Source organism: Pinus tabuliformis, chromosome 1_1, assembly GCF_031772625.1.
Source record: "Pinus tabuliformis cultivar Carrire ecotype Pingquan chromosome 1_1, CPIR1, whole genome shotgun sequence".
Taxonomy (NCBI): Eukaryota; Viridiplantae; Streptophyta; class Pinopsida; order Pinales; family Pinaceae; genus Pinus; species Pinus tabuliformis.
The window spans coordinates 638,861,334-638,933,422 of record NC_142297.1 but is presented as its reverse complement, the minus strand read 5'-3'; the positions used below and the strand labels follow the sequence as shown (position 1 = coordinate 638,933,422).

General features: G+C 36.0%; 2 pseudogenes; one reads left to right on the top strand and one right to left on the bottom strand.

The window, feature by feature from the left end:
- Positions 1 to 17,169: 17,169 nt before the first annotated feature.
- Positions 17,170 to 21,032, bottom strand: LOC149214949 (uncharacterized; annotated as a pseudogene).
- A 5,297-nt stretch (positions 21,033 to 26,329) lies between these two features.
- Positions 26,330 to 55,634, top strand: LOC149214948 (phospho-2-dehydro-3-deoxyheptonate aldolase 2, chloroplastic-like; annotated as a pseudogene).
- Positions 55,635 to 72,089: the final 16,455 nt, after the last annotated feature.

Genomic DNA, 72,089 nt, shown 5'->3' with positions numbered 1-72,089 from the left:
TACCATTTCCGTATGTATAGAGGGATGTTATAGGAGTTGTTTATAATGCGACTTTTTGGAGATTACGGTGACGGAATCCAGAGGAAGAAATTGAGGTTAAATCTTGATTTGTTGCAGTTAAAATGGTTTTTTAACTGTATATTTGAATTCAGCACCCTGAAATACCGCTGGGACGCTTTGATTGTGCAGAAACTAGCTATCAAACTTGTGATTCCAATAAATTGCTGCCGGATTTTGACCAGAAAATCCCACTGGAAAGGCTTCCAAAAAATCTCATTATAGACAACTGCGATGTTATATTTATTTTTGCTTTTAAGTAGTGGTATTTATATTTAAAATGGAAGATTTTACGTAATAAGATAATAAATTTATTTTAATTTTTAATTAAAAAAATTTAGACAAAAATTATTTATGTATATTTACATAAAATAATTAATAAAAACATCAATCACAACTAACTTGGCTGATTGTCAGACGCTAAATACCTACCACACTTGTTATATAATACCATTGCTTTAATTTAATATAACATTTCATTATAATTCTTGAACCTCCCAACGTAACACAATGTTGCTCTTATTTTAAAAATATATCAAAAAGAAACCTGTTACTACCTTTAAGAAAAGATGCGAATCCCTGATTTTATGATTTTGCCACACATCATCAGTTCATTTTTTCCAGTAGGCATCACTGTGATAATGCCTACATGTTACTCAATAGCTACTTTTAAATACTATACAGTGTACACATCAACTTTGAATATTCATATCAACTTAGTCTTGTTTTCTGAAGCCATCAACATTGTACACACCCAAGAGGATGTAGTCACATTATAAAGGCGTTGCAGTGGATTTTTGTGTTTTTTGTATGGGTAAAAATATTTTAAAAAATCAAAAAGTTGGAGTGGTTGAATTCATTTTTTTTTATAGTGGAAATAGATTAATATTATTAAATTTTTTAAGTCATCTAAAATTCTGAAATTTAACATCTAAATTTTCAAAAAAAATTAACAAATTTTATTATAATTTTATCAAAAATTTCTAATAAATTTTATTATAATCTTACCAAAACTTCTATTATTTTCTAAGCTAATCTTATTGAAGATGCATCACTTAAAACAGAATATGCATCACTTCACTCAAGCACAAATCTTATAAAATAGAATTGTAAGTCCTCGAATGTCCATTTAAGGTTAAATTTATGTAGTCAATACCTTAAGGTTCCAAACACGCAGTGCAGTTATAAAATAGGGGCCAAACATTGACTTTTTTTTAAGTCCTAGTTATATCAAAGAACATTAATAGTTGAAGCCTGCAATGGAGATGTTGTACATATACGACATCCGTATCATCGTACATCATAGTGGTGCAGCTGTACAGACTCCCCCTGAAAGACTACAACTAGGGGAGGGATGCCATTACCTGTGCGCCCTCCCCTCCACCTCAGCTACACCCACGTGGATGGCACTCTTGCATATATGGCACCTATCTGACGTGGACTACCACATGTTATGGTGGGTATCAACCCTTCAAAACCCTAATGTCGACCTTTCATCCAGTTGTTTCCGCCTGTTTGCCGCAATGTGTGCTCTGCTCCATTTTTTTTGTTTGGGTCTGGTGTTTGGGAGAAGCCCAACGCCGACGATGGCGCAGGACAACGCCATTACCTGTGTGCCTTGTCTACCATTGTTGACCTGCTAACCGGGCTTATTTACTTGCATGCATCCATTAACAGAATAGGGTTTATGTTGTCCTTGTTTCATTCCGCCTGTAATTGTTGTTCATTCTGGACCGCGAGGGTTTACAAATACCTTGGTGGTTGTTTCATTCGCACGACCTGTTGTTTGGGCAGGAGGCAGTTCAAGGTCGAAGGTAAATTTACAGGTAATTTTCAGGGTTTTTTAGTTTTTTCTTTGAAATGTCTGTGAATATTTATGCCATTGGCTAATATCCAACTTGTTGTAGGTCTGGCGAGCTCTAGAGAAGGTCTTGCGAGCTCTAGAGAAGGTCTAGACATGGAAGACGCTTAGACATGGCTTCTACGTCTATCTGGTAGGAGAAATCCTACCAGCCATTGCCACTGTGTTTTTCAACACCTCACCTTCCTATTGGAATTTTTCTTATTTTTGCTCTTGGAGTTTCAGGATTTCAAAGAGTTTTGCAGGTTTAGGGTTTTGAAGCATTTATTTGCCATCTGCATCTTAGAAATCATCCAAGTATTTTTTTATGATGTTTAGAGCTTGATTTACTTGGGAATGTATCTTCCCGACATTATATCACCAAGACCACTGGTTTTTTGGCCTAGCCTAAGCATCCTCACTGGTTAGAGCTCTAAAGTTCAACCTGCATTTCTGTCAATTTGTGCTCTACTTTTCCATGGCCAAAGCCCGACAATGTTTTAATTTTCTTCTAGAGCCCGTTTTATGTAAGTGGGTCAGGCCTTGTCAGTAACACATATTCCCTTATTTGCAGTCTCATCAACCTTGATAACGCTTCCACTTTGAATGGTTGGCAGATGAATGAATTGGCTATTTTAAATGTTGTGGTTTATTTTCTCTGTGGTACTTGCAGAAAATGTCTATATGCGTCTGTCTACCTTGACATAATATTAGAGGTCCATTCCCTACATTACTGTCCCATTTCGTGTATTGGTTGCCTCACACACAGTCTGCCATTTGTATCTACACACCCTAAAGATTTGTTGAATGATCTCAAATTGCCATCAAAATTCTTAGATTTTGGAGACTTTTTTCAACTGTATCGATGGTGGACCTAGAAGTACAAGACTGCATGTTTTCAATCGAGCATTTTTTTATGCGCCCCCTCAACTAGTGATCCTTTTCTTACTTGTACCGATTAATAGCAGAATATTACACTCTTGGTGACTATTTTCTTCAACAACATGTAGAACCTAGTATTTGATAAAGCATGTGTATCTTATAGAACTTGTAAACAGTTTGAATTTACTGAAATTCTCTTCCAGTCTTCCTTTTAAGTAGCACATTGATCATTTACCAGGATATCTTTAAATTACCTATCTATTTCATCCATCGTAGTTGTTCAATCTAGGTTGTGATATGGTCTAAGTCAACCTAGCTTTTGTAATATCGTAGCTCAACCCAGAGGCTTCCCTTTTTTGGAGATGCAGTCGAAGCACAAATATAAAATATATGATCTGGATTTTTCTGTTGTGGTCCTCATTCGATTCTCAAGAAATTTAATTAATAGGTAGATTCAAATTGGATCAACAGGCCGATTAAAGAGGTTTATTTGTTTACAAAGGAGGAGGATTTCCAGCTATTCTCATCAACCTCAAAATCACTCACACAAGAGGTGACATCTTAAATCCCAGTGATTGACATGCATTATATGCAGACATTAGCCAAGGGATCTTCCTCCATCCAGTAGCAGCGTATGGTGCATTCATCTTTGTGCATTCATAATTGTGTTGAATGTGTGGAATGATCTTTTAACTGGCGTGGAGCTCCTGCAAGTGGGTCAAGACTGCGTTGAATTGGTTGTTGTTATTGTGCATATGTGTGAAGCATGTGCTTTGGTCAGTGTTATTGAATACTAGATATATCATTGGCTCTTTATATATTGCATTCTGGTACATGCATTGTTAGCCCTCCATAAAGTGTGTTGTATAAAATGTGTTGTGATGCGTTGCGAACCTGAAGCTGTCATTCCATAAGAGAACAATGCCATTTTTTTCTGGTGTCTACTATGAGTTTTAAGATATTATCCCATTCAAGTGTCGTTTATATATGCCTTTTGGTTTATATAATAATAGTCTCTCTCTATATTGGTATGAAGATAAAGGTTTAAATGATCCGAAGTCAAGACTAATTATTATTCTACTACCATCCATTTGAAAATTATTATGGTTGATTCATTTTCCAATAATCTACGAGGGAAAGAGGTCATGCCAACATCAAGGCCAAGCAATTATACAAAGAGATTGATAATGTCATTTGAACATAGTCCATTCCTTTAGCTCGGTCCTCGAGACCTGAAGAGTCATACAAGATTGATAACAGTAAGTTACTGAATGTTGCACATTCAAAAGTTGTTTCTCAAAATATTATAGTCTCATTTGATAGTGTAAATAGACCTGCATGCATCAACTTTTTCCCTTGTTTTGTGTTTGAATTATTCTACTCAATAAGATTGATTAACTAGTATTGTATTGAAATGTAAGGTGAAGTTGCAACAATTTTTTTGAAGTTTTTAAATGGCTAAAATTGAGAATTTATTAGAGTTATTAAGAACGCTAATTATGTCTATTGTTGAGCTACAACAGTGTAGTCATCATTCTAAACCTATTTTTGTTTAGAATAATCCACTATAATAAATAGTTTTTCAGTGTTATTAATCAATTTTTTATAAACTTTTGTGCTTAGGTTGCAAAACAAAACTGCTTTACAACCAACCAAGCTGTTGTTGGCTTTTCAATGTAGTGAATGCATAGAACCATAATGTTGTTAGCATTTCAAAGAAATAAAACAACCTAGGTTGTAAGCCAAAATGTTTCTGTGACAAAAAAAAGATACAATCCATTCAAAATCCACATCATAATGTGGTTACAACCAAAAACATATGACACCCATATTCTTTATGGTCCTGAGAACCTTGTAAGATTTCTACATTATAATAGACTATAGATGTTCCTTCTAAAATGGATTTTTTCTACAATGTCACACACAATATGAAATAAAACAACCTAGGTTGTAAGCCAAAATTTTTATGTGACAAAAAAAAGATACAATCCATCCAAAATCCACATCATAATGTGGTTACAACCAAAAACATATGACACCCCTATTCTTTATGGCCCTAAGAATCTTGAGTGCCAAAACTCCCCGAGTTACCTTCTTGAGCCAGGTAGGTTGGCCTACCTAAAAAGGGTTGAATAGGAAATGGTTGATTGCTACCATATGATTGAGTCCAATTTGCAGCTTACAACCATGGAGGTATTGAGTACCCATACCTCACATATGCACTACTGACCCCTGCACTAAGTGGAGGTGTGTAATGAGCATACATTCTGGTAGGAATAAGGCAAGTGCGTAAACCCTCAGTTTGATAGTGAGGCACTTGAATGTTTATGAGATCTTGGAATAATGGTGTATTATCTGCAATGGAGTCCAATGAGTTTGAAATAATCCTGGTTTCATCATCTATGCTTGTATCATTGTCAACCATACTGATCATCCCTTGTTCATTTTCAAGCATTTGTTGTGCCTTTCTTGATTCCTTTTCTTGTCTCACCATTTGTTTTTGTTGGTCCTTAACTTGCCTTGCTTTATCTCTTTCAATCCTTTCATTTGCTTGATGTTGAGCTGCAACAATCCTTGCTGCCTTCTTCTCCTTGACTAGATCTGTCTTTTTTTATTTTAATTCTTGCATTTCATATTTCTTTTTTCCATACTCAACTAACAGGTTTATATAGTCCTCTGAGGTGAGTAACTGTGAGCTTCAGCCCAAACAAATACTACCTGGTGCACCTTGGTTTTTTTTCAGTGATACTCTCTCTACTGGTAGCTTTAGAAACCGACCAAGTATCTTCTCCACCCCTCCCACCTGCATGTCATTGCTTGGTACTTCCCTTTCAGTATCTGATGGAACTGATTTAACTATATCATTATCTTCATTTGATGCCTCATTATGTGCTTCATCTTCTTCCATTGATCTATTCTCCACAAAAAAATGAACAATTTCACTGTTCAATTCTGCTGGTTGTGAGGGCATGTTCATGCTTTGTTCATTGGTTGTTGAGACACTATGTGCATTCATATTAATCATTTCTTTTGCTAGCCATGAAGGTGGGGTTACTTGGCTTGGAAATTTCAATTGGTCATTTTCAACTGCATGTTCAACAATGTCATTAACAATATCAACAATAGGAGTTTCATGTTCTTGAGTTGGTGGAATGATCTCCATGTTACTGCGAATTTGCTCATGGTTATACTATGTTTCACATATAGTTTCATCATCTTCATCATATAAGCGTCCTTGAGAGAGGGAAATCATATTACCAATTACAACAACATCATCTTCATCATCTACTTCTTGCACTTCAAGACCTGTTTGGGCATTCCCTTCTTCTTGGCCATCCACATGAAACGCTTGGCTACAACCAGTATAATGCATAAGAGCAACATAGTTCAGTGGCCAGATTATTGTCCTCCTAAAGCCAACCTTGATATTTGATGGTGTCAAAGCCCTTTTAAAAGCTTTACTTGCAAGCTCTTCTAGCTCGAACCTTTTCACCTCAACCCTTGGATTCTTTGCCATCCATGCAACACGCTCCAACCTGAAATAGTTCTTGAAAGGACCAAACACACTAACATCAAGGGGTTGCAGTCTATGAGTGGTATGAGTGAGCAATGTCAACAGGTCAATGCCTAAATTATTTGCTTCCTCAATTGTTTGTACAACCATGTGGCTCCCATGTCCATCTAATATCAATAGGTGTTTGTTATTAGGCGAGATGCCACTTGGTACCGATGCAGCAAAGTGAAAAAGCCAACTTAAAAATAGTTCTTTAGTCATCCAAGCATAGGGATGTGCAGCCATGCATGCACCTAGTTCATAGTTCTGTATATAGTTTTTCAGTTGATAATTACCTTTGAATAGATAAAATCTTGGGGTTGAAGTACTAATTGCATTGACACAACATAAAATAGTTATCCACTCCCTACTCTTAGGCTAAATATTTGGCACATTTCGGCTCCCTCTCTTGGAAATTACCCACATGCCACAATTCATCCTTGCCTATAAACTTGTCTCATCACAGTTCCATATATGGTCTGCTCCATAAGAATGTTTATCGTAAGCAATAGAAAGTGTGTCATAGAACTTTTTCACAACTACAAGGCGTAAATTTAATGCTCTGTCTCTGTCAAGGTCCTTAGCAGTACACAATACAAGTTTTGGATGCCTTTTTTAAAACCCAAACCACCATGATTTACCAGGAAACCCATCTTTGAATGGGTTTGGCCTCCCTTGACAGATTTGAGCAACTGTGGATTTGCGTTGTATCAACTCTAGCCCATGTCCCAATTGGGCCATCTCTTGACACCACTCAACCACTTCGGCCTCCTCCACCTTAGTCATAACTATAAGAGGCCCTCTACGTTTTGTATGAGTCAGTCCATTTATCCAATAATGTATTGATGAGGGAGGAATACCATGTTTTTTTACAGATGCCCAAATTGAGTATCCATTAAACTCTATGTCGTCAATTACAACTAACATTTCTTCTTTTGTCCATCCTCTTATAGCACTGATATTTTTAGTTGAACTTGCCCCTTGGACTATTGTTGACGGTGGTTTTGTGGCTGATGTTGTGTTAACATCAGCTTTAGTCGCATGGTCATCCTCAACAATGTTCCTTGGGTCATTGTTGACATTAACATCACCTGTCCTGTCCTCATCAGATGATGTGCATCGCAGCTGCGCACCCCTTGTCACTCTCCTACCACTTCTCCTTGTATGAACAACATAACTACCTTTCGCCATAGATACAACAACGTGTAAAATTATTGCATGCATTTAGATAAGAATATTTGTAAATTATGCTTTCATATAAGGCAAAAATACTTCTGCTTTATTACATGAAATTATCAACATGTATGTTAGTATCCTTGAAAAATCAAATATATAGAATCATTTTGTTGTATGTCTTCAAAATTATCAATGATTTTTGTTTTGATAACTTGTCTTTACATTTAAAATACCATGACTGTATTGATTGGTTTTGTTATGCATTTCCCAACTGAGTTCTTGTTCAATTTGACTACTTAAAATATTGTTTTGTTGTTATGTTGTTTTCTATGAGGATGCACTTCTCCAGAAATGGATCTCTGGCTATGAAGGAGTTATCATTGGCCAAACCAAGGATGGTATTTAATTTGACCAAGGCTCCAACTTGAGACCCCCTGAAGCACTCTTGATCACAACTTTTCCACCATAACATATTTTTTCCTCATGTCACTTACAGTTGAAATTTCTAGTCATGTAAACATTCATTTCAACCACAACTCTTATTTGCATCTTGTCTACACATATATGAGAGGCCATGCCTTTTTCTTAAATCAGGAAAGCATATTATCAATTTGTAAAGTTTTGAGTAATTATTGACCTCATATATATTATTAGATAAAGTGAATAGGAGTAATGAGGGTGCAGTTTGCCACATTTGCAATAGTTTTAGGCTGGTTGTGCCTTCTTTGTGGTCCTTCATTCTAATATGTTTCCCCTTATGTACAACAACCTTCCAATAAGGCCCTTCCACTGCTTCTTGTTCATTTTTTTATGTTATTTTCTTCCTTTTACATTGTTTTGTTTACTTTCTGATCATATTTCAAGAATGATCTAAACCCCGTTTTCCTTTTCTCCTTTCAACTTTTTCTTCACTTTATTTTGCACGTCTTGTTTATGCTACCATTAGTCTTGATGATGTTTATTGGTAGCCTCATACAAGGTTTTCGGTTCCAACACTGAAAGTTGTATTGCAATAGTTGACCACTAATTAAACAACTCATTTCAAGCTTCTGATCTATATTACAGCCAACACAAGGACAATAAATCTATGCTTATCTTCTAATTGGGCCATAGTTTTTGTTTCTTATTATAAAATTTCATTAAGTTTTTGTTAAAAATGATTCTCAGAAAGAAATTTCTTTGTGAAATTATGGTTAAACAAATTTCAATTGAGTTGATCATCATGTTCCTACATATTTTTGCATGATGTCTTATGATAAGTTGCTATTTTAGCCTTCATGTTACTAGAGAAATGTCCAAGAAACCAAACTTCTGCTGCAATACCTAAGGTGTTACCATTATTGTGTTAAGTGAATGGAGGCTAAGGCTCCTTCACTATGTCCAGTCCTTTTAATTGATAAGATGTATAAAATTGCGTTCTTTTGGCAACTTGTAACCATGGTTTACTTCTATTACGAAGACAATAGTTCACTGCTTCAGAAATAAAATGGTTTAAGATGATACTTTACTGCTTCGGAAAGAAAGCGGTATAAGATTTGTAGAAATAATTTTAAAACAACGACTTTTCTTGTCGGGCACACCAAGCAAATAAAATCAATACTTTCCTTACACTAAATTGAAATTAAATTACTTCTATAAGTCTAAACATAGAAATAGGTGAATTGTGAAACAAAACTGTAGGCTGTGTGTTGATTTTCATGAAATTGAAACTTAAGGTGCTACCATTATTGTGTTAAGTGAATGGAGGCTAAGGCTCCTTCACTATGTCCAGCCCTTTTAATTGATAAGATGTATAAAATTTTGTTGTCGTGGAAACTTGTGACCATGGTTTACTTCTATTACAAAGACAATAGTTTACTGCTTCAAAAATAAAATGGTATAAGATGATAGTTTACTGCTTCAGTAATAAAGCGGTATAAGATTTGTAGAAATAATTTTAAAACAACAACTTTTCTTGCGGGGCACACCAAGAAAATAAAATCAATACTTTCCTTACACTAAATTGAAATTAAATTACATCTATATGTCTAAACATAAAAATAGGTGAATTGTGAAATAGAGCTGTAGGCTGTATGTTGATTTTCATGAAACTGACACTGTAAGTGAAACTGAATCTGTAAGAACTAAAACTATAAGAACTGTGATAAATGAAAACATAACTATAAGAAAAATGTGTTGTAATTGATATAACTAACCTGAATACACTGGAAACTGTTCTGTGATGTTTTGTCTTCAAGGTTGTTGAATAGTTTGAAAACATAACATGCAACTTCAGCAAAGGTTGAACTTCTTTTATAGTTTTTGGCACTTGAATTTCATGGGTTGTAAAGATGGACATGGATTGCAATGGCTTTATTTTGAATGTCTGGTATGGATTTAATTTGATGTGATCTAATGGTTGGGAATTTGTTATTTGTTGATCCATGTGCTTTGATTTGTTTTAATGAGAAATAGAATGAGTTGGGTGTCATTCATTGAAGTTATTGGGTTGGGTGCCATTTATTGAACAAAGTGGGTCTAAATGTTATTGGCATGGGTGTCATTTATTGAACATAGGTGGTTTAGTTGTTGAACAACACAGTAGTTATCGCTGACATACATTCACTTTTATTATGTGCAGGTATGGATATTTATTTGGGATACAAAGCTTTAGTTCTGATGAGTGGGGGTTGAAATCACCGCTACTTTGTACCTCTGGAATAGACCATTTTTGAAGCATTTATGGTTTTATCTGTTTTCTAGTTGGGTCAATATGGTTTGTTCTCTTAAGTATTAAGATACTATTTATGGACAGTTGTGAGCCCAGTCAATGTTTTGGGAAATTTTGGACATAAATTAATACTTATTTATACTTAATGTTATTTATCTTTGTTTAAATATTGGTTGCAAAAGTCTCAATTTCTGGTGATTTGGTGGGACTAGTACTATATCAATTACTAGTCCCTCCACAACATTAGACATCTCTCCCCTATATGTTTAAAACTTTGCAGAAAGCTCTGGAATTCGAGGTTCTACAAAACGTTTTTTCTCATTTTAAACCTACTAAAATTTTGAAACGTGAAAATCTGATAAAATGAATTTGAAACCAGAAATTTGACTTATAAGTCAATCATTTATTTCTTGTTATTATTTTTTGGTGGATTGGTTTTTAGATATACATTGTCTTGTTCTAGTTTTGCTCGAAATTGGATTACAAAGTTTTTAGAGTTTTTAGAGACCAAACCTCTTCACCTCAAAAAGCTTGATGCAATCCCAGAAATTGCTTTGCCGGAAGATCAACCGATCAAAATCGCCCTTGCCTTGGCTGACAGAGGTTTAGTGGGGCAATTTATGGGTCGTTGGCCAACAACAAAATCGACTGATGAATGGGTTCAACGAAACTGGAGGCCCCTGCTGCCCAACAACGTGATCTGCTATGCGGTCGGTAGAGGTTTTTTCATTTTCGAATTCACTACCAAGGAAGACCGAGATCTGGTGTTCAGAAACGGTCCATATTTCATGGGAAATCAAGGTCTCTTTCTGAATAAATGGACCCCCGACTTCGACCCTTCAGTCGATGTCCCAAAGGAGGTCCCTGTTTGGGTCCGGCTACCCAACCTACCAATACACTGCTGGAGCTTCCAATCCCTGCAAAAGATAGGAAACGGACTGGGCAGATTCATCGACAAAGCTGATAACAAGGGCCAATACACCTACGCCAGAATCTGCGTGGAAGTTGACTTGGAAGCTGGTCTGCCGGAAGCCATCAAACTTACAGTTGGAGATTGGCACCACTTCCAGAAGCTGGACTATGAGCAACTGCCTTTTAAGTGCAGAATCTGCCATGAGCACGGTCACTTTCAACGAAACTGCCCCAAAGCACCATCAGGGGACAAAGTGGAAGAAGAAGGATGGAAAGAAATAAAAAAGGGCAAGGTAGTCTCAAAGCCAAACGAGCAGAAGAAATCAGGACCAAGGGGGAATCCCCAGACCAATGCCAAGACCAAACCAGTTTCAAATGATGGCCCCTCCTCAGGTGAAAAGGTGGATGCCTCAGAGAACCATGAAGAAACTGAAGATCAGTCGAAGAAAGGGAAAGAAACCGAAGAAGAAACAAATGTCCCCCTAACAGAGGCTGATCAAGGGGGAAACGCAGGCAACGACGAGCACATTAGTCTTGCCTCTGACTCAGGGGAAGAATCAGAAGAAAGAGACTCCGAATCAGACAGCTCACAAATTACTCCTATCAAATCGACCAGGGGCCGGAAATCCAAGAAGAAACAGAGAGAGGAGAAAACTTATCTGGATGTTCTCCAAGGCTCCCAGAAAACTCTCAAAGGAATGATGAACACCAGATCCGGGCGCAAGCACAACAGGGCTCCAAAAGGAGCCACTCCTTCCCAACCCAGTAAATAATGAAATACGTCTCCTGGAATTGCAGAGGATTAGGTAGCAGGCTGAAAGAAGATGCCCTGAAAGACATTGTGAGGTTGCATTTGCCTGAAATCCTTCTCATCCAGGAGACAAAGCTGGAGGACACTCTTCTCCTCCATTCCAGCAAAACATTCTGGCGCAAAGGCCCTAGTAGAGCTGTCAGTGCTAGAGGCGCCTCTGGTGGGATTGCCTCCTTCTGGGACAGCTCCAAATATGACTTGACTCACGAAGAAAGTTGCCATCACTGGATTTTCACTCAGCTCCTCCACAAAGACTCTGGTCAACAAGTAAGTATGTTCAACCTTTATGCTCTGGTCTCTCCAGCGGAGAAAAAAATTTGTTGGGACTCGCTCCAGTCTTTTCTTTTATTGCACAATCCAGAAAACATCATTATTGCAGGGGATCTGAACGTTACTCTAGCCGCTGAAGAGAAAAAAGGTGGTTCTCCTGTAAGGGACCCAGCTAGAGAATGGGTAGAAGATATAATGATTGGCTGGGATCTGGAGGATATCAAACCTTCAGCTGGGAAATACACTTGGTCTAACAAAAGGTTAGGTCCCAACCACATAGCTGCTCATTTGGACAGATTCCTCGTCCAAGCCTCCTTCCTTACTAGTGGTCTAATGGCCTCATCCAAAATTCTTCCTAACTGCACTTCCGATCATAAACCCATTAGTCTCGAGCTCTCCATGGATGGTTTTCTTGGCCCCATTCCCTTTAGATTTAGCCCTTTGTGGATTCAGCAAGAGGGTTTCCATGAGGTGGTTTCTGAAGTCTGGAACCGGCAAGTCTTGGGATCCCCCTTCTTTGTGTGGGAAGAAAAGTTGCGGGCTCTTAAGAGAAGGCTCAAGGAGTGGGCTAAAACTCTGAAAACTCCAGCTGCCAAGAGAAAAGAGTCATTAGAAAACCTTGCTGCCCTCCAATCATCAATGGAGGATTCTGCTGTTACCCAAAGTCTGCTCCAAAAAGAAGTTGAGTTGCAAAAAGCCCTCCATAAAGCTAGTAGGGATGAAGAGGAGTATTGGAGACAAAAATCCAGAAACTTATGGTTACAGGCCGGCGACAAAAATACTAGTTTTTTCCATAAGCAAGCCGAAGCTCGCAAGCAATTCAAAAATGTATCAGAAATCCGCTCCCAAGATGCAGTGGTTAAAGATTTTGAAGGCATCAAGAGAGCAGCCTTCACTTTTTTCAAAGAACTTTATTCAGCGCCTGCTGACCCTCCTATAGATCCCCATGCCTATCCGTATAATCTAATCCCCCTCTGTGTTCAAGACTCTGTCAACACTATGCTGACTGCACCGATCAGCATGGATGAGCTCAAGAAAGCCTTGGATTGCATGGAGCCGGATAAGGCGCCAGGGCCTGATGGGTTCACTGCTAGGTTCCTTCAGTCTTGCTGGTCAACTATCAATAAAGACCTCCTGAGAATGGTTAGGAAGTCCCAATCTTGCTCAAAGATAGGAGGCAGTACCAATTCAGCCTTCCTTGCATTGCTACCGAAAGAGAAAGGAGCTTCAGATTTTAGTAGATTCCGTCCCATTTCGCTGTGTAATACTAGCTATAAACTGATTACCAAAATAATATCCATTCGACTCAAGAATATTCTGCCAGACATCATACCAGAGAATCAAGGAGGCTTCATCAAAGGGAGAAAGATACTGGATAATATTGTGCTGGTTCAAGAGGCAGTTCATTCAAGTGGCCAAAGAAAAGAGAAAGGAATGGTGATAAAACTCGATCTGGCAAATGCCTTTGACAGGGTGAGGCATGACTTCCTGTTCACTGTTATGACGAAAATGGGCTTCTCAATAACCTTCATAAATTGGGTGAAAGCCTGCATTGCCTCTCCTTGGATTGCGCCGCTGGTAAATGGCCGATCTACTGAATTTTTTAATGCATCTAGGGGATTAAGACAAGGTTGTCCGCTGTCCCCTCTCCTCTATGCTATCCAAGCCTCAGTGCTTAGTTTCCAGCTAGACTTTTGTCAACAAGTCCAAACTCTGCCAGGCCTCAGAATGGTGCACAATGTTAAAGACATAAACCATGCCCAATTTGCCGATGATACTCTGCTCCTTGGAGGAGCGAGCATTAACTCGGCCAGATCTTTTAAGAAGGAATTGGACATTTATAAGGAGGCCTCCGGCAGCAAGATAAACTATTCAAAAAGCACAATCTATGGCTGGAACTGCTCGGTCAAAGATCTGGCTGACATTGCTAGGCTCCTTGAGATGAAAGTCTGTCAGACCTGGGAGTCCTTCAAATATCTTGGGATACCAATCTTCAAATCCACACCTAAAGTTGCCCACTGGATGCCCCTCTTAGACAAGCTTAAGCTCAGAATACAAGCCTGGGGAGCCTCCTGGCTGAACACTGCTGGGAAAATAATTCTTATAAAATCTGTTCTAATAAGCATGCCTCTTTTTCAGCACTCCATTCTTCTTGCTCCCAAAACCTTCCTCAGTAAAATGGATGGTATTCTGAGGAGATTCCTTTGGGAAGGGGGGAAAAATAATGAAAGAAGACTTCATTTAGTTAATTGGGACACCATTAAGAGGCCAACCCTGGAAGGAGGTCTGCAAATGAGAGATTTGGCTGCACAAAATCTCGCACTAGGCTCTAAAATCCTGTGGAATATTGTGGCTGGGAAAGTTAGCTGGAGCAAGAAAGTCCTGTGGAAGAAATATTTTCAAGGTCAGCGTTTGAGATGTTTGGATCATCCGCCAAAAACCACCAAAGGTTCCCCAATTTTCAAGCTTTGTCTCGCTGCTCTGGAGCATTTCAGTCCCAATCTCTACTGGATCCCAGGTAATGGGAAAAAAATCAGAATATGGGAAGACCAGATCCTAGGAGATCAGCCATTGAACCATATAGAAGGCCTTGCAAATATTAAATTTTGGCTACAGTCCAACAATATGGAAACCCTTTGGGACATATCCACCTGGACGGAGGATTCTGGTAGACGGTGGGACAGCTGGAACCTGGGAGAGGTTCCACATCGTTTGCAAACTGAAGCTTCGTTACTTTTAGACAAACTCCAAGGAAAATCTCCCATTTCAGCAACAGCCAAGGACAAAAGAGGGTGGGGCTCCCATTCTGGTTCTTTCTCGGTTTCTGAAGGTTACAAAAGTTTGATTGTTGTTCCTAATGTCCCTCCTGACCCAACGCAATGGAATTTTATTTGGGCCTTCCCTTCGCTCCCAAAAGTAGACTTCTTCTGCTGGACGTTAGCTCACAACAGTATTCTCACTAGAGATAACCTGAGAAAACGTGGAATGGAAGGGCCATCCAGATGCCCTTTGTGTATGTCAGAGGAAGAAACAGCTGATCACCTGATGTTGCTGTGCCCTTTTGCCAAAGCTGTTTGGAAGGGGGTTCTGAGATCAAGGGCTGACAAGGTTGAGCTGCCAAGAAATATGCCAAATCTGCTTCACGAGTGGGCCAAGTTATCTTCGTTCTGCCTCAATAAAAAAAACCTTCTTAAGACTGCTTGGATGTGGATCCCTAAATACACCTGCTGGAAGTTATGGTTGGAAAGGAACAACAGATTGTTCAGGGGTGAAATCTGCACTACAAACAACGTTATCTCCAAAATTAAAGCTCTCTTGGGAGAGACTTTGGATGCTAAACCGGCTTTAAGGAATGAAGCGATTCTGGACAGTGAGGAGGAGCTTTGGCTGAAAGATATTGTTCCAAATTATCAAATCAATCCTATTTCTCCGGCCTCTTTCCATGCTATGTGGGAAATTCGCCTGGAAGAACAGGAGTTTCTAAAGTGGCGTTCTGCTCTGGATGACCACTGTCTCTTCTTCGACGGGGCCTCTAAAGGCAACCCTGGGGCTGCGGGTGGGGGTGGAGTTCTTCTGAATCCTGATGGCTCTACTTTGCTCAGGTATCATTGGGGTCTGGGATTCGAATCAAATAACAGAGCTGAGGCTCTGGCTCTGTGGCAGGGGCTTTCTCTGGCTCTTAATCAGAACATTCACTCTCTGACGGTCTTCGGTGACTCCAGACTTATCATTCAAGCGCTGAACTCACTTTCGAATCCTTCGCAGATCCACTTAGTCCTCATTCTCAAGAAAATTAGATCCATTCTGGCCAAGTTTCAGAAAATATCCTTTTATCATATTCTGAGGCATCTGAATTCACAAGCTGATCTGGAAGCCAATCTTGGCTCAGCCCGTAGCCAAAGAACTCTTTCAGTCAATTCTGAAGAATCTCTCTGCATCATTCCATAATCTTCTTAAGACCTTCACTTTCAGCAAATCTGTTCACTCTGCTGCACTGGGGGATTGCACCTGTACTAGTAACATTGGGTTCTGCAACAGGCTATTCTCAGGTTTCCTCCAATCCCTGATCGACTGTTCCTGTCTCAGTTTGCCTTCATTCGCACCAGGATCCATTGGTAGGCAATCAATACAGAAATGATTGATGCACTGGAAGCTCAGTCCCTATCAGATGCACTGGAAGCTCAGTCCTCAGTAGATGCATTTGCCAGAGAGTGAATGTCTGAAGACAAGTAGACAACAAGTTCCAGGTTGATCTATTTACATGAAGGGTACATTCTAGGTATGCGCTATAGTTGCTGATGCTTATGGTATGAGCACCGAGGGCTTTGCTGTAGCATTAACTCAAAATCGCACCTCCAAACAGCGGAGCAGAATCATTTATGTTTACTCCTACTTTGGTTCAACCAGAAGGTGGTTTGTATTACATTTGTCCATGGATTTAGTGGAAGGACGAGGAGCAGGCAATGGTCCTAAACGTATGTACAGAGCAGCACAATGAACAGAGCAAATTCTATTCCGGCAAATTGGTTGTATCTCAGACATCAAAAGGCGGTCCAGACAATTCCAGCAGTTTCAAAGCACCTCCAATCATGGATTCAGTGACACAAATCCACCAAAGGGCGGTCCAGTCATTTCAGCATCAAAGCACCTTCAAGCGTGGTCCGACCTCAAAGGCGACACCTCCTGCTGTATCAAAGCGCGAAACCCTCTCTGTGTAACAAGAAAGTCTGTGTAACAAGTGAAATTCTGTGTAACAAGTACGCGGCAGCTGTTTTGCCGCCTTTCAAAACAAGTTAACCATTAAAGTCAAAAAAAAAAAAAAAAAACTAAATCTACATCGTATTCACAAATCTATATACCTTCAAAAAAAAACAAGAAAAAAACAAATAACCATCATCAAATTTCCAGACGACCAACCAAATCAATTTGAAATTCCAAACCTGCCTCCAAAAATCGTTTTAATGTTCTGAAGAGGCCTCTACGTTCAGATCAAATCTTTCGCGGGGCGGTTAACACATGCAACCCTTGAAAAACAACTCATTTTGAGATGGTTAGCAAGTTGAATGTTCTGCTTTTCCTTTTCCTCGGAACTGCTCGGATTCTCGTTCCTCTGAGTACTGCATATATCCATTTGTGCAGGCATTGTATCCTTTGCTGCAGACACACAGAAATCTTCCCACTCAGAGGAGGGCATCCATGGCGATTTAATTTTGATAACTTTAACATCCAAGTCTTTAGCTGCCATGGATATAGCACTAGAAATTCCCAAGTCCTTGTTCTTGGTTTTCATATATTGAATCCTATCCAACAAAGAGACAAATTGCTTGAAGTTATCCCCAGCACAACCCATTACCGTCCGCTGGCGTTTGGACTCTACTGGATCTGTCTCATTATTTGAGGCTTCTGGTTGACCAGATTCTTTTGATTCCATCTCGAACGATTGTTTGGGTCCCTTGTATCCAATACGAATATTTATTGAAAGTTGAATCACAAACGCACGAAACCAACACTGATATCTGGAGTCCAGAATAACGAAATCTCAGAGGGTGAAATACCTTTTCGTTGCTGCAGCAGCTGTGCTCCAAAAACTTCAGAGGCAGAGCAGCACACCCACTCTAATCATATGCAACGGTTTAGTGAAAACAATCTATATATAGAACAGATTAGGTTAAAATGGCAAAATCTGGTATAGAAATTTAGGAAAATAATTTATTTTTTTTTAAATATTTGAATTTAATTTTAGTTTTTAATGGTGGAAATAAATTTAACGCTATTAAAAATTTTAGAGATATTCAAAATTTTAAAAGACTTAAATTAACCAAAAAATTCCTACCAAATTTGAATATTGCCAAATTTTGCCATAATTTTCAGAATAAATTTAAAACTTAGAAACCAATATAGAAAACACTGGCCTGCAGTTTATCAACGCAGATGGACGTCCGAGTCAATCATTCCGCCTTTGTGCAATCGATATCCCTTTGAATACTTTAATTATTCAAACCCACTAGAGAGTCTCGTGCTTTTAGTCTACGAAAAAGCAATCATCAACACCTGGGTTTTCAAACTCTCTCTCTAGAGAGGGGCAGCTTTTATCGTGATTATCCCCTGTGAAAGATCAAACCATTATAGGGTTTTTAAAATTTTATTTATAATATTAGATAGATAATAAATATTTGATTTCGGTAAAATAATTTTAATAAAGTTATAAATTAAAAGTTAAGATTTATTTTAAAATTTGTTGTTCTTAATTTTTTAATTAAAAAATATCATATTAATAAGATTTTTATGAAATAAGTTATGGCATTTTTTGAGATGAAAGAGGCGTTTTTTGGGTATTTGGTATTGATTCATGATATTGTAACAAAGACTTTGTATAAGTTAAAAATATGGGTAAAGTAGAAGTGAATCCTCATGTTAAGAGGCTTTTTACATGTTTTTCTTAAATGTATAGATATTGAACTCATATATTAATACTTTTTATAATTATTATTCCTAATAATAAGTTTAAAATAAAGCCATAATTTAGTTAAGTTTCATGATTGGGTTTTTGTTTTTACTTTTTTAAGCAATGTGAACTGTATCACCAAATTAGTGATTTGATGTTTATAATGGATTGATGCTTAATATAGACATTTGCTAATGATTTAGTTTATATTGCCATACTAATACAAATTTTATCTTAATTGATTTTTATTTTAGGAGTAACCTAACATTATTATTTTCTTTTTCTTGAAATTTCACCATATTTTTTTTATAAAATTTATAATTTTTCATTGGTATTTAGTTTTTCTTTGACTATTTATTAATTTATCTTGGATCAATTTTTTTTGCCCTTTATCCATAGTTTAACATTGAAATTCAAATTTTGTTATTTTTATTACTATTTAAATTTATTTATTTGTAAAATGATTGGTTGAGTCCTTATTCCAGTCTCTTTACTAATTTCCATTTTTGTGTTAAGTAACTTACTAATTTTTAGCTTTTAGTTTTATTTTATTTTATTTTCTACTATATTAATATAAACAATATTAGTTAATAATAGTTATTAATTTATTATTTTGTAGTTTAATTAAGCTATATTTAAACTAAGCAGTAGATATGTAACATTTATTTAAAATATATAATTAAATTTATTGAAATGCAAAATTTATAAAATTAAATTAAATTAAAATAAAAAATTATCATCATATAATTAATTTTTTATAAATATATTAATACTTATTAGACGAAATTAATGGTGTTATTTTTCTACTATGTTAATATAAACAATATTAGTTAATAATAGTTATTAATTTATTATTTTTTAGTTTAATTAAGCTATATTTAAACTAAGCAGCAGATATGTAGCATTTATTTAAAATATATAATTAAATTTATAAAATAAAATTCAATTAAAATAAAAAATTATCATCATATAATTAAATTTTTTTAAATATATATTAATACTTATTAGACGAAATTAATGGTTTTTTTAAATATATATTAACACTTATTAGAAAAAATTAATGGATTTAAAAATATATATATAATATTTTTAATAATAATTTGAAATTTGTTACAGAGAAGTATTATTATTCAAATTTTTATTTATAATTTAATTTTATAAATTTTAAATATTTACAATTTTAAAATTTCTTGGAGTAGACAATTTCAAAGATTTTCAATATAAAATTACCTGTATCTAATATAATATTGGTCATGTAAAATGAATAGCAATAAAAGTAATCAAGTAACAAAGTTGCATAACTATGCTTAGTTTGATAAAATATCTTAATGTCATGATGTGTTATATGTACTCCAAACTATAATTAAATTGTAAAATGAGTTATATGAATATTTGTTTAACTTTTTTTTGATTAATTTTTTTAATATAATTAAATATTGTTTTGGTAGATAAAGGTTATATATATATATATATATATATAATTGACATTGAGATAACAAGTTAATAATTATTTATTTAATATTGAATGATGACATTTTTTATTATATAATGCTTATATTATAGTACACATGTTATGTCATTAGAGGATAGATTGATATAATGAGGTTGTACAAATTGTACACATGTTATTTTTACATAATTTTTAAATTATTTTTTGTAGATTGAAAAATAAAACCCATAAAAATGGTCTATTCAATACTTTCCACCAATAAGAAAATGAAATTTTTGAATTTAATTACAAATCATTTGTGTTTATGGCACATAGTAATTAATATATAATGTTTAGTTTTCAAATTATTTATGTTTATTGTACATAGTAATTAATGATATTGTACACAATAATTAATAATAGAGTACACAAAAGTCAATTCATGCATCATTACACAATAAGAGGAGAGACATTTCAACCAATAATATTTGAGATAAATAAAAGTAAATTTTATTTATAAATAATAAAGTTAATTTCACAATGTTAAACTTTGAATAAATTTAAATTTTTTTAGTCAAAACAATATAACAAGTCAATGAAAAACTGAACGGAGTATAATAAGTTTTGAAAATATAACTTTCATACAAATTTGATGCTGTGGATAATTACAAACACCATTGATGTGATGTAGACAATTAATAGACTTTGAAACCCTGCCCTACCCTATGGTTAATTACAACATCATCACTGATGTGACTTTGAAACCCTGCCCTAACCTAACCTATAGACTTTGAAACCCTTACCTAACCTAATCTATAGGGAAGAGAGGAAGAAGAAAATCACTGAAAACTGTACATTGCCAACAAAGTCATTAAAGAAACGAAGAGCTCTACCATACTGATAGTGACACAACCAACAAAGTCATTAAAGAAGAAGAGCTCTACCATACTGATACTTACACACAAGATGGAGGACATTGCCTCCACCGTCAACGTGATTAAAGCAACAAGCGAGCTGAGCTAATGATCATGACACACAAGAACAAGGACATAGGGATATTTGAAAGATCAAAGCTATTCAATTGGAGCATCTAGTTTATAACCAAAAAAAAAAAACCGCCTTAATTCTGGAGCATTTCAATTCCAGATGGAAATTTTGAAGCTGTTGTTCAGCCGTCGGAGCTCTACCATACTGATACTGACACAACCAACAAAGTCATTAAAGAAGAAGAGCTCTACCATACTGATACTTACACACAAGATGGAGGACATTGCCTCCACCGTCAACGTGATTAAAGCAACAAGCGAGCTGAGCTAATGATCATGACACACAAGAACAAGGACATAGAGATATTTGAAAGATCAAAGCTATTCAATTGGAGCATCTAGTTTATAACCAAAAAAAAAAAAACCGCCTTAATTCTGGAGCATTTCAATTCCAGATGGAAATTTTGAAGCTGTTGTTCAGCCGTCGGAGCTCTACCATACTGATACTGACACAACCAACAAAGTCATTAAAGAAGAAGAGCTCTACCATACTGATACTTACACACAAGATGGAGGACATTGCCTCCACCGTCAACGTGATTAAAGCAACAAGCGAGCTGAGCTAATGATCATGACACACAAGAACAAGGACATAGAGATATTTGAAAGATCAAAGCTATTCAATTGGAGCATCTAGTTTATAACCAAAAAAAAAACCGCCTTAATTCTGGAGCATTTCAATTCCAGATGGAAATTTTGAAGCTGTTGTTCAGCCGTCGGAAAGCTGACATCCTGCAGCGGCTGGAAAATTGGATCCCGAAGCACATGGGCAATTTAAATGGGTTATTTTTAAGTGTGATTTAAAAAAAAAATTTGTTAGGATTTTTTTATTTATTTTTTAATCTAATTTGTTACCAAATTATAGGGATTCATTAAAATGACAGGTTTGAAAGTGAATTTCAAGATGCTGAATTTATATATTCAATCAAAAAAAACCACTTTAAAATATAATAACCAAATTCCAGGAAAAAATTGACACTCTAAAATTTAATGCGGAGAAAATTAAAAGATATACATCTTATAAAGATTAGCATATTATTTTTTTTTAAAATTGAAATGCATCTTTCACTTGAATTATTTCTATCATTAATTTTTTTGTGCATTTAAAATATCAAAACATAATGAAAAAAAAAAATGCATCAAACAGAATTCACTGTATTGCGAATTTGGAAAACTTGGAAATCAAGTATAATAATATGAATAACAAAATGCGCTGTATTGCAAATTTGGAAAACTTGGAAATCAAATATATAATATGAATAACAAAAAGTCAATTTCTTGTTAAAAAAAAATGAGTTATAACATATTAAAAGTAGGTTTTAAATAATCAATATATACCAATAAACTTCTTTTTATATCCCTATCCTTTCCAAGTCTAAATTTATTCAACAACTGGTATACAGAAAATAAACTCTTTTAGTTGAATTCCAATGAAATATAACATATTAAATAGACTTTAAGTAATCAGTATATACTAATACACTTATTTTTATATCCCTGTCCTTTCCAAATCTAAATTTATTATAGATTAATCTTTGTAGTAGATTATAGAAAATAAACTCTTTTAATTGAATTCCAGACCAAGAAAAACTATTTTAATTTTTTTATTTCTTTTAAATATCTCATGTATAACTTTAAACTTACTAATTTAGTTTCTTAAATATAAAATTTCTATCTACCAATACTAAACCCACTGTAATTTTTGAAATATATATATTTTTTGTTCATATTACTTACTACTTTTATAACTGTATCATTTAAATATAAAATTTTTACTGTACTTTTTAATATGAAAATTATTGTTTTTTCATACTTTCTCAAATGGAAATTTTACTTTATTAGTTTATAGACTAACAAAAAATTGTAAGATCATTCGGAAACGATGAATGGCCCGGTGGCATGGCTATATGTATGTATCTATTTTACGCTGGATACTTTCTAACTAATAAGTGGAGATTCAAAAACTGGTGTGGAGCGTAGCTGTAACACCCCAAAATTATATTAAAATTACTGAGATTATTAAGTAGATTTTTACGAGATGTTAATTTAAGTTTTATTATATTTTGATGTTAAATGTTAATCCAAGACATATATATTGTGGTTGTCTAGATTATTGGTAATATTATTTTAACAAAGATAAAATTATTTTGTTTAGTTAAAAGAAACTGTTACCAAGAAACAATTGCTCTTTGCTTGGAAAGGGAAATATAGGGAAGGAAAAGAAAGATGAGCAAAAAACTATCCTAGAGCTAGATGAAATAAACCAGTTGGAAAGTTGCTCAATAGAGTCGATAAGAAAGTACCAAAGTACCAAGATTGAGGCTAGACAGGAGTCCAGAGGCCCATGGTATTGACTATAATTGGATATAATCCAGTGTGAAAGATAGAAAGTGCTCAGCGGAGAGTTTGGACGTGATTGCCAGACTCGCGCTAGGAGGAGTTACTTTTCGAAAAATAATATTATTTACTTGCAAGATAACATAGAAGTAAGATAGAAAGCTTTTAAAGATTTATTACTCAACTGCCAGACTCGCGCTAGGAGGAGTTACTTTCCGAAAAATATTATTATTGACTTGCAAGATAACAGAGAAGTAAGATAGAAAGCTTTTAAAGATTTATTACTCAACTGTAAATATTATTATTTGACCTATAGGATAATAGATAAGTAAGACAGAAAGCTTTTAAAATATTTAATATTGGACTGCAGATATTATCATTGACTTGCAAGTTAAACATTTAAGCAAGATAGAAGGAAGGCTCACTTGTAAGCTAATAACCAGGGAACCTACAATGGATAACCATGGAATCTACAATGGATAAATTGTACAGGTACATCAGAATTATTTGTTTTGTAGGATAGAAAAAAGAGATAAGTCCTAGAAAGCATCACTAGGGAATTGTAAATAGCCTTTTTGGCAGACTTCATATTAACCATAAATATTAATAAAATAGAAGATTAAAGGTTCGACCAAATATTAAATGATTTCCTATACTGAGTTAAGAAAAACAACTAAGCATGTCATGGCAGTGAAAATTTCAATAGAATTTATCCTCAGAGGATCCTACGTTGTGAATAAACGCAATATAATGCACAGTAAGTAATGCTACAAGAAATTTTTGACAAAAAAACTATCACATCATCCTACGTAGTGAATAAACGCAATATAATGCACAGTAAGTAATGCTACAAGAAATTTGACAAGAACTATCACATATAATTTAGTATAGTGTACATATCAACAATGTTGCAGGACAATGGTCCACAAAGAAATTGAAAACAATGTGTTTACTTCATATTAGAAGTAATAAACTGAGATCATGCATTTCCTAAACCGAGAGTAAACAATGAAGCAGTCGACACTATCAGTGGAGCCAACTAGAGGCATTGTCGACCTCTCCATATAATTAGGAAAAAAATTATTACAGTCCAACCTTCAAAATCAAGCACGCACAAAATACGGGAATAGTTTCACAGGCCTTCCTAAACATACTGCTGAGCCGGGTATAAATTTCAATACACATAGCTTTACATTTCAAAGAAAAGAACTATCGACAACCGGAGCTTGTCGTATGACCAAACTTAAAGCAAAAGAGAACCATTTTATACATCCATAACTCAAATTCGTTCACAAGGAGCAAACCCTCCAAGAAACCCCTTTAACGAACAAACCTAGAACAACAATACCAAAAGACTTAGTGCCAACCTGTAATGCCACCGGAATGTTGTGAGCTCTTATGAGTTTAATGGTCATGGTCTTAAACATCAAACTTTCTGAGTAGCTTACCTGTCACAAGGGGTCGAAAGTCAGTAAATATAGTGAGGGCTAGAACCTTTCTTACATATTCATGAACTCACTAATACCTAGGAGGATTCTTACTTGAGTTTGCGGCATCTCCTCGATGAATCGCCTATCTGCAGAACGAAGATTGGTATCAGCTACGAATTAAGAAGCCTAATGTGAGAACATAAAAACCAAAAGTAAAATCATATCGGAAACAGAAATTGTAATGCCATGGAATTTCGCTGCGGGAGGACTACCTTCTTCAGGTGTTTCATGGTGCTTTTTATGTCTTGCCACCTCTGAAACCTCTGGGGCCACACCTGTAAAAGGATAATGGACCTTTAGGATAGGTTTAAGGTAGAAATTCAAAATCGACGTCAAAACCCTCAGAATGAAGAAGATAAAACTCTCTGTCTACCAAGCTATATGGCATACCTGCGCCGGAAGGTTTCACTGTCACCATTGTTTTAAACCACAGAGAACGACACATACCGTTGGCTTCTTTTGACAAACCCGGCCATCACATAGCAGTGCGAGACACAGGAGCAACCACAACAATGAAACCTCCGAGGCTCAGGCACAAAGACTTGGTTAGAGAACCAAAACCTACACCTCCTTCGCCCTCGTATTTTAGGATGAAGATCAACAGTGGAAGAGAGAAACAAATGGCGGGATCGAGTGCGGGTACTTTAGCATGGTCAAACTACTCGTCGCATGTCACGACGTACGAGTGCCAACCCAGCATAACCTGCCCTGAATAAATGAACACAGAACCAAGAGGATCCCCACTCGGATTTCCTCACCCGTACATTAATTTAACATAAAGTCATATATGAAACTGTTTGAATTCCGTAAGTGAATTGATATTTACACATATCCATGTAGTACCATGAGTCATTATATATTGGTTAATGTTGTATGTTGATGAATTTATTTATTTATTTATTATTAATGTAGTTTGTAAGTTTTTATTTAAAATTGTCATTTAGGTGTTACAAATGGTATTAGAGCTCAGGATTGTACACGGAGACTCTTTGGGAATAGACATGTATTGGAAATAGTTTTGCTTTTACTTTTAACTAAATAAACTTATGTGTGAACACAGAGATAAATAAATAAAGATCACACCAACAAAAGAGATAGGGAAAAATGCAAGGGAGTCCTATGCCAACCAATTCATCCAACACCACATACGTAAACGCTAATCCTAACATTTGGATACAGCTGGGCGAAGAATCACGACAGGTTAATGCAGTGTTGCTTGAAATTGTTTAGCAGATTCATGCTGAAATGACGAATTTAAGAACAAATAATGAAAGATTACACGAAGAATAGGAGAAAAATATTAGAATTCTATCCAATAGACAAAATCAACGACATCTAGATCCCAATGTTGAGGACCAGGAGAAGACTCCAATGGCACCACATGGAGAAGAAAATGCTGAGTCAACTGAGAAACATGGGGAAGACGAAGAAGGGTGCTCAGACAATGTATCCGACCAGCAAAAAACCAAAAGACAGAAAACTAAATTGCAAGGTGAATTTAAAAAGATTAAGCCATCACTCTTTGACGGGGAATCGGAAGAGGCAGCAGAAGCTTGGCTCATTGATATGGGAAAATATTTCCATATTTATGAGTACACAGATAAACTGAAGGCACAGTTGGCAGTTTATCATTTAAGAGGTAAGGCCACCTTGTGGTGGGAAGAAATCAAAACAGTAAGGAAAATCAATGAAGAGGAAGTCACCTGGCATGAATTCCAAAAGCATTTCAAAGACAAGTATTTAATGGAGTGTTATTATGATGAGAAGGCAAAGAAATTTCATGAGTTAAGGTTGGGAACCTTAACCATGGATGAGTACGTGACACAATTTACCTCCCTGCTATGTTATGTGCCTTACATGCAAGAAGAAAAGGCCAAGATTCAGTGCTTTATCAGCAGTTTACCCAATTTCATGAAAGAGAAATTAGAATTTGACTACCCCAAGATAATGGATGACACTGTGTGGAAAGCCTGCATCTGCTATCAGCAAATGAAACAGAAGAATGAAGGATCCAAAGGGAATTTAAACAGGAAAGGTAGAAGTTTAATTCCAAACATTCAAGATTTCCCGATAGCAGAAACGTACATCAAAATCCCCTCAACAGATTTCCAGCCAGGAATCAGTTCAAGGCTGCTTATTCGAAAAACAAACATTCGGAAGGAGTTACTAAATTTGTTAATGACCAACAATCCAAAACACCACTACAATGTTGGGGATGTGGGGAATCACACTACTACAAAAATTGTCCGCATAAAGAAAGAACAAAACAATGATCAAATATGTAAGAAGCATCCATGGTTGGGGACGTGGCAAGAAGCATGCCCATAACTAATGCTGCCCTAGATGATCATCAGGTAGAATTTCATCCCACCATGATCGAATGTGAAGGTATGTTTGCTAAGCAACTTGTCTCTGTTTTATTTGACCCAAGCGCTAGCTTACGCTATGTTAGTCCTAAAGTGGTAGATAAATGTCAACTGTAGAGTAGTAAGTTTTCAAAACCATGGTTAGTTCAACTAGCCATGGGAACAAAAAGAAGGGTAGCCACAAAAATAAGATGTTTTCCCATAATGGTTTCAGGACAACCTATTTACGTGGACCTTAATATACTTCCTTTAGGTTCTTATGACATATTAATCCGGATGCACTGGTTAGAAAAGTTTTGGTCCTTAGTGGATTGCAAAAAATAAACTGTCATTTTTATTGTTGAATCGGGCAAAAGGGAGGAACTCCAAGACATTAAAACTAATACCAAGTTATGTCCCATTACTGCTAGTCAGCTAGGAAAATGTATTAGAAAAGGTTGCCAAATATATGTTGTTCAGGTGGGATTTACAAACACTAAAAATAAGATGACCTCTCTAGAAAATATTCCTATTATTCAGGAACTTGTTGATGTGGTTCCGGAATCCATTCCAAGTCTACCACCAAAGCATGATATTGATTTCACCATTGAGTTATTTCTGGGTGCAACCCCTATATCCAGACCCCCTTATCACATGAGCATACCTAAGTTAACAGAACTCAAAATGCAGCTCAGGAATTTTTAGATAAAAAGTATATCCATCCCAATGTGTCCCCTTGGGGATCCCCCATATTATTCACACGAAAAAAGGATGGGACCTTGAGATTATGCATCGATTATTGACAACTAAACAAACTAGCAATCAAGAATGAGTATCTGTTACCATGTATCGATGATCTATTTGACCAGGTACACGGAGCTAAGGTATTTTCGAAAATTTATTTAAGATCCAGTTACCATCAGATAAGAATAAAAGAAGAAGACATTTGCAAGACAACATTCTATACTCGCTATGGTCATTATGAGTTCGTGGTATTTTCATTTGGCCTTATCAATGTCCCAACCACATTTATGAGTCTGATGCATGGTATTTTCCAACCCTACCTTGATAAATTTATGCTAATTTTCATAGATGATATCTTAATATATTCTAAGAATCAGGAGGAGCATAAAGAACATCTAAAAATAGTATTGCAAACATTAAGGGAAAATCAGTTGTATGCCAAATTCAGCAAGTGTGACTTTTTCAAAGATCAGATTCAGTACTTGGGTCACGTTATATCAACATACGACATTGCGGTGGATCTAGAAAAGATCAAAACAATCATGGAATGGGCAGATCCAATGAATGTCACTGATATCCGATCATTCTTGGGATTAGCCAGATACTAACGTAGATTCATTGAGGGATTTTCAAAAATCGCCTTTCTAGTGACCTCCTTACAGAAAAAGGGGCAAGCTTTCCACTGGACAACAGAGTGTCACCAACGTTTTAAAAAACTAAAGCACCTGCTCACCACCACATTGGTGTTAAAAGTCGTAGATCCAGAAAAGTCTTTCGTGGTTTGCACAAATGCAAGCAAAGAGGGTGTTGGCGGGGTGCTGACACAAGAAGGAAAAGTGATTAATTATGAATCTTGAAAGTAGATTGAATATGAACAACGATATTCAGCCTATGACCTTGATTTGACAGCAATAGTGCATGCTCTTAAGATGTAGCGACATTACCTACCAAGGAAGAACTTTTTGCTGCTAACAGATCATATCAGTCTTACAAACTTTTTTAACCAGTTTAGCTTGAACACTCAATAGGACAGATGGATATCCTTTTTAAGTGAATTTGATTTTGAAATGAAACATTTAAAAGGGAAGGAAAACCATGTGGCTGGTGCACTAAGCAAGAAGTTACGTTGTATCTATGAGGTCCAAATGAGCCAAGTAAGTTCAAATATTACTGAAATCATAAAGGAAGCAACTAGCAAAGATCCACAGTATACTTTCCTTTGGCAACAGACAAAAGAAGCTCTGCTGGAAAAGGAAAAATCAGAATTTCAAATAAATTTCGATAATCTCCTTACTTTTAAGAACAGAATTTACATTCCTAATCAGAATTCGATTAAACTATTAATATTGGATGAGTTTCATAGGAAGCCTTGTGCTGGCCACCCCGGTTACTAGAAAATGTTTTCAACCATCAAAAAGAGGTAATTTTGCCCTGTATTGAGGAAGGATATTACAAAATATTTGTCCAAATGCTTGGAGTGTCAACTGGTAAAGGCAGAACACCAACATCCTGTTAGGTTGTTACAACCATTGCCCGTTCTGGAATGGAAATGGGAGATTATATCTTTATATTTCATCACTAGCTTACCCTGCACAAGGAAGCAACATGACTCAATTATGGTGGTAGTAGAAAAATTGAGTAAAACAACCCACTTCATACCTATGAAATCCACGTACAAAACTGTGGAAATCGCAAACATATTTATGAAGGAGTTTTTTTGCTTACATGGGATACCCAAAGTGGTGATTTCAGACAGGGATGTGAAATTTACATCCACCTTCTGGAAAACTCTCTTTTCAGGATTAGGTACTCAAATACAATTTAGTACAGCCTACTACCCCCAAACGGATGAATAAACTGAATGGGTAAACTAGGTGTTGGAAGACATGCTACACATGTTTGTGATGGAGCAACCACACAAGTGGGAGGATTACCTCCATCTGGTGGAATTTGCATATAATAATGGACATCATGAATCACTAGGCATGAGCCCCTTTGAGGTGTTGTATGGGAGAAATTGCAAAGTGCCCATAGATTGGAATAATCCAGTTAATAAGTTAGCACTGGGTCCTGACATGCTAGCAGAAATGGAGGAGACTGTTAGGAAGGTTCGACAAAATTTGAGGGCAGCCCAAGATAGACAGAAAGTGTATGCAGATAAAAATAGGACTTACAGGGAATTTCAATTGGGAGATCACGTTTATCTAAGAGTGAAGCCCCAGAAAAGTTCCTTACAATGGCGGGGTTGTGCTAAATTAGCACCCCGATACTGTGGACCCTTTCAAGTCTTGGAACGAGTTGGACCAGTGGCCTATAAGCTTGCACTACCAAGCACATTTAGGTCCACAATGTATTTCATGTATCTTTACTAAAAAAAAATGTGTATAACCCTCAACACATTATTGACTGGGAAAATATTCAGGTAAATGGTTAAGTGGATATAAGACCGATATACTATTTTATTTTAACAAAAAAGAAAATGGAATGTAACTGAGAGTTTTTTTTGTGGTGTAGGTCGAACCGGAAGGAGAGTTCCTGGCAAAAAATATTCATATTCTCGATTAGAGAGAAACCAACTTTTGGAAGCGAGCCATCACCCAGATTAAAGTGCAATGGAAGCACTTTGCCCCGAAAGAGGCTACTTGGGAAGAGGAGGAATTGATGCGAAAAGCTTATACGACATTGTTCTCTGAAGGAGGAGAGAACACGAGGGAAGGTGTTCCTCATATGGGTGGGGGGGGAGATGTAACACCCCAAAATTGCATTGAAATCACTGAGATTACTAAGTTGATCTTTACTAGATGTTAATTTAAGTTTTATTATATTTTGATGTTAAATATTAACTGATCGAGGTTGGGAGGCCAAGAAACATATATTGTGGTTGCCTAAATTATTGGTAATATTACTTTGACAAGAATAATTTTTTTTTGTTTAGTTAAAAGAAACGGTTACTAAGAAACAGCTACCCTCTACCTGTAAAGGGAAACCAAAGGTCATATGAATGTACTATAAATGTGTTGGCTTTATGACAAAGGTTTGGCGCTATGACACAGGTGTTGTCCTTGATGGCAACTCACTCAAATGATAGATCACAGTTCAGGATCATAGAATGAAGGAAAAAGAGGTATATGTAGGTTCCCCTTGACCAAACCGTGTATTCACACAGGTTCGCAGATCAAAAGGCGCGTATGCGTATACACGCACTTTCATGCAAGGAAAAGCCCGTACATGTTGGAAAACTTGGTTTTGGTCTATGGTATTTGGTCCTTGGTATTTTGACCCATGGTATTGCTCCAAGGTATCTTGTTCGAAGTATTGACACCAGGTATTTGGTCCAAGGTATTGATTCTAAAGTGGTTTTGGACCATGGTATTGAGTAAGGCCTAAGACTATAAAAGGAGGAGGAGATCATTAGGCAAAGGTACTCAAGCATTGAATATCTAATCAAGAGAAGGATCTAAAATATTGGTCAGTGGGTTATGATGCATAGCTAGATATGAATCAAGGAGGAACCTGTGTGCTTGAAGAAGGATAAGTTCTATCGATGGGTCAAGATATTTAGGCTTGAAGAGAAGTATCTTTGTGTGGTTTTGATCTTTTATTAACACATGTCATAATCTGTAAATCTAATGATCTGGGTATAATTGATGTCTGAATAGGTGTAAAGGTTAAATCATCTTTTACATATCTGTATGCAGTTTCATTATAGCAAAGATGCATATATACACTGGTTCGACATTTAAAAACAACATATACGTAGGTCTGCCTTCAGATAACGGCATATGAACACAGGTTTGACACATTGAACTAGCGTACGTCTCATAAAATATGTTTTAGCTACTTCTGTTTGTTGTTTGCAGTGTTCTGGGTTTTGTATTTGGTTCTGGTTACTGCTACTGTGTTCTGGGTACATCATTCAAAAAAGTGATTGTTTAATTCAGTTTTCGTTGGTGCAAAGGAGATTGATTGATGCAGATATATTTGATGTTTGATTGATGTTATTGAGGGATCCAGTGTGAAAATTTATGAAACATGGTCCCTGGAAGAAAAGAGAAGGTTGTAGCCTTGTGTAGGTCAGCACTTACATAGTAGTAAACACATCCGCTAGTACAAGAGCTAAGGGGGTTGTAGCTCCCTTCCAGGAAAAGCTGGAGAACGAGAGAAGGTTGTAGCCTTCTACAGGTAGAAGCCTGCGTACTGGTATAAGGCTGCACCAGTACAAAATTTGTAAAAGAAGTTTCTTATTAAAGAAATATTGAGATGATTGCAGCAGGTGGTTTTCACCTACATTGGGTTTCCACCTTATATCTTGTGTTCATGTGTGTGATTGCCTATTTTGTTTACTACATCTGATTACTGGTTATATGGTTCTGATACACAGATTAAATATCAACTAACTAAATTATAAGATTGCAAGGTATACGCTGGTTGCTCTAAACATAGTTGCGTATACATGCAGGTTTCATTAACAGAAGTAGCGTATATAAATTTGTTTATGGAAATGAAATATTGTTAAATTGCTAATACTGATTCACCCCCCCTCTCAGTATTATTTCCAACAATTGGTATCAGAGCAGGTCCTTCAGAAAAAGCTTGATCACTTGAAGGAAGATCTATCATCATGAGTACCTACGAAAGAGAGGGATCCATTAGACCACCAATCTTTGATGGGAGCAACTTCGTCTATTGGAAGGTAAGAACCACAACCTATCTTCAATCTCTTGGAACAGAAGTTTGGGAAATCATGGAAGGAGGATACACATTTCCATCAGCAATTCCTACAGATACTATAGGTAAAAAGCAGTATGAAACAAATTCCAAGGCTGTCAACACACTATTGGGGAGTCTGTCACAATCAGAATTTGTCAAGGTTATGCAGCTCAAAACCACCAAAAAAATATGGGACAAGATCGTTCTAAGCTATGAAGGACACGATCAGGTAAAATGTGCAAAACTACAATATCTCAAAATTCAATATGAAATTATCAAAATGCACAATGATGAAAGTATAGCTAATTACTTCTTACGTATAGATGAGATTGTTAATTGCATGAAAAACTTGGGTGAAGAGACAAAAGAAGTTACTATAGTTGAAAAGGTTTTGAGACCCCTGTCTTCTAAGTTTGAATCAAAAGTTTCTGCCATAGAAGAAAAGCAGAATATTCAGAGTATTACTATGACACAGTTGCATGGAATCCTAACTGCTTTCGAAATGAGAAAAGGGGTCCATTAGATATGAGATAAACCACATTCAAGGCTTCGGGAAGAGAAGAGCTCAATGAATCGGGACACATTTCAGAAGGAGAGGAAGAAGCAAACTTTGTCAAGAACCTTCAACGGGGTTTTGGAAGATCAGAGGTAAACTACCTATCAAATGCTTTGCTTGTGGAAGAGTTGGTCATTATGCAGCCAAATGTCCTCATAAATATAAGCTGGATAAAAGTAAGGAACTGAAAAAATGGAATAGAAAAAAGAATGTAAGTAAGAAAAGCTACTATACACATGAAGATAGCGATGGTTTATCAAATAGTGATGAAGATGAACATGGTAATGATTATAGACTTTTGATGGATTTTGAAGATGATGATTTCTTGGATGCTTTAGATGAAGATGGTATCTATGAAGAAATTTCTAAACTTAAAATCTGTTTAGAAGAAAAGAGTATGATTCTATATACTCTGACATTCCTACTTGCTGAAAGCGAAAAACACAATGAAAATTTAGAATGTGAAATTGTGGGTCTATGAAAAGACATTGAGAAAACGAAAGCTCTCAATCTTAGATTTGCTAAAGGATCAAAAAATTTAGATGAAATTATCAAAGTGTAGTGTTCTCCTTTGATAAAGACAGGTCTTGGATATACAGAAGAAGCATCTCAAGCACAGAAGCCATCAACCTCCAAAAGCTATCTTGATGTAGCAAGGAGAAGTGAACAGGTTGACAATCGTCAGCAAAGGCATAAAACAGATCATCAAGTAAATTAGGTTCAATCTACTTCAAGGATGAATAGAAGCTATAACCAACCACAGGTAAATCAGTCTCAATTTGCTTCAAGAATGAATGTTAATGGAAACTACAATCATCGGGTCAATAGATTTGATAATCATAGGAATTTCTTTAATGGCCAATGTTTTTCATGTCATAACTTTGGGCACAAAGCTGCTCAATGTGTTGTTTACAAGACCATCATGACTAGAGAAGCACGAAATCAAAGGAATGTGATTAGGATCATGAAAAGGACCTACAATAACTATTCTTCTCTTGAAAATGAAATAGAATGCTCTATTTGTAACAACTTCGGTCATGAAGATTTTGAATGCAGGAGTAAATTTCGGCAAACATCTCAGAAGGAGCAAGCTTCATTGGGTCCCAAAACATGGAGAAAGAAAGAACCACAAACAAAAATATGTGGAATAGCCTATATGCAGAAGGATAAGAAAATCAGTGGTATATCGACAGTGGATACTTAAAACACATGACAGGTGATAAAGAAAGACTTCAATGATATAATGCCTTAGGAAAGGAAAAGAAGGTCTCATTTGGTAATTACACTCCTGCAGCCATAAAAGGTAAAGGCTTTGTTCTCTTAAAAGAAAAGGTTAAAGCTGGGAATGTTATGTATGTAGATGGTCTAAATCATAATCTATTGAGTGTCAGTCAAATGTGTGATCAAGGAAATGAGGTAGTATTTCGATCAAATGGATGTGTTGTTCATGAGCTTGATACATGAGAAACAGTGATCAAAGGTGTAAGAACTCCAAACAACCTGTACATACTCAAGGGGGGACAACAACAGTGCTACCTAAGCAAAAATGATGAACACTGGCTATGGCATAGAAGATTGGGGCATCTAAGCTTCCCTCAAATAAGAAAAGCATGCAGATACAAGGTTGTTCATGATCTTCTAGATATCAGTGTTCTAGAAAACACAATATGAAAATCATGTCAGTTTGGTAAGCAAACTAGAGCACATTTCCCTGAAAAGGAAGGATCAGCTAGTAAGCCTCTTGAACTTGTTCACACTGATTTATGTGGTCCATCTAGAAAAAAGTCACCTCGTGAAGAAGAATACTTTATATTTTTCATTGACAACTTTTCCAGAGTGTGTTGGATAGGACTTCTAAAGCATAAATATGAAGCTTTCAAAAAGTTCAAAGCCTTCAAAGCCTTGGTTGAAAATGAATCAGATCGCAAAATCAAATGCCTTAGGTTTGATCGAGGAGGGGAATTTACCTCGGATGAATTCTTCGACTTATGTGAGGAACATGGAATAAGAAGGGAATTCTTTACAGCAAGAACTCCTCAAAAAAATGGAGTGCTAGAACGGATGAACAGAACTGTTCAACAAATGGCTTGTGCTATGCTAGATGAGTCTGGAACTCGTGCAACATTCTAGGGAGACACTGCATTTGTTGCCATCACTATTCTCAACAAAACAAACATCTAGGTAAACAGCACTCAAACTCCACATGAACTTTGGTATGGTAAGACTCCTATTATAAAATACTTCAAAGTTTTTGGAAGCAAATGTTACATCAAAAGGAATGATGAAAAACTTGGCAAGTTTGAACCTAGAGCAGATGAAGGCATTCTCCTTGGTTACTCTTCTCGAAGTAAAGGATACAAGTGTTATAATAAAATACTTGGCAAAATTGTTGAAAGTATTGATGTCGTGGTTGATGAAGCAGGAAAAAATCCAAAGCAGGTAAAAATCGAAGATTATGAAGAAGATGAGGATTATCCTTCCACATCAAATCAGAAAAATTCTGAAGAAGAAACCAATGAGGCACCAAAAGAACAGATAAGGGTAGAAGAAAAGACTCCATCCAAGTATGTTCAGAAGAATCATCCAGAGACTCAAATTTTGGGGCAGAAAGGGGTAGGAGTGCAGACAAGAAGAACTATTACAGAAGCTTCAAGATATCTAGCATTGCTTTCCTCTGTTGAACCGCATAATGTAAATGAAGCATGCAAAGATGAATGTTGGATCAAGGCCATGAATGAAGAACTTGAGCAGATTGAAAAGAATAATACTTGGCAATTGGTTCCTAGACCTAATGATAAGAATGTCATAGGAACCAAATGGATATTCAAAAACAAGCTGAATGAAAATGGAGAAGTTATTAGAAACAAGGCCAAACTTGTTTGTAAAGGGTATGCTCAACAAGAAGGTATAGACTTTGAAGAAACTTTTGCACTTGTTGCTAGACTTGAAGCCATAAGAATTTTTCTTGCTCTTTCTAGTTTTCAGAAGTTAAAGGTATATCAAATGGATGTGAAATTTGCCTTTCTTAATGGAGACCTAGAAGAAGAAGTGTATATTGAGCAACCAGATGGATTCATCCCTGGAAATGATCCAAAACTTGTATGCAAACTTAGAAAGGCTCTCTATGGTCTAAAACAAGCTCCAAGGGCCTAGTATTATCGTCTTGACAAATAACTTCATCAACAAGGTTTTTCAAAAGGATCAGCTGATAGCAATCTATATATAAAAATTGACAATGATAAATTGCTAATACTTGTTTTGTATGCTGATGATATCATTTTTGGTAGCAATGAAGAAGCCATGAGTCAAAACTTTGGCTTGGTAATGCAGAAAGAATTTGAAATGTCCCCACTTGGTGAGCTCACATATTTTCTTGGCTTACAAGTTCAACAAAATAAATATGGTATCTTTTTATCACAAACCAAGTACCTCAAGCAGATCTTGAAGAAATATGGCATGGAAGATTCTAAACCAGTATGTATCCCTATGGTAACATGATGCAGCCTCATCGCAAATGATGAATCAGCAGCAGTACATCAACCAACCTACAGATGCATGATTGGTAGCCTACTCTATCTAACAAGTACCTAACCATACATCATGCATGTAGTAGGAATAGTTGGAAGATTCCAAGCAAATCCAAAGGAATCACACCTGCAGGCAGTCAAAAGGATCTTCAAATATCTTCAAGGAACTCAGAATTTTGGATTATGCTATCCTAGGGACACAGATCTTACACTTCATGCATACATAGATGCAGATTGGGAAGGAAGTGTGGATGATAGAAAAATCACTAGTGGTGGTGCATTCTATATGGGTTCCAGATTAGTTTCTTGGTTCAACAAGAAACAAAGTTCAATTGCATTATCTACAGCTGAAGCAGAATATGTGGCTGCTGCATCATGTTGCACACAACTCCTTTGGATGATGCAAAAATTGGAAGACATTCAGATCACATGTACTCCACCCATCTCCATTCTATGTGATAATACAAGTGCAATCAATATTTCAAAGAATCTAGTCATGCATTCCAAGACCAAGCACATACCTATCAAATATCATTTTCTCCGAGCACAAGTGCTTGAACAAAAGGTCAAATTGGAGTATGTTCCCTCCAAGGAACAAGTTGTTGATATATTCACCAAACCACTGCCCAAAGAGACATTTGAGTACTTCAGATAGAAGCTAGGAGTAGTTGATGCATCATCTTGCTGTTGACACTTATCTGTTTCAGAGAACAGTTGTTGTACATGAGTCTCATGAAGCGTATCTATGTACATACGCCAATTTATGTGGATACAGCTGCTCATATGTTTGGTTTGAAGAATATCAGTGGGCCAGACTCAAGAAGAAAGGAGTTTGATATGGGTCTAACAATGAGCATCTGGCACAGGTTGAGGGGGAGCATATACTTCAAATAATGCATTATCATTGTTGGCATTACCTTAGAAGATCTTGGTACAATTTCACAATTGTTTCTGATTCAGGTGGAACAGGTGCAGAAGGAGATCATGGTTGTTGGTCTGGATGGTGATTGACAGATGCTGCTGATGACTATCATAGTCCTGGATTTAAGACCTCTGTGGTTTATTATTTTCGACTTAGTTACTGGAGAATCCACAGTAAGAAACATTGGCAAAAAATGGTTCTTACTGTGGATTCTCCAGTAACTAAGTCGAAAATAATAAACCACAGAGGTCTTAAATCCAGAATCATTTCCCTATACGGAGGGGATACCTGGAGTGAAATCATTTTACTCGAAAAAACTAGAGCGAAGATAGCAAGAAGAGCCGCTATCCCTCAAATAAGCTCTTCTTCTATCAAGCATTCAAGTTGTCCTGATGATGGATCCCGGTTGGGATTTGAAACATTGGCAGAAAATGGTTCTTACTGTGGATTCTCTGGTAACTAAGTCGAAGACTATCATAGTCTTGTTTTATGTATAACTTTTATTATCAAGGTCATGTAACGACCTTTTTTTGTTTCCCCACTATGCCTGGGATGGATGATGTAATTTTCTTGTTTTATCATGTATAAATTTTTTATGTATCCCCACTTGGTTGGGTGGAGGAGTAAATCTTGGTATATACCCACTTGGTTGGGAGATGGATATATGTATGAGTCTTTGGTGATAGGAAGGTCATTTATGATGTATAGAGTCATGTTCTTCTTGTAGAACATCTTTCTACAGACCTTGCTTACAGTCAAGGGGAGCATGAACAACACACTTTAGCATATCAGAGAATTCAACATGTACTCAGGGGGAGCATAACCCTTTGCCCTTGATGACAAAGGGGGAGAATGAATTGGGGTTGCCATCAAGTCCAAAGGGGGATATTGTTGGCATTATGACATAAGTTTGGCACTATGACACAGGTGTTTTCCTTGATGGAAACTCACTCAGATGACAGATCACAATTTAGGATCACAGAATGAAGGAAAAAGAGGTATACGTAGGCTCCCCTTGACCAAACCACGTATACACGTGGGTTCTTAAATAAAAAGGCGTGTATGTGTATACACGCACTTTCACGTAAGGAAAAGCACGTACATGTTGGAAAACTTTGTTTTGGTCCGTGGTATTTGATCCTTGGTATTTTGACCCATGGTTTTGGTCCAAGGTATCTTGCCCAAAGTATTGACCCTAGGTATTTGGTCCAAGGTATTGATTCTAAGGTGGTTTTGGACCATGTTATTGAGTAAGGCCTAAGACTATAAAAGGAGGAGGAGATCATTAGGTAAAGGCACTCAAGCATTGAATATCTAATGAAGAGCAAGATCTAGAATATTGGTCATTGGGTTATGGTGCATACCTGGATCGGAATCAAGGAGGAACCTGAGCGCTTGAAGAAGGATAAGTTCTATTGATGGGTCAAGATATTTAGGCTTGAAGAGAAGTATCTTTGTGTGGTTTTGATATTTTATTGGCACATGTCATAATCTGTAAATCTAATGATTTGGGTATAACTGATATCTGAATAGTTGTAAAGGTTAAATCATCTTTTACAGATATATACGCAGTTTTAGTATAGAAAAGATGTGTATACACGCTGGTTCAACATTTAAAAATAACGTATATGCAGGTCTACCTTCCGATAACAACGTATGAATGCAAGTTCGACACATTGAAGTAGCGTATGTCTCATAAAATATGTTTTAGCTACTTTTTTTTGCTGTTTACAGTGTTCTGGTTCTGCTTGTGGTTTTGGTTACTATTATTGTGTTCTAGTTACAACGTTCAAAAAATTGATTGTTTGATTCAGTTTTGGTTGGTGCAAGGGAGATTGATTGATGCAGATATATTTGATGTTTGATTGATGTTATTGATGGATCCAGTGTGAAAATTTATGAAACATGGTCCCTTGAAGAAAAGAGAAGGTTGTATCCTTTTGTAGGTCAACACCTACGTACTAGTAAACACAATAGCTAGTACAAGAGCTAAGGGGGTTGTAGCTGCCTTCCAGGAAAAGATGGAGAACAAGAGAAGGTTGTAGCCTTCTACAAGTAGAAGCATGCGTACTGGTATAAGGCTACACCAATACAAAATTTTTAAAATAAGTTTCTTATTAAAGAAATACTGAGACGATTGCAGCAGGTGGTTTTCACCCACATTGGGTTTCCACCTTATATATTGTGTTCATGTGTGTGATTTTATGTTCTGTTTACTGCATTTGATTATTGGTTATATGGTTATGATACACAGATTAAAGATCAACTAACTAAATTATAAGATTGCAAGGTATACGCTGGTTGCTCTAAACACAGTTGCATATACATGTAGGTTTCATTAACAGAAGTAGCGTATATAAATCTGTTTATGGAAATGAAATATTGTTAAATTGCTAATACTGATTCACCCCCCCTCTCAGTATTATTTCCAACAAAATGTATATCATTTGTTAATAATAGATACTCTCTCATGCTTAACATTCATCTTATGTTTTTGCCATGTATGTGTTTAACATGGTATCATAGCTACCGTTAGGCTTGGGCATTTTTAGAGATTGTCAACATTGTATTCTTTCCAAAATTTGTCTACCATTTCCCTATTTATAGAAATATACTAATGCTACTCTGTTGCACCTAGGTGCTCTAGCAGACCATTTCACTTTGTGAATGTATATGCGTTGAATCTAATTATGTTGTAAGTGATAGTTCATATGCTAAATGTATATGCATTATATTCATGTCTATATTCAAGGTTATTTCTTTGTCTACCAGTTGCCCCTACCCTATCAGAATTCTTCGATTCTAAGCCTGGCCAAAATTCTACTATTGAGCGTTGGTTGAATTTGCTTTGCACTGTGTTATTACCGAAATCGACCTCGGCTCCTACACATAGCTCATACCTCGATCCCCTCACTCTCCCCACTGCGTATCTCTTCGGGCCTCGGAGTCCGCATCCCGGGGCACCTCTCAACTGGTTCCATCCTCCCACACTGTATACGTATATTTTAAGGTTTTGTATTTTATCAAGGTTTCAAGGTGTATCTCCCTGAACAGTTGACACCCGTAGAGTTGGTTCAACTCCCATACCAGTCCTCACTATCCCGTTCAACTCCTTACCAGTCCTCACTGTCCTGTTCGACTCCTTACTAGTCCTCACTATCCCATATCAACTCCCTAGGACCCTCGGCTTCAACTCTTACTTTGCTTGTTGGCATAAAATCTCTAAGATATGCCTTGTTAGCCTCTATAACACATGGATGTCTTAAATATATACAAGAATCTACAATCTCAACACAAGTTGGGTTCTCACGAGCTTTCTTTGCCTTGATACGCTGACCTTCTGCAAGAGTCTTTTTTGAATTTATGTAAACAAGATAAATTATAATCCATATTTTTATGCTTGGTTGAACCTCCTCCATAATTGTATTAGATATTCCTAGTTGAAATGCGGCAAGAAAGCCTGTAATTGGTTGGACTCCAAAGAAAAAATAACTACACTCTAGAAAATTGTAAACCTTTTTATCTAATCGGATGGGTAGGAGCCTCCTTTGAGCTAGGCCCTTCTTCGTTGAATTTTGGGGTTAAAGTACATACACATGAGTTTTTATCTCATGATAGAAGCACCATTGCCATCTTGTGCAGGACCGAAAACACGTTCTTCCACACAATATGCAACTAAATATTCATTTCATGTCTACGGTTGCTTTGATGGCTAAGTGTAACAACTAGATGTTCAAACCTACTAGCAAATGAATAGGATTAAATTTGGAATGAAAATAAACCTCAAGCAAGAAGAAGTATTACTTAAGAGGAGGACAAGTGGTAACAACAACCGTGCATAAATCTCTACAGTGAGTTATATATTCATCTTTGTGCGCTCTTGATTTCATTGTTAATTCAGTCGTTTGGAAGCTCAACAACCGAGTAGCACTACCTTGGCCAAAGCGATAAACACAGCAGTGATGAAATCATAAGTATTGTGAAGGCACGAACCCATGACCATCTATCGGTGAGGAATTTTATCATTGTGCGTCAGAAGCATCTATGTTTTATTCCTCTGGTTTCAAATCGAATCTTCACCTTCATATTTTGTGCTCAAGTTCATCGCCAAATGTCATGGAGAGTTGTGGGGTACAAAGATTTATCTTGTTGATGCCTTAGAGCTTGAGATTTTAATGTTTCTCTATAAACAACAAAATTGTCACTCAAATCCAATTGTTTGAGTGTTTTGTCTCTATTGCACTCTAAAGGTCCAAGAAATCAAAGTTAAGCACTAACTTGAAGAAGGAACTAGTCCACTTTGATGCGCCTAGATAGAGCCTCGACATACTTGAAGGCTCGAACAATGGAGTAGTTTTCTCTTCAGTTGTGCATTGAATGCATTGAAAACTATGATTAAATTTGTTTTCTCTTAAAGCTCTGCGTTGTTCAAAATATGTTGTGTGTTTGAAGCGTTGAACTACCAACCACTAAGTGTGGAGTATCTCTATCTTGAAAATTGAAACCCTAACCATTATTGGTCTCTGCGAGAGCTTTTGTAACAAAGAATATTATCAATGAGGCTACTGGTATCTGAAAGCTTCCTATGTTTCTATGCATGTGGGAAGCTTGCTCCATTAATGAATGGTTGGCAAGAGTCATTGAATTTATAACTATTTAAATTGTTGAATTTGTTCTTATAGATTGCAATCTAAGATATTAATTGTAAGATGCAATGAGCTTGGGTTGGTTTTGATGCACTAAATACATTTTACTGTACCGAGGCAATTTTTAGAGTGATCGTTGGTTATATTGCCAAATTTGAGTGTATTTTGGCCATTGTGCAAAATTATCTTTGTGCATTTTTTCCAACAGGGTATCTTTGTTTATTGTTGCAACCATTTTAGCCATATAATTCGAGAGACTTACCTAATTTGTTCAATGAAAATGACCAAAATTAATGAAATATTGGAGTTCTTGAAAACTATGATATTATCTACTTCTAATGACACATTCCAAATCAGCAAACGCTTTCTCTCAAAAATTCAGACTTGTCTACAATATGCACAAGAACATATTGCTTTTTTGTAGCTTGAATCTCAACTACAACCGGAAGAATTATAGTAGTGGAGTCATCATTCTGAACCTGTTTCTGCTTAGAATATTGAAACAGACCCCCATAAACAACAAGACAATAATGTTACAGATGATTCAAATCAAGTGCCTAATAAAGCAGTAGAGTTACATGTAGATGCAGAAGTTCAGTTTGCACTTCCCAAGCCCATCATTAAACCTTGGGAAGAGCTTGTCAGTGACAAGCATAAAACAGGTCTTGGATATGATAAGGAGGTTTCCTTTCATATTCCAGATTACTGAAAGCCCATTCAGTTTTAGAGTGTTGGATTCCTTCATGACAGTTCACCTTCAGTTCTTCCATATTCTACTCCTCTTCCACGGCAACAACAACAGAGTGTGAAATTCCAACACTGTGACCAAGTTAGCCATGTGAAAGATCACTATTTTGATCTTCACCCATGTAAACACTGTCATAAAACTAGTCATTCTTCAAATAGATGATTCAGAAACAAACCTCTCATAAGAAAAAAGATTCATCTTTGATGGATCACTTCTTGGCAATGGGCTTCAACAACCACGAAGATATTTCTCTCATACAATAGGATTTTTTCTCGAATATTGAACAACCTTGCAGTTGAATTTTCTCCATCATCTCACCTTGTATCTGACAGGAGGAGAACTAATGGTCATCTACAAGCTTCAAAGCCACATCAGGTGAACCTAAGCCACAACCTGCCATACGAGATTCAGAGTTGTAGCCAGAGACAAATATGCCCCTGAGCATGCCTTTAGTCAGTGATACCTCTTAAAAGAATTGGGGACACTTCCTCTAGCAGAAGACTTCAACTTCTTTCTAGTTTTGGAAGAGTTCCAGGAATTGCATTAAGCATTCTAGAGTTGTTGGTCATCCTTAAACCATCATAGGTTGAGACCTCCCTTTTCAGGTTGAGGTTCTCCCTTTTATGCCGGAGAGAGACTTCCATTTCATGGTTGAAGGTTTCCCTCTTAATAACATCAGGAGCAATTCCTCTAGTAGAAGACCTGAGCTTCATGCCATACTTGGAAGATTTCAGGGAACTGCACTAAGCATTCTAGTGTTAGTGGTCATCCTTAAACCACTACCCTTATACCAACATTTCAGAGAGCACATTCAGCCTAGTGCTACCATGTATTTTTGTGAGTTTTTTATTACAACTCTCTTATTGGACTCATACATAACCCTTTGGATTAAGGGGGGCAATGTTGGACACCTAATCCTTTAAGGGTTGGTGTGGAAACTGAATAGTCTAAAGAATTCCAAGAGACCTTGGAATACGAAACCAAAGGTCATATGAATGTACTATAAATTTATATCATTTGTTAATAATAGAAACTCTCTCATGCTTATCATTCATCTTATGTTTTTTCCATGTATGTGTTTAACAGAGGGGAAGAGGAGCAAAAAGCTATCCTAGAGCTAGATAAAATCAACCAGTTGGAAAGTTGCTCAATCTAGTCAATAAGAAGTACCGAGATTGAGGTTGGATAGGAGTCCAGAGGCCCATGGTATTGAATATAACTGGATATAATCCATTGTGAAAGATAGAAAGTGCTCGAGGGAGAGTTTGGACGTGATTTCCAGACTCGTGGCTGGGAGGAGAGACTTTCTGAAAAATATTATTATTGACTTGCAGGATAACAGATAAGTAAGATAGAAAGATTTTCAAAGATTTATTACTTGACTGTAAATATTATTTTTGTCTTGCAGGATAACAGATAAGTAATATAGAAAGCTTTTAAAGATTTATTACTAGATTGTAAATATTATTATTTAACCTGCAGGATAATAGATAAGTAAGATGAAAAGCTTCTAAAATATTTAATACTGGACTGCAGATATTATCATTGACTCGTAGGTTAAAACATTAAGCAGGATAGAAGGCTCACTTCTGAGCTAATAACCATGGAACCTACAATGGATAAATTGAATGGTTACAATAGAATTATTTGTTTTGTAGAATAGAAATAGGAGATAATTCCTAGAAAGTATCACTGCGAATATAACCTATCAGTAAAATAAAGGGAATTGTAAATAGCCACTTTGGGAGACTTCATATTAACCATAAATATTAATAAAACATAAGATTAAAGATTTTACCAAATATTAAATGACTTCCTATACTGAGTTAAGTAAAACAGCTAAGCATATCATGGCAATGAAACTTTCAGTAGAATTTATCCTTAGAGGATCCACCTAATGAGATCCTACGTAGTGAATAAATGCAATATAATGCATAGAAAGTAATGCTACAAGAAATTTGACAAGAACTATCACATCTGAATTAGTACAATGTACATATCAACAATGTCGCAGGACATCGGTACACAAAGAAATTGAGAACAATGTATTTACTTCATATTAGAAGTAATAAACTGAGATCATGCATTTCCTAAACAGAGAGTAAACAATGAAGCAGTCGACACTATCAGAGGAGCCAACTAGAGGCATTTTAGACCTCTCCATATAATCAGGAAAAAAATTATTACAGTCCAACCTTCAAAATCAAGCACAAAATACGGGAACAGTTTCACAGGCCTTCCCAAACAAACTATCGAGCTGGGTATAAAGATTCAATACACATAGCTTTACATTTCAAAGAGAAGACCTATCAACAACTAGAGCTTGTTTTATGACCAGACTTAAAGAAAAAGAGAACCATTTTATACATCCATAACTTAAACTCGTTCACAAGGAGAAAACCCTCCAAGAAACCCCTTTAACGAACAAACCTGGAACAGTAATACCAAAGGACTTAGCGCCAACCTGTAAATCCATCAGGATGCTGTGAGCTCTTATGAGTTTAATGGTTGTGGTCCTAAACATCAAACTTTCCAAGAAGTAGCTTACCTGTCACAAGGGGTTGAAAGTCAGTAAATATAGTAAGGGCTAGAACCTTTCTTACATATTCATGAACTCACTAATACCTAGGAGGATCCTTACTTGAATTTAGGGCATCTCCTCGATGAATCACCTATCTATAGAACGATGATTGGCATCAGCTAAAAATGAAGTAGCCTAGTGTGAGAACATAAAAACCAGAAGTAAAACCTTATCGAAAACAGAAATTTTAATGCCAGGGAATTTCGCTGTGGGAGGATTACCTTCTTCAGGGGTTTCATGGTGCTTTTTGTGTCCCACCACCTCTGAAACCTTTGGGGCCATGCTTGTAAAACGATAATGGACCTTTAGAATAGGTTTAAGGTAGAAACCCCAAACCAGCATTAAACCCTCAAAACGGTGCACATAAAACTCTCTGTCTACCAAGTTGTATGGCATACTTGAGCCGAAAGGTTTCATTGTCACCATTGTTTCAAACCACAGAGAATGCCGCATACCGTTGGTTTCTTTTGAAAGACCCGACCATCACAGAGTAGTGCGAGATACAAGAGAAACCGTATCAATGAAACCTCTAAGGCTCAGGCACAAAGAGTCAGTTAGAGAACCAAACCCTACCCCTCCTTCATCGTCAGATTGCTGGATGAATATCAATGGTGGCAAAGCGAAAAAAGGGCGGGATCAATCACAGGTACTTTACCATGGTTCAACTGCTCAACGTGTGTTACCACGTACAAGTGCGAACCCAACATAACCTAACCTGAATAAATTAGCAAATTGAACCAAGAGGATCCCCACTCGGATTTCCTCACTTGTACATTAATTTAACATACAGTAATATATGAAACTATTTGAATTCTATAAGTGCATTGATATTTACACATATCCATGTATTACCATGGGTCATTATATATTTCTTAATGGTTGTATTTTGATGATTTTTATTTATTTATTATTATTAATGTAGTTTGTAAGTTTTTATTTAAAATTTCCATTTAGATGTTACGGTAGTGCCCTGTGTTGAGCCTTCTTATAATCGCAATGGGCAGAGCATAAATAATAAGAACGAGAGAGCAGAGAACCATGGCACTTTCAACTTAAATTGAATCCATAAGCTAGAAAAGTCTATAGTTATTAAAATTATTGTGAACCTAATTGTATTGATGAATTTTTGAATTTTTTTAGCCAATAGAGTTTTGGTAACTATTATTTAAATAACACAAATCAAAATTTCACTACAAATTTTTCCAACCAGAAATCCACGAAAAATTCCAAAAAATCATGGCCAAATCACAGCATGGATTACATATATTACATATATGTATACATACACATATTACGTTCAAAATTCGATGCATGGATCAAGGCAGTCCATATTCCTCCATCTTATATGTGGTATTAGTAGGCCTGGAATTTCAAATGTACATTGCCTATCCACTGGAAATTTGGTGACAGCCTTTTCTTGTTTGTACCTATTTAAATTCAGTTTAAGTTAGTTAACGTTAATTATATTGATAGGTGTTTTCTTTGCCGAATTGGGGTGGGAAAACACTGTTCACCCGAGCTTCACCCCAGCTAATGAGAGAGCTTGGTTTTCGTCTGTCCAACGAATTAAAATTTGACATCTAGACTATTGTCTTCCACCCACATTCTCACACCATACCTTCATGTTTCTACAACATTGAATTGCATTGAATGCCATCCTCCGCCCACATTCATGGCATCCACTGAGTCGGCCTTCCACCCACGTTCTCATGCCATACTTGCATGTTTCTGTAGCATTGAATAGGAATGGACACTTGCTCCATTTCATCGACATCCTCGGCCTCCTTGGAAAAATTAGGAGAAATGCCCACAAAGCACCAGAAGAGGAGATTGTCTTCTAATGCAATGGTGGTGAGCGAAGTGTGTACCGAACCAATGAAGATCAACTAATCTAAGAGTAAACTAGGTGGGTGGAGCATAGATATTCAGAAGTAAACGAAGGCATTGTAGTTTCCAGAGTACCCTAATAAGGAAGAGGCTGATTCGATGATGAAGACCTTGGAGGCATTCCCCCCACTGGTGTTTGTTAGAGAGGCAAGACACTTGCAAGGCAAGCTTGTAGAAGCAGCCCTTGGCAAAGCCTTCCTTCTTCAGGGAGGAGACTGTGCAGAGAGCTTCAAGGAGTTCAATGTCAACAACATCAAGGAAACTTTCATGATACTCCTACAAATGGGTGTTGTTCTCATGTTTGGTGGTCAAATATCGGTTATCAAGGTATGTGCATTTACATTTCAATTTCACTATATGTGTAGGTGGGGTATGAACGTAGGAATATGATAGGCCAAATTGGTGTTTTTAGATGATCCCTCTGACTCTGGTAGCATAGTTTTTGGTTGGTATGCTTTCATCTATGTGTTTTATATGGAATGATCATAGGAATAGGACATACCAACTTGGTGTTCCTGAATAGTTTCTTTGAGGCTAGTTGCATAGTTTTATATTGGTATGTTTATTTGTGTTTCTTATTTGTTTTGATCTCTAGTGTTCCAACCTCAAAGATCAAACATATCTCTATGATTAGTGTTCTTTTGTTTTGTTTCTCTTTTAGACGATATAGGTGATTGAGTTTTATAGCAGAAGATGTGTTTGATTTGGTTTTTGTCTATTGTGATTTTTTTTACAGTTTACATGATATCATCAGTTACAAAAGTTTCCAGAGAAACTAGTTTATATCCTTCCCCTGTTTTGGATGTCTCTTAATCCACTACAACCTAGGATTGTACGTTTTTCATCCTCAATTACATTAGATTGCATTTATTGGATATTCGTTCATTCCATGCATCTATAAGGATGACCTACTTTCCTTGCAGTGTACATTATATCGGTGGGTCATCATCTTGCTAATGTTCATTTTTTTCTTCTAGCCAAAAACTTTGCATGAAATGTTTGGAGAATATTGGAGTTTCAGTTCATACACTAGTTGGCTGGAGATTTACTCCTACAGAGCTAATTTACAAGCCTGACAGGATCTAATTATGGCTTATTTTGTACTATCTTGCTATTTTTTCTATTGTTAACAAAGATGTTTTGAATAATGGGGTATCTGTTAACATGGGCCAAATTAATAGTTAACAATTTGAGTCACATCTCGATGAAGTTTCTAAATTCTTCTAATGTTTCTCATCTGCTTTAAATTTTCTTTGGAAAACAAATTTATCTTTACATTTCTCTGTTGATAATTATATTGTTTAAACTCAATCCTTGGTACACGATTTTTTCCATTTCATTTGTCAAATTTCCACATCTTTGGAATTTATGATCAACAATTGTAAAGACCTCAGTCCCTTTAAATTTTTTAAAATGGGCCTTTGTACTTTTCTGTTAAATGCATATATTCTTTCCCCTTATTTTCTTTGATAAATTCATGTTTCTATGGTTATCAAATAGGCAGAATGGTTGGAAAGTTCACAAAACCCTGATCTATGTCATCTAAGGAGGTTAATGGAGTAAATATTTCTAGTTACAGGGGAGATAAAATTAATGGGGATGCCTTTGATGAGAAATCTCATGTTCCTAATCCAGAGAGAATGATCAGAGCTTAGTACTAGTCAGCGACCACACTAAATTTACTTCGTGCTTTTGAAACAAGAGGTTCACCAATGGAATTCTGATTTCACACAGCATAGTGAATCGGGTGATAGGTATTTACTACTTTTTGTTTAACTCATTAAGCCTTTGGACTTAATGTTAATAGCTTATTATCTATGATTTGAATCCTCTGGTTCAATTTAGAATTTCATTTTAGTTGGTATATTATTTGATCTCTTGCTTTTAGATTAGTGATTCATATGGTTATGGAGATATATTACAATATTTTAAGCTAAATTTTATTAAGAATCTTTAGATATGAAAGGTGTTTGATGTTCAAGGCTATGGTTTTTAGCACTCGGATGGACACTTTGTTTATCGTATTGGAAGACTTGTTGGAGCTTAGATCTGTTTCAATCCCAAGGATACACTCCCCATTATTGTATCTTTCTTTGGGGTTGAAATATATCTAAGTTCCAACAAGCTTTCCACTATGATAATGAAAGTCTCCATCCAAGTGTTGAAAACCATGGCCTTGCACATCTAACACTTCAAGCTTAACCATATGTGAATTGTGAATCAATTCTTTAAAATAGGAAACCTGGAAATATTTAGTATCGACTTTCATTATAAATATTTTAATGGTTAGCCTCAAAACATATATGATATGCGATATTTTGGATACAGTTTGGTGATGATTATCATATTGTCACTTTTAGCAAGTTTAGATCTCAAATTTGCTAACAGCTGAAAAGTCCATTGTTGGCTAGAAAGAAAAGTGTTCCTAGTTTAAAATTTTGAATTGATATCCAACACTCTAAAGCCCTCAAGAAAAAAGTAAAATAATTAGCTTGAACATTTGTGTATAATATTCAATCCTAACTTGAGAAATAATGGAACTTTGAAACTGGAGTTTGACAATTTCCTGCCCATCCTCTAAATTTTGAGTAGTTTGTCTCAAAATAGGCTGAAAACTAAGCTTATGAAACACTCAACTCTACCAGAATTTCCCAGTACCAAATTTTGGAATGGGAACTGCATAGTTGACATGAAAATATGATTACCTTGGTATTAATGCCTTTTTCACATGACTTTTGATTTTTTATATTGTGAAGTTACTTGAACGTAACTCTATGCTTGTTAGGTATCCAAGTTCCACAGGTGGCTTGGGAGGTTTGCAAATGATGGTAATTATTAAATTTCCTTCTACTGCCAAGAATTTGATCTAGGCTTTTGAAATTTTAGTGTATTTTTTTGGCAAATTATGGCAAGAAATAGAACTATAAATTAATTTTGAACAAGGAACCCTTTGCACTAGCTGGCATACTTGAATTGTTTAAAGTAAAGCAAATTTCATGAAGTAGATTAAACATGTTCAAATAATTATCATAAAATACATCTGGAGCAATATTTAGAAGACACTAAAATCTACAAATTATTAGTCTTCCTTTTGATTGTCTTCTAGCAAAAGATACCTTGTCAAGTTGGAAATTGGACTTGTTTATTATCTGAGACAACAAACTCTCTTAACCACATACTAAATTTATTAACAGTGGTATCATAATAGTTGCAGATATAGAGAACTTGCACAATGTGTGAATGAAGTTCTAGGATTCATGGCAACTGCAGGATTAACTGTAGATCACTCAATTATGACTACAACTAAATTCTACATTTCTCATGAGTGCCTCCTACTCCCCTTTGAAGAATCACTCACTAGACAAGATTTGACCTCTGGAAAGTTCTATGACTGCTCAGCTCACATGCTTTGGATTGGTGAGAGAACATGCTAGTTAGATGGTTTTCACGTAGAGTTCCTTCATGGGGTGGCTAATCCCATCGGTGTTAAGGTATTCACTCTCCTTTTGTTTTTTTGTATATGTGTTTCATTTTCACTCATTCACATCACCTTACTATTGTTTCAGGCATTGGAACATTGTTACCCACTAAGTTATCAAAAGAAAGGAAGTGTTACTATGGCACTAAATCTCAACTATGAGATATGCCATTATATTCGTAAGACTTGCAATTATTAAGCACATCACATATACAACAACCACAAGGACTCACAATCCATAATATTTTGTGGACATAATTCCATACATGTTACTAATATCTAATTCCACACATTTTGCTAATCAATTGTTTTCAATATGTGAAGGTGAGTGACAAGATGGATATAGGGGAGTTGGTAAAGTTTGTAGATATTTTGAATCCAGGGAAAAAACCTGGTAGGCCTACTATGGTGGTTTGTGTTATGAAACCAGCTCACAAAAAGATAGAAAAGAGAGATCCACGACTTAGAATTCAGCCTCTTCGAGGGGGCAACCTCCTTTACATTACATAAATGAACAATTCTTGGATGATACAAATGAAAATACCTCCTTTCTATATATAGGAGTCTAAGTGGTCCCAATACAATCCAAGCCTACATAACAATAATATTGTAGGGCACAACAGTAACAATAGTGGGCTTCTATGTGGCACAATTGTAACAATATGGGCACTACATGGGTACATCAATATAATAAGTGGGTTGTACTAATAACAATAAGGGGTTACACTAGTAGTATAGGGGCCTAACATGCCCCTCTCCTTCAAAAAGCGTTGTCCTCAACGCTTGAGTAGTTCTTGATGCTTCTGTATAAGATTCTTGTCCTCCCATGTGGAATCTTCAGCGGGTAAGTTCTTCCACTTGATGAGATACTCTGAAATTGATCGATTTCGTAACTGTCAGGTTCTTGTTTCTGTGACTGCTCCAGGTTCCAATATGATTTTTCCTTCCTCTTCAATTTCTGGCAATATTGCTTGAATTGGGATCTTTTGCAACTTTTGAATAAGTGTCCATACTTCTTCGTTCTTGTTCCATTCATCCGTTGCTTCATTTATCCAATTTGGTTGGATAATATAAATAGCACAAAACAATGCTTCCACATCCTCATCCTTGAAGCGTCTTCCCATTCGGTAAGGTCGCCATTTTTTAAGTGCATGTAGTATTGCCAACATTTCCTTCTCATAAATAGCTTGCTTGAGATGTAGCAGTAAAAATACCCAATCACTTACATCAAAACATTTTTCACTACGATGTTGATCTACCTGTTGTTTCATTTGATTTTGCACCAAAATGGCGTTATCCTTTAAAAGTTGGAGAACTTGCTGTTGATGCTCGATATGATCTTTCTCTACTTGAACCTTTTTCTTCTTGATATGTCCTTCTATCTTTTGAGGAGTGGTAATATCTTCCAGTCCTTTACAAGATATGGTCGGATTCATTTCTTGATGCTCGATGTGATCTTTCACTTCTTGAACATTTTTCTTCTTGATGTGTCCTTCTATCTTGATAGTTTGAGGAGTGGTAATTTCCACCAATGCATTACAAGATATGGTCGGATTTATTTGTTCTTCATATAGGCTTTGTTCCTGGAATATATCCTCTTCTTTTGACCTTTCTTGCTCCTTTTCTTCTTCCTCTTCACAATCTATGTAGAATAATTTCTTCTCAGCACACTTATGACCTTTTGTGTATTTACTATCACAATTGTAACAAAGCCCTTTTGCTCTTTTTTCTTCCAATTGTTGCGGTGTCAACCTTGTAGGTTGTGGAAGACTATGGGCAACAACACTTCCATCTTTATAGTTGTGAATGGTATGCTTCCTAGTTGCCATAATTTTGCTTTCCATTTTTCTTGCTAACCTGAATGCCTTCTCTAATGAATCAGGTTCCCAAAGGCGCACATCGTGTTGGATATTATCCTTTAAAGACCCTATGAACACATCAATCCTATGCTCCTCTGGAATATCTTTTATCCTTATGTTCAATTTTTGGAACTCCTCAATGTGCTCCATTATTGAACCCTTTTGTTTGAGATTCATCAATTGGCTAAAAAAAGTGTTGCTTTTTGTATCCTCATAATGTGCTATCAATTCTTCCGTAAAAATTGCCCAAGTGATAAATTGTTTACGAGAACAAAGCCATTGATACCATACAAACTGATTTGGTTCCAAATATAAAGTTGCCATACGTACCTTTTGTGTGTTTTGCACATTATTGAGATCGAAGAATTGCTCCATCTGTAATATCCATGTGGCGGGATCCTTGCCATCAAACTTCCTTACATCGATTTTTGGAACATGGTGAGTCTTCGATCCAACATTAGAGTCTATGGAATCATGATTAACATTTCTTTTATTCTCATCATGAGTTTCCTTTACTACCTTTTCACCATTAGTGACCCTTTCTTGTAGCAACTTCTTCAATTCATCCATCTTATCATCCATGCCATCAAATTTAGCGTCAATCTTAGCTTCCATGCCATCCATCTTAGCTTCCATGCCATCCATCTTAGCTTCCATGCCCTTTATCTTAGATTCCACGCCATTTACCTTAGATTCCACGCCATTTATCTTAGATTCCACGCCACTTATCTTAGCTTCTGTTAGCTTTTGTGAGCGTGACATTTGTTGCACTTGTTCTTGTAATTTTGATATATCATGTAGCATTTCTTCCTCTTCTTCATGAGTCATGCTAGAGCTTTCAGGTTCCTTACTAGGTGTTTGCATTTTCTTTCCTCGGGGCATCGGTTATCAATAATAATGCTTTACTATGCCCTTTGAATTCCGTTAAACCAAGCTTACACAAAAATTTAAAAAAAAAACTACACACCTTTTTTTACTTTATAGAAGCCTGATATTGAATCTGATGTATCTCTGTGATTTCGGATCATCCAGTTCTGAAATTGCTATCTGTAGTAGCCTTCTGCGTCCTATTTCCAATGCCACAAGTCTGAGCCAAATTGGATTCTCCAAGGAAGAGTTATGTGAAATCTCCCACAGTGACTTGCTTTTAGACTGGTTCAATAGAGCGAACTTGTACGATGTGCCACGAGTCACTGTTTCAACCTTTGAATCTGAAACTCACCCACACGAAACTAAAGTCCGTCCTCTTTATGTACCTTTTTACGAAATTTCAATCCGATCCTCAGAGAGAGAGTTATGACGATTTTCCCCAGGTCACCTGTTTTGAATGTAATTCAGGAGTCTGCAAATAGACAAACTTCCTCAGATCATATCTCCGAAAATATTGCGAGAAAAGTTCTGAAATTCGGACCCAAGGTTCAGCGCCAATTCTTCTCAAATGGGTTTTTTTTGCGACTTCTGAAACGTTACAGAAAGAAAGTTATAGCGAAAATGCCACGATGACCTGTTTGGAGCAGCGAAACCCTAGAATCCAAAGCTCTGATACCAAATGTTATGAAACCAGCTCACAAAAAGATAGAAAAGAGAGATCCACGACTTAGAATTCAGCCTCTTCGAGGGGGCAACCTCCTTTACATTACATAAATGAACAATTCTTGGATGATACAAATGAAAATACCTCCTTTCTATATATAGGAGTCTAAGTGGTCCCAATACAATCCAAGCCTACATAACAATAATATTGTAGGGCACAACAGTAACAATAGTGGGCTTCTATGTGGCACAATTGTAACAATATGGGCACTACATGGGTACATCAATATAATAAGTGGGTTGTACTAATAACAATAAGGGGTTACACTAGTAGTATAGGGGCCTAACAGTTTGCATGGGGGCAGAAAAGCTTAGGGTTAAGCTACCTCACCTAATTAGATTGGTGCATCATGCAGGGCTTATTGTCACTTGGGTTAGTGATACCATGCATGGTAACACTATCAAAGATCCATGTGGCCTTAAGACTCAACCCTTTGATGCGATAAGAGTAAGTAATCTAGGTCCCTATAATAAGTATTTACATTTATAAATCCATTGCTATAACATCTTGCATCATTACAAAGGCATTGGTTTTGTTGTCTTTCTGCTCATAGGGGCATTGTTGTGATTGTACAATCTTGTATAAGAGACTATTAATGCAGAAAAAAAATCCCAATATAAGGATATAATAAAGGGGCATATAAGGGAGCAACATATATACAATGTTGTATATTTGGGAGAGTGATGTAAGATAAATGAATGCATTATAAGGGAATAAAATAATCATATTTTAGAAAATAGTTGTAGTTATTGTTATATGTCTAGTAATCTGAACAATTGTTAATTTTTTTATAGGTGGAAGTAAGTTCTTTCTTTGATGTTCATGAGCAAGAAGGGAACCATCCTGGTGGTGTGCATTTGGATATGACAGGGTAAAATGTCATAGAGTGCATTGGTGGATCTAGGACTATGACCTTGGATGATCTCGGCAGTCGCTACCACACACATTGTGATCCACGTTTGAATGCCTCCCAGGCTCTTGAATTGGATTTCATCATAGTAGAGAGGTTGAGGAAGATAAGATTGGGTTATGGCCTCTCAGGATTGGGTTCTCAATTCAAAGGACTTGTCTCCTTCTAAAGGGTGTCATATATTGAAATAAGGAGGAGATGTGGGTTTTTCTTAGAGAAAGTGCCTTTTCTCTGATGAGTATCTTGGAATATTATTATGGTTATGATTGTATGTCAATATTGAAATTGGCTTCTATATTTCTTACTGTAGTTTGAAAATAGAATATCAAAGGCAGTTTATTTTGAAGAATTTTATTTTGTTGTTGTTGTCATTTGAGATGGTATGGGGGGACATGGGGATGATGATTAATATGAATTTTAGAAAGGAAAAAATAATTCTCTTTGTTACTCACAATATTGTTTTCCAGATGAAGTTGAAAATTTCCTCACAAATAGTGTATGAAAATTCTGCAACTTGAGTTTTATCAGATTGATTGTTGATTAAAATACACATTAAAAAAATTTCATGAAAATTGTTCTTCTTCTTTTATATACTTTAACAATATAGCTAATTTATGAATGTTTTAAATTAACATCCATACAACATTACACCAAAGATTCATGAATACTCACCTATTTGGGCCTTCCTTTTAAAGAAACAAGTATTGAGTTCATTAGTTGAGTTGTTGTTGTTTTATTCTCCTAAATGGAAGGGGTAAAGAGAATTGTCAACAGTTCATAATTATATTATGAATATTTGGCATTACAAATAGTGTAATTATAAGTGCATTGTGTAAATATAAGTACATGAGATGGGAGGCTGCATTTATGGGGTTGGCCTGCACAATCCTATTCATTCTACACAATGTTCAGGGCTACAACTAATAATAGTTTCAAGGGATTTGGATTTTTTTAGACTAGTGCCATGCTCATCTCCTTTATTCTAGGAATATATTTGGAATTTCTAGCCAAAGAGAAAACTTTAGAAGTTATTTCCAAGCTAATGACACTAGATACTGCTACTTTATTGACAATTTTCTTTCAATTTGCTAAAAATGTAATGGAATAACAATTATTTCACAATGCTCCAAATGTAATGGAATAACACTAGTAGGGTTTCAAATTAGAGTGAATGATGTGGTGGGATGGACCAATCTGCCTTGTAAAAGGGGCTTTCTCAGTATCTTCAGTTATTGAAACCAATGAGGTGGTGCACCAAAGCAAATTCCTTTGCATTCTTCACCTTTACATTTATAATAATGTAGATGCTCAAAGATTCTTTTAACAATTGTGACACTTGCCTCCATAATGAGGATTTTCATCTTGACAAAGAGACAAAAAATGAATTTCAATGTTTACAGAGTGGGATAAACTTGGTGAAGAATGATGAAAACTTGTTCTAGGGGTTATTCATGTCTCGAATGAGGCTGATTTAAAGATGAATTCTGTGTAAAACTTCTACAAAATTGTAAAATATCTTGTGAAAACTTTCTGACAAAGATGTATGGAGGAATGGTTGATCTCACTGCATGATTCCTTTCACTAGATGGGAATGCCTATCTGATATTTCTTTGACCATAGAAGAAGAATTGGGAGATAGTTATGAAAGTGTTCATGCCTTTTTGAGGGATGTGAAGCTTATTAGTGCCTATATAGCAACAACTATGCTTATGAATTTTGACTCTCTAGAAGAAGTAGGAGATGCTCTAATAGAACTCAATGATCTCCTCATTGATTTGTAGGACACTAAACTATGATAAAATTTTCTCATCTTAATTATTCTACATTAGTTGATAGACAATGTGATTATGTTGACAGGTGGCTTTGTTGCAACATTGCAGAATTTTCTAATGGATGATTGTAGACTTGGAACCAAATAAAAAGGACTTAGATGAGTTAAATTCCAACTCATGCATTGGATTGTACCCTCTTACTAGGAACCATTTGTGAATCTTGTGATCCCAAGACAGTAGATCTGAAAATAATTGCATTTCTGAGATCTGGCAAGTTGTTGGTTTTTGTCCATGGCAAAGTACTTAATAGCCTTAACTACAGACTTTTGAAAGGATAGAGCTAGAATATTCGTCACTTTCGGTCCTAAATGTTGCCTTGAGTAATCTAACAATATCCAACAAGAAGGTTTGATTTGAGGATTGTCTTATTAATTAGGTTTTGTTGGTTTCAATTTATGATATTTGAATTTCTTCACCTTTACATTTATAATAATGTAGATGCTCAAAGATTGATTTAACAATTATGACACTTACCTCCTTAATTAGGATTTTCTTCTTGACAAAGAGAGAGAAATCAAACTTCAGTGTTTACAAAATTGCGTAAATTTGCCGAAGAATGATGAAAACTTGTTCTAGGGGTTATTCTACATAGCTATTAAGGATATTGATGTCTCTAATGTGGACAATTTAAAAGATGAATTATGTGTAAAACTTCTACAAAATGGTAAAATATCATGTGAAATTTTTTTGACAAAGATGTATAGAGGGATGGTTGAACTTGTTGCAATGCCTCCTTTCACTTGATGGGAATGCCTATCTGATATTTCTTCAACTATAAAAGAAGGTTTGGGACATAGTTATGAGAGTGGTCATGCCTTTTTGCTCTCCAAATGATTTTAGCTGGATTTTTTTTACACTTTTCAGGTATGGCAACTTTTTTACTTTGCTAATCTTTCATCATTTAGTCATCGCTTTCATTGGGGTTGCCCTGATTTCAATGGATCATAATTTCTACAAGATTGGTAATTTTGATTCTAAATATTGTGGAAGCAAGACAACTAGAAAATATATTTTTATTCATGCATCAATCCTCTGCAATATTCGTATTTTTTTAGTTTGGGTTGTTTGACATACATATACAACAAAACTTTTGAGGATAGATTTCTTTTCCTTATGCATTGTTGTCTTCCATTATAAGTATAGTCTAGAAAACTTAAGAAGCTTTGTTCCCTCAATTTATTTCTAAAAAAAAAAATCATAAATTCAATTCATTACTACCTTCCACATTCCCTCCACTCCTTTTATCGATGTTCCTTTGCACCTCTCAGTTCAATTTCTAGTATACATATTTTTTATAGTAACTAAATGATAACAACATTTGCATAACTCAATGGCATAAACAATGTAACTAGTTTAAGAAATAATCAAAAGACATGCCATTCTACAGCTAAGTATAAGATGTGTAATTAACAAAAATAAATATGCATGTTTCATTAAATTTAATTAAACCCATTCTAAATTTTTAATAATATCATTAACATCGTGATCGCTAGATTCATTGTCAATATTATAATGTAATACGAAGGAGATGTGATAAAAATATTTCACTTGAATAGTGAAAATATTGATGTTATTTAAAAATATAGTAATACAAAAAAAAATCATCGGAACATTATGCTTCATAAATAGCATATTTTAATGAACATGTTAAATACTAGCAATTGCACCATATGTTGCAAAGGAAACGTTGTAAGTAAGGAGTAAAGGAAAGAGAAAATATATGATATAAGTAAAAAATTTATGCCATTTTATTTATTTTCTGTTATTTCTGTGTCATTGTGTGTCATTGATTGGATAGCACATGGAAGAGGAGCATAGATGAAGACAATATCCTAGTTTGAGTGAAAGAGAAATCTTAATGTTGTTGCAACATGTCTTCCTCAAAACCCATAAGCTCTCTCGTTTAGTCAATAGGAGTTTACAAGAGTCCATTCCACTTTAACTCACTAAATTGGAGCTCTTCAATTTTGAACCAAATAAGAAACAAAAGACGAGCAGATTGTCAATATTGCATAGAATATTAGTAACCTTCAACAAGTAGTTTCAAAATCCAAAAATTTACACATTCATTAATGAAAACAAAAGATTTAAAGTGTATTAAATGATATGATGATGCAAGAATGAGACCAGACAAGTCGTGGGATGTACTTTCTTGTCACACTAGAAGGAAGGAAGGTTATACTATATCTGTGAGGCTTTTGCAATATACAAAAATATTCAACAACCCAAAAACATGCTTAACATCATCATCATAATCATATCTCTGCGAGTCCTTCCCTTCCAGTTGAGAACCAGTGACCTTTACAACACAAAGTGCCTTAACATAACACCTTGTCATTGTTTGTTGTATGCCCCATGGGTATGTTTATACAACATTTTGAGTATTAATTAATTCCCTTAATTTTGCAGTTTTTTGAGGTATTATTAACAACTACTAGATTTTTCAATGTTATGAAGCACATATGAGTTAGTGTAATGATATATTTTAGATATCTATTGCATGGTTGCATAACACTAAAAAATGCTCAGTGCAATTGTTAATTGTATTTCTTCTTATTAGTCGACTTGTACAATTCCTATTATGTTTGCATCAACCGCCTAATAATGATTTGTCTTTTTGAATCTACAATTTTTAGGTAATCTTGTTAAAGGTAGGTAAAGGCTTTCAAGTGACTAAAAGTTCAACATTTTTGGACTATCTTGAATACCTGGAATAGACATGTTTCAGATAACATTTCTTTTGAACTCAAATCATACCCTTTTCTAGTGTAGAGACATTTATTTGTGAATAATCCTTTATCCAAATTCTATCTATTATTTCAACACAAATTACTTTCATACATATCCTAACATACAATACTATAAGTTATTTCAACACAAATTACTTACATGCATATCCTAACATACAATATGAGGAAGAATTTAGGTTTTAGAATATGTGGAAGAATTTATGTTTTCCTTCCACGAAGCTAGTAGCTTATCGAGGTTGTTATTTAAAAAAATGTTGTTTGTATGTGAACTTTGGTAAATATTGACAAAAATTATGTGTCTGGCTTCTCAAAGACCCATGCCAAGTCCTTTTTATTCAAATCAAGACTGTAAAGTTAAATATTTCACTTGATCGAATGAATTGAGAAAATGTTACAGATGCATAGTTGGATCTCCTTATAATAATTTTGAATTATGAGTGATTATATTGGTTTCTTTTGTTACAAAAGGCAATAAACAAAAGGTATCTTTACTGATCGATTTTGAACTCAGTATCCATATAGAAAATGTTACAGATGCATATCTATATCTCCTTATAATAGTTTTGAATTATGCCTGATTATATTGGTTTCTTTTGTTACAAAGGTAGCTTTACTGATCGATTTTGGACTTAGTATCCATATTACTCTTCTAACAAGATCTCATTCTAGAGTGAGTTAATATGTATAAAACAACAACATGTCTTATCCTGGCTTGGAAAAGAGATTCTTACAATGCATTACTATTGTGTCAGTACAACATCATACAAGTTGTAACATCAATCAAAACCATGCCTGAAAAGAACTTCCAGGTAGAAAGGAGTGTGTGGAACTTCAAACCATTCCATGATATTTCTAACAGCCAAATGAAACATTTTTACCATGGTATTTCATAGGGAGTGGGCTTATTCACATGATTAGAAGCCAATTTCTTTTTTCTCGTAGTAGCTATCCTTGTAGTCCTTGTAGGGTAATAAGGAGTGTCTAGAAATTGAATCAATCACCAGATTATTGCCTTCATCATCTTGCAGGGGCTGATTCCATCCTGATTACTCTCCCACTTCCTCTTGAAAAATATGCAGGTACTTGATTCCGATTGAGAATATGAAAGTAGGAGCATACCGAGCCATTTCACTCAATTAGAGAACCTCCCTTCCTTCATAGTAATTGAAACTCTAAAATGATTTCTGCTGACTTGAACAAAGCCACTGTTTCATGTGCTTTCAAGGACAATTGTCATAGGACCTCCATGTCGTTTGGTTTCATTTCATCAAAATAAACCATATTAATTTAAAGTATGGAGGAAAACAAATGCATCACCAAAAATTTTGCTACATCAATGATCAACAAATTTACTCCTTTTATGATTGCATAATATCATTTTGTCTCGAAGCACACAAACCAAAATTACTAAAGATACAATAAAGATTACCAGTGTATACTTCAACTTGCACAAAACTGTACTAATAGAAGGATCCTTTATAAACAAATTGCAAGTTTTTCTCTGTCCAACAGTGAAGACTATGTCAATTAAGTCTACATTTGGATTCTATAAACAAAAATCACGAACATTTCATCAATTTAATTCATTCTATCAAAATATAAATAACAAATAACTCAAAATGTAAATCGAAGAAATTAGTGTACACATTGTTTTGAAGAGGAAGCAGGACTTTGACATGGCTTTTGAGGACTATGCATTTAAATTACTCGTCGAAGTCTCTTTGTCAGAGGAAATATTTAAATAGGTTACAGATTATATTTTGGAAGTAGTATGTATAGAGAGGAAATGTGGCAGAAGTAGAAATGACCCAAGAATCTAGTTGAGCAAATGAATTTGAAATTAAATGAAACATAACTTTTATTACCATCCTCGAAGAGCTCAAACAGATTTATGGGACATCATAAAAATAGAGTCCATGAAATTTATCTTGTTATATTTAGTTGTATAAGATATGTGATGTAAATACAAATATATATCGCTCAAATTGCCTTGTATATCAATACATTTATAAACTTTTCATCTCTGCTTGTGCTAGAAAAATGATTTTTTTCTATATTCTAACAACTCCTTGAAAAATCTTCCTATATGTTTGCTAGAAATTCAATTCAACAAAGCATTCAACCCTTTGTACTGAAAGTTTTTCATATCTAAAAAAACTACAGTTCATTGGGAAAGCTTCCTATATGTTTGCTAGAAAATTCAACAAAGCATTCAACCCTTTGGACTGAAAGTTTGTCATATTTGGAACAATTTAGCAACAAACAAGTTTCATCTTCAAAGGGTTGTTCATCACATAGAAGACGTGTGTTCTATTTTTTCCATTTGTTCCCACCTTCTTGTTCCAATTTCTAGGTTTTGCAAACTCATATTTATCCTACATGTCAATTGTCTTTCGAAGATTGATATGGACTTATGTCAACGTTTGTATTCCTCATATATAACCATAGGATTTATTTCCATACTATAGTAGTTCATATGTTCCTTTGTCTTTTGCCAAATTTTCTCACTTACTTTCCATTGAACTATCTTGTGGATATGGGTATGTGCAAGAAGGTAATATATGGACCCAAACGTCAGAGACAAGAGTCAATGAAACCTGGATACAAAGGTTAGGCTTCCTTCCATTGACAATCTCCATCATCAACATTACAACGTTGTAAACATCGACCTGCTTCGTAGCAATCTATCCATTAAAATATTCTGGAGGCATGTACCCCAATGTCCCAGCTACCTGGATAGATATTTGACTCTTTTGAGGATTTATATTCCTGGAAGGAATCCATACCCAACTTCTTCACATGCACCATTTTCCCATGTGCTGAAAAATATTTATAGATGAACCCAAAACTACCATACCCAATAATTATGTCTTGGAAAAAACCATTGGTAGCAATGAACAGATCACCCATTCTCATTTGAAATCCGCTATCACAAGATATGCTACTTTTTATTCTTCAATAGCTCTACAGGGCATAATTTTTCTCTGCTATGGACTTATAGTCCTATTCTTGAATTGATTGTAAATTCTTAAGAGCCACGGTGCAATATTGTGTTGAAGTGGATAAGGGGCCTTCTGCAAAAACTCTTGCATGACTGCTTCCATAGGCTAGAACCACCATTGTCTAGAGTATGGTGGGATGGAAGTGCACAAGTCAACAAAGGGACCTCGTATTCTTCAAAGAGGATGACAACTCCGCCTAGAAGGACCCCAAAATTCCCCCCTGAACCTCCTAAGAGACTAAAGATGAACCAAAGGAGAATAATTTACAAATCCTAGTTGAGTAGAAGAGAAATGTGGTTGTGAAATCAAGCAAGGGTATGATTCTAAACTTGCAATAAAAGGATCCATTCATGACATAAGGTTAGCGTCTTTTGTTACTTTCTGGTTCAACCTCATGACTAGAACCTCCATGAAATTGAAGAGCCCCCCTGCACCAAGAAAATTTAATTTGACTCCCATATAGACACATGCTTCTTGAAGCTTGGATACTCAACAACTTAACAAAATCCATGAATTTAATCATAGGACTTGAAACATCACACCCAACATAGACCTCACCAACATTGAATTTCGTTAACACCCACCACCCCGAAGCCTTCAAGAAATATGGTATGAGGGAAAACAAATGTTTACAGTATTGTCTGGAGGATGAACTTTCCACATGAAATGTGTGTAAGGGCTAGGATTTCACATGGTGTCCTAGGCCCTCACCAACCACCTCAACCATGACAACAGGCCCACAAAACAAAACAATTGTCATATAATTACCAATGTTAGGATTGGTGGAGGGCTTAAGGTAGTTGGCCTTGATATCCTCCAAGATGTTTGTTCCCTATTTGACATACCCATAGGCACTAATATTGATAGGATGAGTAGGAACACGAAAGGAATTCATCATGGAATAACTTTCCATCCAAAGAAACCATTAATGATGATTTTTCATGCCTCTAGGAGGCAAGCCTCATTTTCTTGTGCATCTACTTCCTTATTTTGGCTTCTCATGATTTGATAGGTCTTGTGATTAAAGTAGTCTAGAATACTAAGATGTTTCTCATGATATGATAGGTCTTGTGATAAAAGTAGTCTAGAATACTAAGATGTTTCTCATGATATGATAGGTCTTGAGAGGAAAGTAGTCTAGAGTACTAAGATGTCTGTGAAAAAGGAGGCTTAAGTGATTATTCTTACCAAGAGATCCTCTTTATAAATGTCAAATGGTGAGAAGGGAATCTCCCAAGGTTGTTATCTTGGAGAGTTCCCTTTCTTTTTCCAAAAGGGAGTAGAAGCCAAGAGCCCATACATCCTAGCCAATTTTTTTTAACTTCTTGGTTTCCCTTGGGATTTAAGAGAATACCTCCCCCTCTTACCACCCCTTTATCCTTTCTTGAGGCTCCATAAGAAAAACTCCAATTATTCAATGAGTTCTTTCAATCTTAAAAATCAACATTAGAGAAATGAAGCTTCCAAGGCATCCTAGTGGAACAATGAAATATCTATAATGAATACTATACCATCAAGAAAACCCCAAAAAAATAGTAAATTAAAAAACATAATGTGAAAAGTTGAAAAAAAAAACTAATATTTTTATTTATTTTTAAATTTCATGTTCAATAATTAGGCCGAAGGCGTTTTTTAAGGCAATTGTTCCCTTCATCACTCACAATTTGCCACGTGTTCCTACCACCTGGCAACCCCTGTCTACCAACACTTCTACCACCTGTCAGCCTCTCTCTTCCAACTGACCATTATAGCACGTTGTTACTATCCGAGGAAAGAAATCACCGTGACTCTATAGTGAAATAGATGTCACATCAGAAAGTAGGGTTTCAACATGGAAAACCAATTCCATCAATTTTATTGAATAGGGCTTCACCTATATATTTGTTATCTACCTTAGCTCGAAGTTCGGAATATATAATCAATTTCCAGATACAATTTTTTAATTTTTTAAAGTTTTGTATTATATTTGGATCGAGAATAGGTTAGATATGGAAAGGGGAAAATGATTTTTTTTTTATTTTGTTGCTACTAAAGTTATAAAAAGAGATTAATTTAATTTAGATATCTTTTAAAAATAAAATTTTATCTCAAGGTTTTTTTATTATCGATGATGGCATTGAGGGTACCAACCTAAGAAGGCCCCTGTGAAAGGTTTGATACTGTAATATATCCATTGGCAAATTAATAATCCTCTTGCAAATGGGCTTCTGCCGAGTTGCTCTGTGGCCACAACCCTAGGCTTTTTATAAATCTGTTTATCCCAATTACCCATTTTCATAAACACTTGTATGTTTATGAATATGTTTAGCCTCGGTCTTTGTATGTTTACACTTGTGACTGGTGCTAATTCGGTGCCCTAACTTCCAATTTGAAAGATAAAACTAAGCGAATTCTAATAAATCTAATATCGATGTCACCTTTGACATAACAAATGAGCTAAAAGGCTTGATATTCAACACTCAATTGACTTTTGGTAGAAACTGTGTTTAAAAAAGTTCCCATATTCATGAACATGTAATTTGAAGTTAGACTTTCTGGATTAACACTGCTCCGAAATTTTTGAAAATTCAACGTAGCAGCTGAACACACAACTACACCCAAAAAATCCCAAGCTCCTGCAAATATAAAATTAATATCGACAATGAAAGGTTCCAACTATTTCGAAAAATTCAGAAGGGAAAAGGAATGGCAGGAAGAACTTGGTTATGGTTGAATGCACACGTTCCCAAGTATACATTCCCAAGTATTTATTTTATGAATATTGTTATTTAATGTACAAGTTTACATTTCCTATTATTGTTTGGTCGTTCTACTATAATTCGTCATGTAAAACAAGGCTAGTTTGAAGAGGATCGATCGTTATCAAACAACAAATTGTCAATCACAGCGTTTACTGTAGCGTAGATTCTTTTCTTCAAAATTACACAGTAAAAAGCCGAAGTATTGCCCAGAAATCCTGAATAACTTCAGGCAACTTTCTATCCATTGCTCTAATAAAAATGTAAGTTTCTCGGTATTAAGTTTAATTACACAAATTCCAAGCTATAACTTTAGGATGTGCAACTTTCGATCCATTGTTATAATAAAAAAGTAAGTTTATACACAAATAGCAAGGTAAAACTTTTAATACAAAATTTGCTGAAAATATGCACAGCCGTAAAGATCAAACCCAATATCACCAAAATCTTACAGTTTTGGACCAAAGAAAATGTAAAACCCGCACTATTCAAAATTTAAAGGTTAATCTATGTGTTTAAATACTTGCAATAAGCAAGAATCCGCCTAGGATAAAGAGTTAAAAAAAACGTACGGAATTAAGAAATTGAACGCACTGAGTCTCAGAGTACCTGAATTGTTCAATAGATACTGAAAGAATGAAAAGAACCCTCCATTCCAACTTTAGGTTTCATGGCAGAGGACAGAGCACATGGCAGACTACAAAGGTCTATCAACGAACTGAAGAGTGTAATGTGAATGAACCGGAAGCGAGGCGAAGGGAGGGGTAGTTACCCCTTAACCACCTTGAAATAAGCCTAGTAAATATCAATCCAATATATTTTCTGGAAAATAAACAAATAAAATTACAGAATATTACCTTAAAATTTCTTGGCAAACGTCACACTAAACAAAAATATTATCGATATTAATCCCAAGGTGTGGCTGAATGGGTATTTAACCAGAACAAGGTTCCTTAAGAACAGAAAGGAAGTTAACCTGGATTTCCTTGAAGCTGTAGTGTAAAGAATAAGAATTTAAACCTTGCTATTGATATTATAAAACACCAATCCAACATAGATGCAGCTGATAGCCGAGGAGAGAAAAAAAATGAGTTATAAACCAACCTGCATAAATAGAATTAAGCTCAAGAGTTGAATCCACTTAGGGTTTGTGAGCGAAGCAGCTGCAGGCATAGCTCAAGAAGGTTTGTGAGCGAAACAACTATAGGCATAGCTCAAGATCTCACACTGAAGATAATAGGTTGCAATTGAGCCAATGTAGCACCCAAGGGAAGTGGGTTGTTACCCCTTATCCGTACACCTTGCATGTAAACCTTAATATCAGGGGTTAGGTTTAATAACTGTTCTTTCTAACTACTTTACAAGAATGACTAAACCTTTTCTAATCGTCTAACATTTACTCTAATGACCCACAAATATGACAAATGGGCAAGAGGAAAGTGTTTTTTAGAGGGAACGTAAAAATATTTCATTGTTGATTATGAATATATTGTATATATTAGAAACCACGACAAGAGTGAGAGGAGGGTGAATCAAAATTATAGGAATTTTAAATTTTTCTTTCATTTTTAAATAATCCTAGGACACCAATAAACACTTAAGCAATAATTCATTTGAGTATTACAAGAATAAACATAAAAAACACACATATCACATAGATTCTTCAAACTTTTTCTTCAGTTTATTTCATAAAGACAAGCTTCTACTTGTTGTTACAAAGTTCTCTCGTTGCAACTAGAAGGAAGTTGTTACTCCCTAATTTATCAGCTATCACTAAAAGGAACTAAAACCCCTAGTTTATCAACTACCACTAAAAGGACCTCTAATCCATAATTCTTTAACAACCACTACTAGAAGAAGTTATAACCCCTGATCTGCAAGCTACCACTTGCTTCACCTCCTTGATTCATTTTCTATACTAGTTTCAAACCCAAATCATGAAGGCCACTTCCTTTCATAAACAAATATATTTCTCACCTCAATAACTTACTACAAACACCATACAATCAACTTCAACAGTCTCTGATTATTGATCAATCCACCAACATTCACATCTAAACAATCAACAACTAAACACACACCAACAACCTTGTTAGAGCCTAGATTTGTCTCAGGCTGAAAAGACAAGGTTCTAGGTCCACATCAAACCACGCTCAACCTCGTAGCTAGACCTACGAGGACAGGAGAGGGCTCTCTCCGGGTCAATCTCGGCAAAAGGTAATCGATGAGGCTCGAGATGACTAAATTTTCAACTGATCTTAGGCTAGGTATTAAGTGCAAAGGATTTGATTTGAGTTTTTTAGGGTTTTGTTGGAAAAATGGGAAAGGCAAATTTGGGCTCAGGGATGAGGCACAGTTTCTGCAGAGGTTTGATTGGGGAAAGGAATGCAATCGCTTTGATGCTTCAAAGTAGGTGAGATGGGCAGATCAGATAGGCGAGGAGCTAAGGAGAGAAAGAGAGACTCAAGGATTCTCCTTAAATTGAGGAAAACATGAAAATTTACACAAATTCAGAAGAAGAAACAAGAAAATGATACACATAACACTATATAAACTTACAATTACTCAGAGAGGCACACCACCAGAACATAAAGCCACATGGATCCTAAACCGTGCTGCAAAACCCTGGTCTTTCCTTAGCCAAAAATGCAAAAATGGATGTACAATAGAGTGCGAAACTTTTCCCAAGAGTCCAACCCTGAAAATGACTTAGAAAATAAATGATATAGACTAGCCCATCCCATTCCCTTACCTCTAGGGGTCGAGCTCATCATTCTAGGAGCTGTTTCAACCAATTCTAAACAAATTACTAAAATCTAGGCAATCAAAACAACTTGCCTCTATAAGGTAGGAAATTGATTCATTCATTAGATTTTCACTCTTTGGTGAATGAATCCTTTAGAACAAGTAACTAAGTGTCAAAATTACATCATTTTCACTAAATTACATCAAGATAAGTCAAAAATTACATCACAAAGCAAAACTAGTCAAACTGGCCGAATTTCTGAGCTAGAAGGTGGAAAATTGGTCAAAAAACCTCTATGCGCTGTGCCAAAATCTGTATGTGTCGCGCCACTTTGGAGTTGATTTTTAGGTCCTTGATGAAGTCCAAATTGAGCCCAAGTGTGCTTTTTAGAAAGCCCTACCTGTCTACTTTCCAACCCAAGTGGAATCTCTGAATTTGGTGCCCATTGGCCCCTCCAAAATGTCAATCTCCCAAGACTGCTTCTTGTGTGTGAAATTAGGGGCAGAGAGGTCATTTTTAGGGCATTTTTGACCTCCTGAGGACTCAAAAATTGCCCAAGCACCAACAGTCATGATTTTCCATGAAAAATCCAAAACTATAAACTTTTTTGCATTTGGAGCCTCCTATTGTAAGCGCGCGCCACGTGGCGCAATGCACAGGGAGGAAAACCCTATTTTTTGCACAAAAAATTCCAAAAATACCAAAAATGCCTCAAATTTATTGAAATTTGGGCTGGAGCTTTCTTATCAAGTGTTATGCTGGGCTAAAGAGGCTTCGGCCAATATCTGAAGACGATCGAGCTCCCTTTGCCTCTTTTGCTTCTTGATTTCCTTCCTCAATTTCGCCTTCAAATTCCTGATTTGGGCCTCGCACACTTTGTTGCACGCCATGTAGTGAAAAGCCATGTGTCTAAATAGTGCATGGTCTTTGTCGGCCTTTTCCAACAGCCTGTCTAAGTGAATGTTCACTTTCTCAAGGTTGGCCTCCCGATCCTCATTAATTTCTTGCTTCAATGATGTGAGCTCAACTCTTCTCCTTTGTGCAGCTTGTCGATGCTCACGAATGTTTTGTAGCTCCATGATTGCTTGCTGATCCTCAAGCTATTTGTTCCTCTGCTCCAAGTATTTCCTGGTCCTCTCAGCCCTCTCCAAGTCAAGGGATAAGGCTTCGATCTCTGATTGCTGCTCCTGGATGATCTCTCTAAGTTTGGCGCTTTGTGGACCCGTATCTGTATCATCATCATGAAGGAGAATTAACTCGGTCTCTCGTTCACCTGATGGCTCACCTAAAGGTCCCTCATCCTGCATTGGCTCCTTGCCTTTGTCCTATACCTGTGATGCTGATGGAGGAAGCGAGGCCCCTTCCACCCCGGGTGGAGATAACACTCGCTTTACCGCTGCAAACAAATTTCTGGTGCCTCTCTGATATGTGATAAAAATCGGCACACTAGCAGTCTCATGGCGCTCATACTGATGAGAAGGTTCACCCTCATGCTTAACCTCTGATACTCCCCGTGAAGCTCTGAAGAATTCACGAGAGATGAAATCATCCCATGTGATTCCCTGCAATCCAAGCTGATGAACCACCAAAATCTTAATAAGAGCAAAATGATATACATTGTTAAGTTGCTGTTGAGGAGTTTTATGATGTATAAAGGTGCCCATCCTCTCAATGTTCTAGAAAATGAAATACAAAATGTTCATCATCCGTACCCTGGTGAAATGCATGAGCAACCTGATGTGATAAGCATAAAGACGAGAGAACCATCCCTCACAGCTGAAATATTTCATGATCAATCTCATTAGTGGAGCATATTCATCTTTCAGATACCGAAATGGGAACACTCTCTTGAGCTGCCTCAAGCAACTGGTTTTAATGTATGGCTCATAATGTTGCCGATCAATCTTCTGTTTCTTATGCCATGGTTCACCAATGTTCGATATACTGGTTGCTAATGAGACAGATTCTGGTGTAAGTGTGAAGGTGACACCAGCCAAGATAGCTTGATCTCCATGCAAGTGCAGCACCAAAAGATGAGCCAACTCATGATGAAATTGGACACTAGCCACCTTTTGACAAAACTCATAGCATGACTGACGCTGAAAACACTGCATAGCAAGAGAGTAGGCCTGCAATTCTTTAAGGGTGGTCGGTTCTTCCCTAACATGTCTGCAACTTTTATGAGGTCTCCGGGGTGCCTGTTCTTCCAAGGGAGAATCACTTTGGGTTTCCACCTCATAGTCCAATGAATGCTCAGATGCCATGACTGCTATACAAAATACCTTGAAGACAAGATGACTGATGTGTATGAATTGTGCTTGAACCACTCTTTTTGGTGTTGTATTTCAATTTCTGCCACCAAGGGAAAAAACAAATGCAACAGGGACTGTTAGGGATTGTTAGGAAGGGGAAACGATATTGAGGAATGGGAATTATTGGGAGAAATTTAATAAGGAAATATGGGAGAGGGTTTGAGGGATTTGATGTATGGGAATAGGGTTTAGGGTTTGGGATTAGCTATATAGGTTTTGAGGTATGAGGTTAGAGGATTTGGAATAGAGTATGTAGGAGAAGGGAGTAATGGATTTAGATGATAGGGAATTAGGGATTAGTGAAGATAAGTGAACAATGGGAGGGAGACAAAATCTTGGTGGCAAAACAGTGAGTTTTAAACCCTGGCAGCAATTGGCTTGAGGATCTATAAAAGTAGGTTTTGAGACTTTTTGTTGCAACCACTACCACCCATAAACAACTGTCTCTTATCATAAGATTTGATGCAATAGCAAGATAGCAAGCCTACCTGGAAAATCTAGGAAAAGTATGAGCAATTTGGTGAAGTTTGCAGCAATTTTTGGGCTTAAAGCTATATGCGCCACGCTAAGAACCCAGTGCGTCGCGCTCTCTATGTGTGTCGCGCCCATTCAAATTTACACTAGGCAGAAATCCCCAGTGCGCCGCGTGCTTTCAGTGCGCCGCGCCACTTGTTATATGCACCGCGCTAGTTAGCTACAAGCCCGTTCTCTCCAAAACATGCACGCTCTCACCCTATTTGCTCTAAAGCATTTTTCTCCAACCTTGGCATGCAAAATGACTTTCATCTTCATGGAAAAACTTTTATATAGACATCAATTTGATTTTTGTTTCTCCAAAACCCATTTTGTAATGTTTTGCAATTGACACTTTTTCACAATTAATAGAACTCTGACCTTTTTGTTTCCTCCTTGATTTTTGGTTGAAATGATGAATTTCTTGGCAATTTTTTTGCAGGGATAGCTGACATGGAATTTGGAAAAGGAGACCAGGGTTGTGCCTGGAGAATTCAAGAACTGAAAATTTTGAAAAAATATTACAAAAAACGAAATGTCGACTTATCTTCAAAACAGAGTTTTGAAGAAAAGTCATAATCCATCCATATGATGATAAGAATCTTTTGAGATAACAACTTATCAAGGACCTCCCTCTGGCCTGCTGGCTTTATTAGACTTTGTTGAAGACCAAATTAACTAACCCTAGACCTAATGACTAAAATGACTGTTATGACCCAGAAACTGCAACA